This window comes from Monodon monoceros, unplaced genomic scaffold (assembly GCF_005190385.1).
Source record: "Monodon monoceros isolate NGI ecotype Baffin Bay Population unplaced genomic scaffold, NGI_Narwhal_1 Super_Scaffold_18, whole genome shotgun sequence".
Taxonomy (NCBI): domain Eukaryota; kingdom Metazoa; phylum Chordata; class Mammalia; order Artiodactyla; family Monodontidae; genus Monodon; species Monodon monoceros.
The window spans coordinates 68,591,050-68,658,911 of record NW_021703774.1 but is presented as its reverse complement, the minus strand read 5'-3'; the positions used below and the strand labels follow the sequence as shown (position 1 = coordinate 68,658,911).

The following is a 67,862-nucleotide window of genomic DNA, read 5'->3' as shown; positions in this document are numbered from 1 at the left end:
CCGGGCCTCTCACTGTTGTGGCCTCTCCCGTTGCGGAGCACAGGCTCCGGACGCGCAGGCTCAGCGGCCATGGCTCACGGGCCCAGCCGCTCCACGGCATGTGGGATCTTCCCGGACTGGGGCACAAACCCATGTCCCCTGCATCGGCAGGCGGGCTCTCAACAACTGAGCCACCAGGGAAGCCCAAGGCAAGTTCTTTGAACTGACTCCAATCAAGCTCCAGAAAACTACTCTTGCCCAGGTCACCAGTGACCTTCTGTTGGCCAAATCCAGTGGTTAATTCTGGACGCACTGGGACCTGCTCTTCCCTGATGCGTTTTCTTTGCTTCGCGTCTAGAGCATCACACTCCTGGTTCTTCTCCCCTCTCTCTTTGACTGCTCCTTCTCAGTTTTCTTTGTAGGTTCCCCCTCATTTCTGCAAACTCTCAGTGCTGGAGACTTGGTATTCTTTTCCATCTACACTCATTCCTGAGATTTCATCCCTCCTGAAGCCTTTAGAATCAATCCATCTACATGCTGATGGCTCCCAAATGTTGATCTCCAACCTAGACTTCTGTCCTAAACTCCAGATCCCTATATTCCAACTGCATACTTGACATCTCCATTTGCATATTGAATGGATGTCTCAAACCGCAAGTGTCAAAACTGAACTCGCCATCTCCCCTGCCTCCCGCAGACTTGCTCCTCCTGTAGCCTTCCTCATCTCAGTCAATGACAACTCCATCTTTTCACACTCCTCACCCAATCCTGCAAAAACCCTGTCAGCTCCACTTTCCAAACAGACCCAGTGTTCCACCTCCTCACCCCTTCACCTCTACCAACCGGGTCCAGGCTGCCATCTTCTCTCCTGAAGTATTGTAGTGGTCTCAATCTGGTCACCCATGTCCCTCTCAAACTTGCCAGGTCATGTCACTCTTTAGCTTGTAACTGTCCAGTGCCATCCCATCTCACTCAGAATAAAATTCCAAATCGTACAAGAATTTACTGGGCCCCTTTCCTTCACCCCTGTGGTCTCATTTCCTACCTCTCTACCCATGCTAGCTTCCTTACTGCTCTTATTCTTATTCACACACATCAAGGATCCTTCTGCCTCAGGGCCTTTGCACCTGCTGTGCTATCTACCTAGAATGTTTTTCCTCTAGTTATCTGCATGACTTTCTCCCTTACTTTATTCAGACCTTTGTTCAAATGTCCCCTTACCAGAATAGCCTTCCCTGATGTTCCTATGTAAAATAGCCCCAACCCTGTCACTCCTTGTTTCTGTATTCTCTGTTTGTTATCTGTATTACACATTCGTTGTCTGTCTCCTGTCACTAGAATGGAAGCTCCATGGAGGTAGGGGTATTTGGGTCAGTTTTGTTTACTGCAATTTTTCCAGTGCCCGGACCAATGCCTGGCACAGAGCGGTCCCTCAGAACTGCCTGAACTCCTCAGGGAGGCACTCTCTGACACGGCTCCCCACCACGTGAGCTAAATGGCACCTCACTCTGTATTTCCTCTCTCATCACACTCTCACACTTGATTCCTATTATATGTCTTTGCCGCTGGTAAGTAGCTTTGTGGGTTTGACACCCATATGTCTTGTCTCAGTAAACATCTCTTAATTTAAAGAACAAATGACCCAGTAATTCCCTGGACGTCCAGTGGTTAGAACTGGGCACTTTCACTGCCAAGTTCAATGCCTGATCAGGGAACTAAGATCCCACAAGCTTCGAGGCAAAAAACAAAAAAACAAAAAACAACCCCCCCCCCCCCACCACCAAATGACCCGTCTGCCTAGCTGGCCACTCCCAGCCTTTGTGTGGCTGGGCTGGTCTCTCAAGGACCCCTCCTCCAGCACACGCATCTTTCTGGAAGGGCATCTGCGTGGAGATGTGTGGGCAAGGGAGGTTTGGCTGGGTCGTCGGTGGGAATGGGAAAGTGCCTGATGTCGAGGTCCTGCGGCCTGGGCTCTGCGTGGGGAGGGGCGCTGGCCTGGGTTCCCAGGGTCAGGGTCAGTGTCAGGGCCGGGGATGGGGGCTGCGTACCTGGCGGGCGAGGGGCTCGGTGAGCGTCTCCCCGTAGGGGCTCAGCGGGCACGCCTGGTAGTGCCGCAGCAGGTCCTGCAGCCGCGCGTGGGCGCTGTCCTCGCCCAGCACCACGTGGCGCCCGTCCCCGAGTTGGGCCAGCAGGAAGTGGCGGCAGCAAGTCCGGCTCCTGGAGGCACTAGTCAGGATCAGACCTGCTCCCTCTTCCCGGCAAGGGCACCAGCACGAGGAGTGACCCCTACCCGCCCCGCGCCCGGGTCTCCCACCCTTAGTAGCCTGGGGGCTGAGCATAGACCTCCTCCACCCCTGCTGGGAGTCAGCATGAAGTTCTTCCCCTCACACGTCCGTCAGTATCAAGCCCCTCCCTCTGATTAGCCCGAAGCCCCGCCTTCCTGTCGCCCAGCGCAGCGCTCCGCCCCTCACCTGTAAGTCAGCACAAAGGTCACGGCGCTCTCACTGAAACGCACCAAGTAGCATCCCTGAGGCTTGCTCTCTAGCAGCCTCTCAGCCTCTCTGTGGGTGATGGAGAAGACACGGAAGATGCTCAGACTCTTCCAGCCTCATCCCCTGTCTCCCTGGTTCTCATGGGGGGACCCCTACCCCCTACCAAGAGGGCTTAAGTGGCTAGAGAAGGGTGGAGGTGGGAAAGAGAGAGGATGTGGGCACTGCGCTCCTGCTGCAGGGACTGGGCGTGGGTGGTCAGGAGACCTCCCAGCCCTGCATCCTCCTCCTGGCCTCATCCTGGCTGGAAAAACAGCCTGGGGTGGGGGACTAAGGGGGTCAGTACAGCGGCCTCAGCAAGAGGGATGGTAATAGACTCCTAGACTTCAGAAGTCACAAGCTGAACAGAGGATGTGAACAGAGAGATACGGGAGAAGTGAAGCTGAGAAGTGGAGGAAGAGGGAGGAACTGCAAGGGAGGGAAGAAAGAGAGGGCTGGAGAGAGCCAGAGGTAAATAAAGATGGAGGGAGAGAGACTGAGGCAGAGGTGGAAACTTGAGCACTAGAAGCCTTAGAGACAGGAGGAAAGTTGAGCCTAGAAGGGAGAAACTGAGGCACGGAGTAGGGGGTTTGGGCTAGAACCTCTCCAATGATCTCCCCCAGGAGAGCTGCCTTAACGAGGAGCCTTGGAACCTCCAGGTGTCATAGCCTGGCCTGTAGCCTCAATCTACTCCTGACTGACCGCAGGACCCGGGACTGGCCCCTGCCCTTCTCTGGGCCTATTTCTTCCTCTGTGACTCACCTCCGGGTGATGAAGCCGTGGAACCAAGCAGGGGCTGCCCCATGCTGCAGGAGCTCACGGGCCTGGGTCTTCTGGAACCAAGCCTGAGTCTCAGCCTGCAGGGACATGCCTCCTTCCCTAGGCACCTCTTCCTTCCCAATATCCTTTGGGCTGCAGGCAGCCCCTGGGGCCTGGGGTGGTGCCTGGATAGGGGAAGAGTTCAAGGAGGGGGAAGTAGCCATGATTAGTGGTCCTTCTTCTGACTTCAAGCAAGCTACTCCCTTCTCATCCTCATACCTAGCCCCTCCTGGACATGTGGAGGAAGCTCCCCTTCCCCCATCCCTGTTGCCTATTTTAGGGTATAATTGCCCAGAAAGTCCCTCCCAAATTGTAACTTAAATCTCTTCTTTAGGTCAAACTGTTTTTGTTTCCAGGGAATTTCCTTCCACTTCCGTCTGGGTCCGTGGGCCTTTGATCCAGTAGCAGTGAACTGTTAAACTGTGCTTAAATGGGAGTGAGGCCTTCCAGATGGGCAGAAAGGCATTCCCTGGCCTGAGGGATGAAGGGAACGCCAGAGGCCAGAATGAGGGAGGGCTCACCCTACAGTAAGAGGGACTGAGCTGGTTCACAGGGAGGATTTCCTAATGACTGGGTGAGTGAGAAGGCCTGAGATGAGGATGCACTGGGCAAATGAAGGCCACGGACAGAGATGCAGACCCTCCCTCTGGGCCGCTGGCTTTGTCGGCAGCCTCCAGCTCATTCCTGCTTTGGCCTCTGTCCCCCTGCAAGCCCTCACCCGTGGGAGGGTGGGAGCAGAGGAGGGAGCAACACCCCCCAGGTTCCCACTCACCGCAGGGTGCACAGCGGAGGCCCTGGGGCTGGGCCGGGCTTCCTGGGCCTTCGGGGCCTGGAGTCTGGGTCCTGGCAGCAAGCCCAGGCCCTGGCAGCTCCTGCGGTTCAAGTCTATGGGCTGGAAGGTGCTGAAGGTTATGGTGGGGGCTTCTTGACTCCCTGTTAGCACAGAGAAGTTTCTCAGTGAGGGCCTGCCTCTCCCTCTGCTGCCCACCCCTCCCCCAGACTCAGAGGGGCCCCATAGGCCTCTCCCTGGGGACCTGGAAGACCGGGACAGTTGTGACAGCAGGAGAAATGCAGGAGGGATGGCAGACACGATTTCTCAGGGAAGAGGAGTAAGGGGCCAAGGAGGCGCAGAGGGGCTTCTCAGGGAAACTGGGCCCCAGGAAGGAGCGCTGGGAAGCCAGCTGGCCTTCGGCTGGTCTGGAAGTCCTGAAATCCGGGAAAGGAGGCAGATCTCTTCAGGGCAGGTCCCTCTGCTGGCCCAGGATCCTCGACCTCCGAGCCCCCTTCATCCTCCTGCTGCCTCCTCTCTCCACTCGAAGAAGCCCTCAGAAGACCCTTTCACCCTTATCCTCAGGGATGCGTGGACCTGGAGCCCCCGAAGCAGAGCAGGGGTGGTGGGCTGCCTGCCCGCCAGCTCTGGCTTGAGGTGTGGCCCGTCACCCCTGAAGTGGGAGCTCAGGCCCAGAGGGAGGAGAGCAGGCGTCATGGGGGTCTTGATGTTCCCTCCCACCCACATTCCCCAACTTCACACTTACCTTGAGGGCATATCTGGGCCAGGGGGAACTCCATGGGGGCAGCCTAGGAAAGGAGCCCCTGGAGCAGGGTGTGTGTCTGGGCTCTCAAAAGGTGTGCACACTCAGCTACTCATCTCTCCTCTCACCCCAGCCCCCGGGGGCAGGAAATGTCGCCTCACCCACAGCCCTAGCCCTCGCGGAGGACTCACGTCATGGAAAGCTGTAAGACAATTGGCCCTCCCCCGGAAGCCAGGCAGCTGAAGGTGGTGGTGGTGTGGTGAGTATTTGTGTCATTGTGTGTCTGGGTGTTGGGGAGTCCTTGTTGCTGTCTTATCTCCATCTCTCCGGTGACTCTTTCTCCACGCCCTCACTCCAGACTGGGGCTTTCCTTTCTCTCCTTCTCTCTTTGTCTCTCTCTCCATCTCTCTCCCTCTGTCTGAGCAGTGGCAGTGGGGACATCAACCTCAGAAGGATAAGCCTTATAAGGTGATGGGGCTTCGGGGTCATCGAAGATTCATAGGCAGGACTGTGCTCTTAAGACACACGAGGAGGGGAGGGGGCAGAGCTGCGACAGAAAGAATGTGGGTCAGACTTTTGAAGGATTTTCTGAGGTCATATGAAACCTGTGAGACAAGGGGGATAGGGAAGAGGGAACCTGGCTTCATCGTCAAGCAGAGAATGGAGCTGGGTTAGGACAAAACCAGGCCATCCCACAGAAAGGGAGGGGAAATTTCCTTCAAGTAAGCAGGTCGTTATTAGCAGCTGTTATTAATAACTTCAGAGCTGATGTCCTAAACCTGCAGTGTGCTTACATCTGCTGCCACCCTAGAGGACCAATCCCATTTCTCTCTTGTGTGATCCTCACAACTGAGAAGGAGTCAGGGAACATTATCCCCATTTTCCAGATGGGTAAACTGAAGCTTAGAGAAGTTAAGTGCCTTGGCCTGGGTCTTTCAGTGTCTCAGATGTTCATGGCAGAGCTGGGACTAGAAACTAGATCTTCTTTTACAAATTTCACTGTGATTTAGGCCAACAGTCCATGGCTATGTGCCAGGCACTGTTCTTGGTGCTGAGAGCCCAGAGAGAAAAAGGATCTTGTCTCAAGATGTCAAGAGGGGGAAACGACTTGCCAACAGGTACTTACAGAGGGTTGTGGTGAGTTAGTGGTGTGGGCTGGTGCTACGGGAGCCCACCTCAGAGGCTCCTAATCTAGCCGTGTGTGCGGTGCATGCCTGCGTGTACAGGGGGTTGGGATGTCAGAAGAGGGGATTGAGCTGAGCTGTGGAGGATGAGCAGGGTTGAGGAAGGTGGGGAAAGGTGTTTCTAGAAGAGGAATGAGCGTGTGCAACTGCATGGAAAAAGGAAATGACTGGAGCGGAAGCTGGCTTGGGGGCTGCCAGCAATGGATTATGCAGCTGGAGGGGCCAGGGCCAGAGTACACACTGCCTTGCACCCAGGAAGGACTTTGGAGTCCCGACAGCCTGGAGAGCTACTTCCCCAGCAGCTCTGAGAGGGAAAGACTTCCCCCAGGAGTCATGGCTGGCCCAGCCACACCCATACCCCAAAGCCTTGCCTCCCCCTGAGCTGCCTGAGCCCTCTTCCCTTCCTTAAAAACTGTTGCCTTAGCCTTGATCCCAGCCCCCAGAGATGGGATCGAGACTAAGGCATGTTGAATGATCTCCCTCACTATGCTCTGCACCGAAAGCAGAGGAGGCTCAGCAGACGTCAACTAGGGAGCAAGATGCCCCTGTCCCCTTCTTGAAGCCCTCCTCCCATGATGGTGTGTGATTCTCTTGAACACCTCTCCTTCATATGGTTTGGAAGTGGAACATCAGTTAGTATAGGCTAGGTTATGCTGAGGTGACAAAGAACACCAAAATCTCAGCAGCTTAACACAACAAAAGTCCATTGCTTACCTATGCAAGTTACACTGAAGAGCTGGGCATCTCTTCAGGGCAGCTGTTGCCCAGGTGGTGGCTCAGCCTCCCAGGTTGCCTAAACATTATGGTGCTTCCATATCTACACACCCTCCCACAGTCACGGTGGCACGGGAAGAGGCGTATGGAGAGTTATCCACTCTTTCTTAAATGCTCTCCCCATCTCTGGGAGTGAAACATGCTCCTTCCGCTAACACATTATTAGCCAAAGCAGGTGGCTTGCAGGATCTCAGTTCCCTGACCAGGGATTGAACCCAAGCCACAGCAGTGAAAGCCAAGAATCCTAATCACTAGGCCACCAGCGAACTCCCAGGGATGCGTATTCTTCCACATGCCCAGATGGGGAGGAGCAACGGCTACGCTGATGAACCCCATCATGTCTCCTGTAGTGAGGAAGCATCCCAGCTCAGGATTTAGTCTTGAGGACAAACAAGCTTAGCAAGTGTCTCAGTAGAGCTCAATGCAAGACTCAAAGTTTGACACTTTATTTGGGAGGTACAAGCTCAGGGTGGTGAGGATAAGGAGAAGAGAAGTGAAGCAAAAAAAAAAAAGTAGAATAATATTACTGCATTGGTTATCACTTCAAAATGAGCTGAAAAGAGAAACATCCAGTTTCTTGACAGGCATTTTCACTTGAGGACTTTCTCCAGACAGGGTGCAAGCTGAAACCACAACTTGGAGTAACCCACAGAGGGGAGAAAGGAGGAAGAACTTATCTTCCCAGCTCCCTCATACTTCCCACTTCCCATTGATCAAGATGGTCCCACAGGAACCGACTTAGAGATTGCATCCCCTGTACCTTGGTATCCGCTCAGGAAGCCAGATCTCATGGTCCTTGGTGTGGTGTCTGATATTAATCAGAAATGGAGAGGTGACTCAGAGAGATAGGTTCAACAGGTGAGGTGTGAAGACTGTGCATTCCTAGGATTCGGCTTGGACTCTAGCCAGCTCAGGTCCCGAAAAAGGGCTCTGAAAAAAGTGGAAGTGGTTTGGGAGGCAGCCAGCCAAGGAGTCAATGAAAAGAATCTAAGGAGGTGTACAAGTTTTGTGTCCAACACAGTCTATCCCTTGTGCCTTCTCATCATATACAGATCTTATACTACAAGACAGGGCTTACATTTGTTCTGTACAAACAGAAACATCCTTACTCTCCAAGAAGGGAGCTACACTCAGTCACACAACCCCCTTCAAGGTGGAGGTCAAGGGTGTCTTTCTCAAAGACTGAGGTGAGAGGATAAGTGAGAAAAGCTACAATCCTGGTAGTTGTAACTGATCCAGAGGCTCTGATTGATAGTCATCATCCCCCTTCTCTGCCACTCATCCTAGATGCCCCCACCTTTAGTTAGCATTTCATCTGGTCTGGGTTGTTTTTCTGGTGGGGTGATCCAGAACTTCATTCCCCCAGGGTATAGACCCCTAATTGCCCAGCCCCTGTTGGTTGTTGTAGCTACCCATTAACAGTCATCGCCAGGCATGGAAGTACTAAGAGATGTCCCAGACATTCTCTGACCAACTGGCCAAGCTATTTGCCACTCCCTAGTAGTCCTTGCCCATCCTTACTCTGGACCATCTTTCCCTATGTGCAAAGAGGATGACGGATGTATGCTGCAGCTCTGGGAGGATTTCCCTTTAGCACTGTCTTTCAGGGACACTCTGAGGGAGACCATACTGCTGCTAGTGCCAACATGTCATCCTGGCACATCTATCAGTTGGTTATAGGGAATCCCTATGAGGTTACAAATGTGGTTGAAGAAGAAGCAGTAGCAATAGAGGCAGGAGATTGGCAGTCTGGGCCGCCTGCTCATGCAATTTACTTTTGAATTCTCCATCAGTTCAAGACTGGTACAGATGTATCACGCCCACCACAGAATGAAATTACTTGCTTTGCCTGTCCAACTTTAGGACTCGTGGATCAGATAACATTCAGTTTTATGACGGGCAGCTCATGTTGAATGGTCACTTGGCGCCCATTGGTCAGGCACTCAGTCTCTATTAGGGCCCACTATCGAACCAGGAGCTGTTTTTCAGATGTAATTCTTTGTCAGAGAGGGCATAACCTTGTTCCAGAATCCCAGGGTATGTGCTGCAGTTCCCCATCAGAGCTTGCCAGACTCCACACAGCATCCTTATCCATCACAACAGGGATTTCCAGCACCACTGAACGTGTTGGATCACAAGGCCCGAGAGGCGGGGCAGCTTGTTTGCAGCCTGGACCTGCTGCAGGGGACTGTCTTGCTCTGGGACTCACTTAAAACTGCCAGCCTTCTGAATCACCTCACAACTAGCTTGAGGTGATATTCTCAAGTGCAGCACATCTAGTCTCCAAATCTAAAGAGTCCAAATAAATGCTGTGTCTCTTTCTTAGTGCTGGAAAGTATAAGGAGCAACCTCTTGTCCTTTATAGCAAGTTCCAGACCAGGGCTTTCGGAAAGGAGGCGGCAATGGAGGGAATCTGAGGAGATCTGTGTCTAGCATAACGAGGATAATATGCACAAATATCTTTCTTTACTTTTTCGTTCCTACCATTTGCATTCAGGGAACAAAACTGGTGTGTGTGTGTGTGTGTGTGTGTGTGTGTGTGTACCATCCTACCCTGTGTTCAGACTTTACCAACGGCCCACCATTACCTTGTATAATCAGTTATTACTTGATAAATAACTGTCAAGGGCAGCTTTGCCTTATTTGAGGGCTACCTGGCATCATTTTACAGGTGAGAAAGCTGAGATCAAGGTCAAGAGACTTAGCTTCAGTCACACAATGAGAACATTAGTCTTAACCTGGGGCTTCCAACTTGGGACCTCTAGGTATGGGGGTGGGGAGGGAGATTAGAGCCACCAAGTCTTGAGTGTTTGCCATTAGCAAGCACCGTGCTAAGTGCGTTACAGGCATGGATTCTTATACCCTTATACAGACCCATGAAGGAGATGCTCTGATTATCATCCCCACTTCACAGACAGGGAATCTAGACTTAAGAAGGTCAAGGGACTTGCCCAAGGTCACACGGTCAGGAAGTGGACATTAGAACCAGGTGGTCTGGCTTCAGATCTTGGGATCAGATCTGATTAACTACTAGCCAATACAGATGGCAAGAAGTTAGGGACATAACCCCATACGGATGGGTGGGCCCTGCTTCACTGCTTTCCCACTGAATGATTTCATGTTAAAGATACCTGAGAAGAGCAGAAAAGGTGCAGACTTTTCAAGGCTTTAACTATCACTAGAACAAAAACCCTCTAAGGAATTTGCCTGTGAAGACCAAAATGTTCAAACTGTAAAAAATCAGAGTCCAGGAAACTTTTCTAACCACAGGTCATAACTGTACCCTTTTGGTAACCTATGCTTTGCTGCAATTTCAACTCACAACATGGACTCATTTGCAAAGCCATAGTATCTTTGAATGTAGTTTTTCATCCAGCAGAATGTGCTTTGCTGACATCACAACCGATCATGACACACTCCCACAACGCTATGGAAAGGAGCAGTGATATTTCAGATTTTACATAATGCCTTTTCTCTGAACAGCTCTAGGCATTTACAGGACCAAAGGCATTACTTGATAGTTACTCTTGCTCTATCTATTTAGTCAACAAGTATTCTCTGCCAACAGAATACCAGACATGCTAGGGGCTAGGCATGCAAAAGTAAATAAAAACTCAACAACCTGTTCTTTTGGAGTTCACATCTGGGTGAAGAGAAGTGCCCACGGCATATTAACCTTTTAGTGCCTCTTAGTTCTTATCGAAAACCAGTAGGTAACAAAAGAAGCACGCTATAAGTGAGGGACTGTGAACTGAAATTTTCACCCTTAGCCCTCCCCTCAACAGCCCCTTTTCCCCGTGGGTCTGCATGTGTCTGGCTGCGTTTCTAAATCATAGCATTTTTTTTTTTTTTTTTTGCGGTATGCGGGCCTCTCACTGTTGTGGCCTGTCCCGTTGCGGAGCACAGGCTCCGGATGTGCAGGCTCAGCGGCCATGGCTCACGGTCTTAGCCGCTCCACAGCATGCGGGATCTTCCCAGACCGGGGCACAAACCCGTATCCCCTTCATCGGCAGGCGGACTCTCAACCACTGCGCCACCAGGGAAGCCCTAAATCATAGCTTTATTATAGAATTAGTACATGAATTTTTAATGAGGCAGGCCTAGTAAAGTTGTTCCTTGTTCTTATGAAGGTGTGAAAAAAACTTCCTCTATAAAGTAATATACATAATAACTATATTTACAATTTTTTGGAAAATTATAAGGCCTTTTGCAAATGTAATATTAGTATTGACACTGATAAATTAGATCAATTTCTAACTTTTTAATAGTAAAAGAGCTCAAAGAGCATCCGATTTCCTCGAGTCAAAAATGAATCAGGTAGAGAAGATCAAGACGGTCAAGTAGAAGGACATGGAACTCACCTCCCCCTACAAACACATCCAAACTACATCTTCATGTGGAACAGAATACCAGCTGAAAGCTGGCAGAAGATCTCTTATACAACTAGAGCCACAAGAAAGATTGCCACGTAACTGAGTAGGAGGAAAGGAAAAAAAAAAAAAAGGAAGCAATGAATCAATGGCAGAAGAGATAGGTTTCTGAGTTTCTTTTCATTCTTTTCCACTCCAAGGTGAAAATCTTCTCTTATTTATGTTGAATTCCCAGTGCCTGGAAAAATGCTGGCATGTCAGAGATAGTCAACATATATTAACATGTGGAGAACATTTTTAAACGGAGAAAAGAAAGCTTTTAGAGAATTAAAAACAGCCCTTCTGCACATGAAAAGATGCTCAACATTGCTAATTATTAGAGAAATACAAATCAAAACTTCAGTGAGGTACCACCTCACACCGCTCAGAATGGCCATCATTAAAAAGTCTACAAATGGACTTCCCTGGTGGCGCAGTGGTTGAGAATATGCCTGCCAATGCAGGGGACACGGGTTCGAGCCCTGGTCTGGGAAGATCCCACATGCCACGAAGCAACTAAGCCTGTGCGCCACAACTACTGAGCCCATGTGCCACAATTACGGAAGCCCACACACCTACAGCCCGTGCTCCACAACAAGAGAAGCTACTGCAATGAGAAGCCTGCGCACTGCAACGAAGAGTAGCCCCCGCTCTCCACAACTAGAGAAAGCCCGCGTGTAGCAACGAACACCCAACACAGCCAAAAATAAATAAATAAAATAAATAAAAATTTAAAAAAAGTCTACAAATAACAAATGCTGGAAGAGGTGTGGAGGAAAGAGAAGCGTCCTATACTGTTGGTGGGAATGTATACTGGTGCAGCCACTATGGAAAACAGTATGGAGGTTCCTTAAAAAACTAAAAATTGAGTTACCATATGATCCAGCAATTCCACTCCTGGGTATATACCTGAAGAATGTGAAAAGATACATGCACCCCAATGTTCATGGTAGCATTATTTACAATAGCCAAGACATGGAAGCAACCTAAATGTCCATTGACAGATGAATAGGTAAAGATGTGGTACATATATACAATGGAATATTACTCAGCCATAAAAAGAATGAAAGAATGCCATTTGCAGCAACATGGATGGACCTAGAGATACTAATTGAAGTAAGTCAGAAAGACAAAGACAAATACCATATGATATCACTTATATGTGGAATCTAAAATATGATACAGGGGCTTCCCTGGTGGCGTAGTGGTTAAGAATCCACCTGCCAATGCAGGGGACACAGGTTCAAGCCCTGGTCCAGGAAGATCCCACATGCCACGTAGCAACTAAGCCTGTGTGCCACAGCTACTGAGCCCACATACCACAATTACCAAAGCCCGGGCGCCTAGAGCCCGCGTGCCGCAATAAGAGAAGCCACAGCAATGAGAAGCCCGCGCACCGCAATGAAGGGTAGCCCCTGCTCGCCGCAGCTAGAGAAGGTCCGCGCGCTACAACGAAGACCCAATGCAGCCAAAAATAAATAAATAAATTTATAAAAAATAAAATATTATACAAATGAACATATTGACAATACAGAAACAGACTCATAGACATAGAAAACAAACTTATGGTTACCAAAGGGGAAAGGGTCGGGGAGGGATAAATTAGGGGTTTAGGATTAACATATACACACTACTATATATAAAATAAATAACAAGGTCCTACAGTATAGCACAGAGAACTGTATTCAATATACTGTAATAAACTATAATGGAAAATAATATGAAAAAGAATATATATGTGTATATATATTCTTATGAATATATATGTGTATATATATGTATAATGACCATACATGTGTATATATATGTATAATGAATATATATGTGTATATATTTATGTATATATATGTATAATGAATATATGTGTGTATATGTGTATATATAATGAATATATATGTGTATATATATGTATAATGAATATATGTTTGTATATGTGTATATATAATGAATATATATGTGTATATATGTATAATGAATATATATGTGTATATATAATGAATATATATGTGCATATATATATATATATTAATGAATCACTTTGCTGTACACCAGAAACTAACACAACATTGTAAATCAACTCTACTTCAATTTAAAAAAAAGCCCCTACAGGCAGAGGTGGCTCCATGTTGGCACCTCCCCATCTCCTTATGCTGTGCAACAGTCCCCTCCCCAGGCCACTGTCCTGCAGTTCCATATGTCTCCTTGTACACAGTTGCAGGACAGCCTCTGTCACGGTGCAGACTTCTTCTTCCCTATGCACACTTGTGCCTGCTGTGGGCACCTGCGTGGATGAGAATGTCAGAGGAAGAGAAGACTCTAGGGCTGTGGAAAGAGAATAGAAGTTGGGTCTGTTTGAGCTCCTGCTCTACTGCCTACCGGCCCTGTGACCTGGGGCAAATCCTGCAGTCCCCCTGAGCCTCAGTTGCCTCACATGTAAAATGGGGATAACCCAGACTAAGCTGTTGTATGTAGAAAATATGCTGTGACTCATGCAATGCTTCGTCAACTGGAAAAGTCTGCTGTGTTTCTGTATCATTATTTTATTTATTATATCAATAGAGCAATAATAAGAAATGGAGGGGCTTCCTTGGTGGCACAGTGGTTGAGAGTCTGCCTGCCAATGCAGGGGACGCGGGTTCGTGCCCCGGTCCGGGAGGATCCCACATGCCGCGGAGCGGCTGGGCCCGTGAGCCATGGCCGCTGAGCCTGCACGTCCGGAGCCTGTGCTCCGCAACGGCAGAGGCCAAAACAGTGAGAGGCCCACGTACCGCAAAAAAGAAAAATAGAAATGGAGATCCATCCAGTTGGCCAGTTCAACAGAGTTGAGCCCTCCCAGGATGTGTCAGGCAGCCTAGGCATTGGGAATGCAGCAGCAAAGATGTGCATGGCCCTTGCCCTCTGGGAGCCTGCATTCTGGTGAGGGGAGAGGAAAAGAAGCGGCTAACAAATCAGAAAGATAATTTCAGATCGTGATACGAGTAATAAGATGATACTGCAGGATGTTAGACGTAGAGTAGATGCCGCTCCTGAGGAGGTGACAGACACTGTAAGCCACTGACCAGGTGAGAAGGAGCCAGCCCTTCAAGGTCTGGGGAAAGTGTCCCAAACAGGGGGAACAAAAGTACAAAGACCCAGAGCACTGTGACAGTCACAGGGCCAGGCACCCAAAGCAGCTGCCTGCCTGTGGGCTGCTGACCTTTCCTGAGAGCCGCCCGCAGCTGGGGCCAGTGTGGCTCCCTCGCAGGCCTTTCCCACGCCAGCCACGCCAGCCACAGCAGCCACACCAGCACTGGCTCAGTTACAACCTCCCGTAATAGTCTTTCCTTGGGAAGTAGGGAGGGCTGGCCCAGGCCTGGGGCAGGGCAGAGCGGGCCTGAAAGGTGTTGGGGAAGATGGAAACAAAGAAAGGAGGCAGAAAAGAGGGGTGTGGAGGTGCTGCAATGGTCTTTCCAGCCCAGAAGTCTATCTACCCATCCCAGATTCTGCAGAGAATTCCAGAATCCTGGTCACCCCCATCTTGGGATTCTGCCTTTTGGACAGGGAGGACCCTGGGGATAGACTCTCTCTCTCCACCCCGCTGAGTAGGAGGACACCATGAGGATGAGCACTGCTTGGTATTAAGTATCTACCCACCACCCTCCCCTCCCAGCAATTGTCTCCTTTTCTTTTCTTTTCTTTTCTTTTTTTTTTTTTTGCGGTACACGGGCCTCTCACTGTTGTGGCCTCTCCCGTTGCGGAGCACAGGCCCCGGAGGTGCAGGCTCAGCGGCCATGGCTCACGGGCCCAGCGGCTCCGCAGCACGCGGGATCCTCCCGGGCCAGGGCATGAACCCATGTCCCCTGCATCGGCAGGTGGACTCTCAACCACTGCACCACCAGGGAAGCCCCATTGTCTCCTTTTCAAGAGAGAGAAGAATCTAACAGGAGAGCCTCAAGTCTGATTTATCAGTACTCAAACACCTGATTGCCATCTTCTCCAAACGTGCTGTTTAATTGATCACCAAGTTGGGGGTGTGGGCGGGGAGGTGGCAGGCTTGGTGCAGCTCCACCAAATGCCATGACTCTGCTCTGGCTGCTCTGTGTGCACAGCAGCCACCACACCCCCCCCCCCCCCACCCCACCCCCCTGCATCTGGAAACCGTGCCCACTGCTTTGATACACTGTGTGATAATTGCAACGGAAGTACTTTTCACCTTTAAAATGGAATTACTCACTCTCTTTGTCTGGAGGCCTGGGCCCAGGCCAGCAGCCCTGGCAAGGAATGAACTCTCTTAGACCCAGGTACAGCGGATCCCTCCCATAAATGCAGACCGGGTTCCGGGCCTGCCGCCGAAATCTTGCGTGTGCCTCAGCATTTTGTCAGGTAGGTGCGCTTGGAAGAGCTCTAGCACCTTGAGGCTGTGACTTCTCTCACCCTTATTTGTATTTTCATCCCCCTCCACCCTTGTGCCAAGGTCAACCTGGGCAAGTTGCTTGATCTCTCCAGGCTTTGGTTGCCTGGTCTGGAACGTGGGAGAGCACCTCTCGGGAATGGCAGTTGTGGGATTCCATCAGCAAATGGGTGCTGTGTCCAGCAGAGGGTCTGTCTGATCTGCAGGAGGAGCTCAGGAATTTTTTTCCCTCTTTCCTATAAGTTCCTAGCAATGTGATGGGAACATTTAACCACTGTCTCCTCAGGGCCGGGGCAGAGGGTTAGACCTCAGGTCTTCCCTCTGGCTGGGCTTGTAGCAGCTGGGTCTGGTCCCTCCCCTCTGTCCTGTGAGCTGCCAGGCTGATAACGGGAAGGGCTCAAGAGCACATGTGAGATGGCTTGTCTGCTGGTGTTCCCTTCCCAGAACGCTTTCCCTGAGTTCCTGAATGTATTAGTATGCTCGAGCTGCCATAACAAAACCCACAGATTGGGTGGCATAAACTACAGAAATTTGTTATCTCATAGTTCTGGAGGCTGGAAGTCCAAGATCAAGGTGCCAGCAGGGTTGGTTTCTGGTGGGGCCTCTCTTCCTGGCTTGCAGGCGGCTACTTTCTCACCGTATCCTCACATGGCCTCTCCTCTGTGCTCATGTCGGGAAGAGGGGGATATCTCTGGTGTGTCTTCCTCTTCTTATAAGGACACTAGTCCTATCGGATTAGGGCCTCACCCTAATGACTTCTTTTGACCTTAATGACTTCTTTCATGGCCCTATCTTCAAATATAGTCACATTGGGGATAGGGCTTCAACATATGAATTTTGAGGGGGCACAATTCAGTCCACACGCCAAATGTCAAACCTGTCCTCTTCCCTCAAGGAGTTCAGGTTCTAAGGTAGCTAGGACCACAGTGGAGAAGCGGTCATGCCCAGAGCCATGTGCATCCTCCAGGACTTGAGAGGAGAGAGCTCTCTTCTGGCTGGGGTGATGGAAGAAGGAGTCTCAGAGGAGAGTGCAATGTAGGGGCATCTGGGCTGGGCCTTGATAAGAAGTTGTGGGCAGAGGGGTAGTCCCAGGCCCAGGGGAAGTCTGGGCAAAGACTTGGGGCCATGTGAAGAGCACGCCGGGTCAGATCAGTTTGCCGTCCCCATTTCTCTTCTGCTTCTCTCCCCTGCTGTGGGTACTTTGGGAATGTGTGTGCTGCCAGAAGTTTCCTCAGGCTGAATTTGCTGTTAGAGTGAATTGCAACATGGCAAAGGAAAGGGCTGGCTGGGCGGCAGTGACAGGAGTGCAGCGGAAGGAATCCTGCAGCAGCTCGAGCCCCTGCGTCAGCTGGCTGGCCGCTCGTCCAGATGGTGCAGGGTTAGAGCTGGTAGCGCCTGGAGGGGGCGGAGAGGGATTGCAGGGACCGCGGGACCCTGGGAGTCTGGAGAGACTGCGGAGAGGGTTCTTGTTGACCGAGAGTCAGGTTCCAGGACTGCTTGGAGGTACTGGGGAAGGGAGAGCGGTGGAGAAGTGTAGAGGATCCTGGTGATCTCTAGGGACTCCAGACCACCAGAGGAAGCTCCAGATGTGCTGAGGTGCCTGTGAAGCTGGGGGCACCAAAGGCACCAAGGGCATTGTGGGTCAGCACAGGAAGATGTTCAAGGGAGTTTGGGATCTCGTAGACTCTGGGGGGGTGGAACTTGAGGTCTAGGGCGGCTGGGGAGATTTAGGGTTCCCCCTCTCTCTCCTCTAGCATGTCCAGCGTGTAGACTTTGTGGCTGGGAAGGAGTCATGGCAGTCAGGCCTGCAGACTTCCTGGTGCAGCCCTTGGGGCTGAGGCCCTCATATGTGGCCTGGACCTCACCCACGACCACCTGAAGGAGAACGCAGGTAGCCCTGCAGATGTCTGGGCTCAGGCATTGTGCTGTGAGGAGTGTAATGGACTTTCCATTTGACAGAGGCCGGGAGCACTAAATTACCAACTTGCTCAAGCAAACTAGTAAGTATGTTTAACTAAGATTCAGTTCAGGTCTGGCTCCAAAGGCAGTATTTTTTTCCTCTCTGCACTCCCTGCCCTTGGCTGGTTTGTTATCATGAATTCATGGAGCATCTATTAAAAACCTATTATGTACTGGAGTGTGTGATAGTTTCGAGGGCTACAAAGATAAATAAGACTCGAGGGCAGGGAAGATACATAGGTAAACAAACCCAGATAATTCAGAGTGACAGGAGCTAAACTAGAAGCCTGTGGTTCAGGGGGCGTGTAGGAAGGAGTGGTCCATGCGGCCCAGGAAAATGTTGCGAAGGGGCAGTGAAGTCTTCCGAGAGGAGGTGGTAGTGGAGACAGCTGGTTTAAAGGGTGAGCAGATGATCCTCAGGACGCACGGGAAGGGGAGGGTGGAGAGAGTGGAGGACATTCTGGGTTGAAGGAGCAAAATGAGTGAAGGTGCGGAGGCTTAGAGCTGCGATGCCATCTGGGGGTGGCATGGGTGTGAGGGGCAGAGAGCTTGAGAGGTCAGCCTGCTTGGGAGCTTTGCCTTTGCTGGTTGGAACCGGGGAGCTATTGAGGGGCTTTCAGCAGGGAAGTGATGAGATCTGAGTTTCAGTTACAGTGCTCTCAGAGCCCTGGTTCTTGCACGGCTCCATGGTGCACTGCAGTGATCTGTCTGCATGCCTTCTTGCCCAGGAGACAGTGCGCTCTGCAAGGGTAGGGCCTGGCTTTTGCCCATCTTTGTGGCTCCTTCACCCATGGCAGGAACTACGGTAAGCAGGGGTTTAGCACATACAACATGCTCAAGGAGGTTTGGCGCTGCAGCCAGACCATTGTACAGTCTGCCATCCCTGCCCATAAGGACTTATGCCCACCCCTCTCTGGAGCCCTCTTAGCTCAGTGTGGGGCACCTTGTAGACAACAGGATAGAGTGGAAAAATTGTGGATTTTCAATCCCAGCTTTGCCATTTATTAGTTGCAGGACTTTGGGCAAGTTATTTCACTTCCTGAAGGCACAGTTCCCTCATCTGTACAATGTCAGTGATAGAATGAAGCTCACCAGATTATTCTTTTTTTTTTTTTTTTTGGGGTACGTGGGCCTCTCACTGTTGTGGCCTCTCCCGTTGCGGAGCACAGGCTCCGGACACGCAGGCTCAGCGGCCATGGCTCACGGGCCCAGCCGCTCCGCGGCATGTGGGATCTTCCCAGACTGGGGCACGAACCCGTGTCCCCTGCATCGGCAGGCGGACTCTCAACCACTGCGCCACCAGGGAAGCCCCAGATTATTCTTTAAAAAAAAAAAATTTATTTAGGCTGTGCCAGGTCTTAGTTGTGGCATTCGGACGTCTTCGTTGCAACATGCAGACTCTTAGTTGTGGCATGCATGCGGGATCTAGCTCCCCGACCAGGGATTGAACCCAGCCCCCTGCACTGGGAGCGAGGAGTCTTACTCACTGAACCCCCAGGGAAGTCCCCACTTTATTCTTTATGTTCGAGTGTATGTCAAGTGTAGATATGTAGAAGGTGCTCAGTACATTTTAGGTCCAATAATCATAATAAATAATGACCCTCATGGGTGCTGGTCACTTACCTATTGTCTCTCAGCTCTAACCCCTCCCTTCTATACTCTGTTCTGTGAGGCTGGGGCTGACTCTGCAAACTATATTTTGCCAGTGGGCTCTTATTAAGTTCTGCCAACAGGGAGGTTGCCTACAGGGAGAGAGGGGAGGACTTTCTTCTTCCGGTTGCTCCCTTTCAATGTTGCTCCAGCACCAGCTGGGCAGCACTACCTCCTCCAAGATCTGGATCCCACCTCTGGGGTATCCCTTCCCTGAGGTTCTAGACTCTGACAACCTCAACCTTACCTGCTTGTTCTCCCAGCCTAGGGGTGGGAGCTTCCTCTTGTGGTTTTCTCGGTGTTACTTAGTGTTCCCTCTTTGCTTTTCAGCCCTCCCACACCAGTAAAGCCAACCCCTTATATTCAGTACTCTCTGTGGAAATACCTAGCGTGGTTTCTATTTTCCTAAGGGGAGTCCTGACACTAACATCATGGCTATATAAGGCAGCAGGTACTCAGTGCCCTGTGATGGTGCGGAGTTCAGAAACAGCCTCAGAGACCAAAGATGGGGCAGGGGGTGGGGCAGATGTGGAGGCAATTCCCAGTAGAGCACAGGTCAGGTGATGGGCAGCATGGTGCAAGCTGGTGGACAGGGAAGAGTCTAGACTGATTAGAACATGAGGTTTGTTTTGGGGTGGGGCAGATCATGTTGCTGGAAAGGCAAGTTGCAGCTAGAAGTGGAAGGCTTACATGCCAGGGAAGATGCAATTTAGAGATAAAGGAGGGACTGAAGGACAGAGAGGACAAATCAGTTTACTCTCAGCCCTTGAGGCTGGGTTCGTGGTAGAAGGGGCTGGACCTCCAGGAACTGGCTATGGGACTGTAGGCAAGTCATCTGGCCTCTCAGATCACTGATGCCATCCTCTCTAAGTGGATTTGCCGTACACTTTGGAAACAGAAAGCTCTTTGTCAACATAAGGAATTATCGATATTAGGTACTATTCTAAGTAGCTCTGGGGGAGGGGCTCATAGGAGGGAGGAGGGTGTTTTCAGGCTGGGAAAGAGACAAGGTGGGAGCCCAGTGGGGAAGAATGTTGGGGGAGGCCTCCAAGGGTGTGGTGGTCCATACTCAGATTGGGAGGGAGAGGGTGGGGGAAGGGATAAAAAAGGAAGCCACATTTGGGTGTTGGCGTGGTACGTGGGTAAGGCTGAGGAATGAGCGGGGTTGGGAACCTAGGTTGCCACAGGCCCTGGAAGCCACTATAGGTGGAGGCTGATCCTGCAGGGCTGGTTGGGGAAGGTGGTCCCAAGGACACTGCAAGCAGAGGGCTGTGGGCCTCCCTGTGGGTGGGCTCAGAGTTGCTGGGGATCTCTGTCTGCTTTTCTCTACCTCCCTCCTGTTTTATATCTTCCCAGCCAGAAACATCGTGGGGTTACAAAAACATGCTGCCAATTCTAAATTCACGCAAATCAACTTTGGCCCAGCCTAGAGCACAGAGGAAAAAAATGTTCATGGAGGATATGTATTTGTCAGACCCCAAGGTAACCCACCAGGCAGAGAGAGGGCAGAGCCAGGGCCCCGGCCGACTCTGACCTCACCCTTTCTGAGCCCAGGACCTCGACCAACTGGGAGGAAGTCTCATTCCTTTCAAAGCAAACTGCTTGTTTTTCACAACATAAATAATGTATGTTCTTTAAAAACATAAAGAGAAAATACAGATAAGCAAAAAGAAGATATAAACCATCCACAACCCCATCTCCCAGACGTATATTTACACTTTCAGATACTTCTCTGGGTTTGTACACGTAAATGCAAAAAATGGCATTTATATTATTTGCAACCTGCTCTTTTCACTCTGCAGTTCATCATGGCCATCTTTCCATGGCACTAAATGTACTTCTGCAGCATCTTTTTAAATGATATCACAATTTAGATAACAACAACTATAATTTGTGTAGTGCTCTATAGCTTACCAAGCACTTGGTGTCCATTATCTTATTTCAGCCCTTGGACTTCTCTCATGGAGGTCTCTCCCTTAGGTAATTCTCCTGCCAAAAGAGGCCGCCCCTGACTCCTTTGCCCCCTGCCCCCCGACCCTGTTCCCCGGAAGTCTTAAACAATTTTTTTTTTTGCGGTACGCGAGCCTCTCACTGCTGTGGCCTCTCCCGTCGCGGAGCACAGGCTCCAGACGCGCAGGCTCGGCGGCCATGGCTCACGGGCCCAGCCGCTCCGCGGCATGTGGGATCCTCCCGGACCGGGGCACGAACCCGCCGAACCCGCGTCCCCTGCATCGGCAGGCGGACTCTCAACCACTGTGCCACCAGGAAAGCCCCCTGGAAGTCTTTATATAGCTCCACCTCCATTCTTCCTGCTTCAGCAGCAGTTTCTACTCCAATTGCCGTTTGGAGAGATGCATGCTGGCTAGACCCCTCTCCTTCATCTCTACTTCTTCCTGCCTGACCCAGCTGTCAACCTCTGTCCTTTTGTCCACATGCTCTCCTTTCTCTGCCTCCTAGAGAGGAAGGGGCCTCTGTCTCATTTGCTTAAAAATCCTTCTGCCTAGTCTCAGAATGTTGTCCCAACTGCCACCCTAGCCATCCTTCCCCTCTCTCCCCCTGCACCTCTGCCCACTTCCCCTCTCCTGTCCAATTCTGCTTGAGGACCAGCTTGACACAACCTGAGAAGGTGGGAACCTGCGTGACCCTCTGCTCCCTCAGGATGTGACCCCTCTTCATCTCCAGATACAACCAAGCACAGAGTTTCCCTGTTGTTGCTCATGAGTGGGGATGGGTGGGGGCCAGACCCACAGAGAGCTAAGGGGCAGGCTGGGGTGTCCTCAGAGCCTCCAGTGCATGTGTGAAGAGGGGTTCTGAACTCCTGTCTCCCTGCCTCTCTGGGTCTCCTCTCCCACACCCCCTTCCTCTGCCTGTTTGTCCCTCCTCACTACCTCCCCAGCATCCCCATCCTTTCCTGTCCTCCCTCTGCCTGACATCTGACAATGTCCCTGGTGCTTGAGAGCTGCAGCCCCGGGGGGCGGGGAGAGAGACAGGAGGGAATGTCTTGTGCCCCTCCTTCTTTGTCCTAGGATTTCAGTTGACATCTTTATCCTGGGAGTGCCTCCCTCTGCCCACCCCCACCCTGACTGGCAGCCCCATCTCTCCTATCTCCCCTCTGTGGTGGAAGGGAAGATGGGAAGAGGAGCTCCTGGCCTGCTCAGTCCAAGATGCCAAACTCTTCAGATGTTCTGCCTTCCCAGGGCCAGATGAGGAAGCTGAGCTGGAGTATCTACTCAGCCAGCTACCATCCTGGGCAGGGGGCTACCTCTCCTGGCTTTGGAGAAGGGCAAGTGCCCCTGAGTTTGGGTAATCCAGATATTCGGGCCCAGGGGGCACTCCACCCCTCACCACACCCACCCTGAACGCCTGCCCCATGGCCCTTAGGCCTCCTTTCCACAGCGAGGACATCAAAACTCTTAGCTGTGTGGTCCCTTTGAGACCCTTCCTTCAGCCAGGCATCAGGGGTACCTGAGCACTTGATCTCAAGCTCCTGATCACATGCCCAGGGGCTCACCAAATGCCCTCCCTTCTGGCTCCAACCCAACCCCAACAGCCTGGATTCCTGAGTTCGCACATTCAGTGTCACTTCCCTCACTCTCTCCAGGGACAGATAGTGTCCACTCACTAGTCGTGCCTTTAGATGGGTGACCCAGAGGGGCTCCTGTTCATGGAAAGCAGCCAGAAGAAGCCCCAGGTGTTCAGGCCCTCTGACCCCTGGGCAAAGGTCAGGAGTGGGTAGGAGGTGCCAGCACACTGCCCATCGGCCTCACAGGGATGAGAGGACCCCCAAACTCTCCTTTGTGCCCCTGGGGGCGGGCACTGGTGGCCTGAGGAGTTGGGCATTGAAGCCTCTTGCTGGAAGGAGGAAGACCCTTGCTGTGGGGTAATGGCTGTGACTAACATCTCCCTTGTCCTTCACCTCAGCTAAGGTTGGAGAAGATGACAAACAACTCCTGGACCAGGGGAGGGGCTTCCACAGCATTGTTGACACTAGGCCAAGGGGAAGGTCCAAGTTTCTACTCCAGGTTTGCGCCCTGGCTGGGCATCTAAGACCTGGTGCCCCGCCATCCAAACTCCCTGGGACTCGGAGGGAGTATGAGGCTGTGGGGCTGACCCAGGAGCAGCACGCTGACCTCTCCTGTCTTCGTACCTGGCTCTTCCTCCTACGTGATGATAGCCAGGAACCACCCTGGCTGCAGCCTTCTGTTCTGTACCCAGAGCCTAGAGGAAGAGGAACTGTGAACACCCCTATTTGTCCTGCCTCAACCAAGGCCTGGTCCAGTGGCACAGCTCACCTGACCCCGGACCACTTGACCTCGAACCCTCCTGCCCCAGGCCTTTGGGCCTCTCACTATGGAGGACTCCAATCTCTTCCCCACAAAGATGCATCAGTTGCTCCTGAGCTGGGAGGGGGCGGGACATGAGACCTAGAGCCTCCAGCATCCCTTTGCCCAGGTGGGGGACTTGACGAGAGGGCACAAGAACAGTTCCAAGGGGGTAGATGGTAAACATGTAATTCTTTTAATGCTAATCTGTCTCCACACCATTTCCTACCCTTCCTAGCCAGCTGCAGGTTATTTTTTCTGGACTTCTGTCTGAATCGGCGTGTGGGGGGGAGGAGGAAATCAAGAAAGTTGTTTCTGGACTATTTTAGTCACTGCCCTCATCCTTCTGCCTCTGTGGTAGGTGTCCGTCACTCTCCTTCCCCGGGCCAACCTATTGTCTGTATTTAGCTGTCTCTGAGAGAGGACACTTCTTCCCTCCACAAAGCTTCTCTGTATAGTTGGGAAGTCCCTTCTGAAGTCTAACCAACATCTTTCTTGCTACCTTATTACGTCTACTTTTTTTTCTTTAATTTTATTGGAGTATAGTTGATTTACAATGTACATCCACTTTTTTTCTAGGACATAGATGGCAGTAGAGTTTGTCTTCCGGCATCCCTACATCTTTCTCCAAAACGTTCTTTTGGGCCAGTCACCACCTGCTCATCTTTGGAGGTGAAGCACAGGCAGTGTTTTTCTGAAGCCCTCTTTTCTTCAACTCCCAATCCCTTCTTTAAGCCCTTCCACATCCACATGCCCAGCGCTTCCTAAGCACGCAATGTCCCATCCTGTGGAGGTTAGGGGACATGGGTGGTGGGGAGATGACTTGACCCCAGTGCTGCCCTCTGGGCCTGTGCAAGTGCAGGTGTGCCTGTCTGCTGTGCGAGTGTGTGGGTCTCAGATCCAGGGCTTATGTGTGGAGTCTCTCCTCCCTTGTACTCGCTGGTGGCCTGACACCAGCCACTCAGGGAGGGAGGAGAGAACAACCTTCCCCACTCTTTTTTCCCTAAGCTGTGGTTCCGCCAGCAACCATTAGGGGTCACTGTTGCCTTAGCTAGCAATGACAGGCAGGGACAGGGAAGGGCAGGGGCGCGTGCGGTGGGACACGTGGTCCTTGCTGCCCACCTGGACCCTAACAGGATAGTGTCTGAGTTGTGGTTAGCATAGAGACGGCCTCGCACAGACTCATGCACACTCCGCTCATGCCTTAAGGAGCTGTGGTTTTCCGGACAGGTGCTGGAGTGAGCAAGCACGCTTAGAAGTATAAACCTCCGCAGAACCCCTGTGTGTGGCAGCATGGGAGCTCTGGCCCTGAGGACCTGGATGCAGGAAAGGCTGATACAGGATGCGAAAAGGCCTTGAGCCAGGCCCAGCCCCTTCTGCTACCACCCCCTTCACCAAGGTTTTAAGTCGTTCATCTGTAGCTCCTCCCCTTCGAATGCCCTGATGGCACTGGCATAAGAGCCTGGAAACAGACTCCCATGTGCTCCTTTAACCTGCCTCCGGGGCATCTCTGCTCCTGGGATGGAATAACAGTAGGGAGCCAGACACACAGACTCTGCTCTGACGTGTGTCCCCTGCCTTGCCTGGGGGGCATCCAGCACGGACTGGTGATGTCATCAGTACCCCTCCCCCACCCCAAGTTCTGCCCACTTCAAGTCTGTCCTGTAATACCCCAGGAAATGTCTGCCCAGTGGAAATACGGAGGGATGAGGTGTAGGGGACGGGTTGGTGAGGCTGGGAGGCCAGATACGAAGGTTCCCCTGCCGGGCTCAACCACTTCTGGCCACCCGAGCCGCAGATAATAGCAGGATGGTCCTGCTTCACTGCCATGGCAGCCCTGGCTGCTCAGTCCTCATGGAGGTGGTGTTTGACAGCAGTGTATTTATCCTATATCACTGCCTCAGGGTCACCACCTCAAGTCCCCAAGGAGGGAGGGAGGAAGTTCATCCAGTGTTAACACCATATAGATGGAGAGATAATGGGCTGCCCGGGACCAGGGTATAAACAGACCTCGGCCTTTATTGTGCCTTCTCCAGTCTTCCCATGAGAGGCAGGGGTGGGGGGCAGAAGTGAGGGCAGGGAGGAAGCAAGGCTATTAAAGCCTTAATAATCCAAGGGTAGGAGGGGGATTGAGGGGGAAAGGACTGGGAGAAGGGGTGAATCTGCCCCAAGGGAACGCCCTGGAGAAGAGGAAGGGGGAGCACCAAGCTTGGGGTCTTTGGGTATGGCAAAGGAGAGGAAGGGGGGTGAGGGCAGGCCTCCAGGCCAGGCTGGGAACCCACTTGCCCGGGTCCCTGGGTTCTCCTCACAACCCCCGCGGAACGGGGCAGAGGGGAGGAGATGAGAGGAGCAGTCACGTGGATGCCCAAACCCAGCCTCCCAAACACAGACAGAGAGGGTTCCAGCCCCGATTCTGGTTGCTCATCTGGTTTCAAACGCGCTGGTGGCCCCAGATGCCCACAGGAGCTCCGAAGCCGAGGGTGGGGTTCCCCAGACGCTGCCTCTGGGGCGGGCAGGTCTCTCTTCCTAGTCTGAGTAGGCTCTCTCACTCAGAGGGCAGGATGTCTTGTCCTTGGTCTAACCTCCACTTCTGTTGTGGCCTTGATTACGTCCTCATGGAGGATCAGATTCCTGAGAAAATCTGTCCTGCCGTGACTCTGCTCTGCTCTCCCTGTCACCCCCGATCTGTCCTGCTCCTGCTCTCTGTGCCCCCCTCGGCCACCCCCTGCCCTGTCTCAGCATCTCACGGCTGCAAAGGTCAGGTCCCTTCCTCTCTGCCCATGGGAGGCCAACCAGCCAGGGAATGGGGTGCCCCTCAGTGCCCTGGACCCCCATTTTGGGGGCTGAAGTCTGAGGAAGCCCCTTTAGGGGTTGGCGGGGAGTCGGGCTCTGCATCTGTGGGCAGCAGCGAGGCCCGGGCCCCCCGGCACTCTGGGCTGTAATAGAAGGAAAGGAGGCGGAATGAGGGCCGCAGCTCTTCCTGTATGCTGTCCAGGATGTGGGTAAAAGTTGGGCGCAGGCGCGGGTTCTGCTGCCAGCAGCGGTGCATCAGCTCCTGCCTGGTGGAGGTGGGGGGCAGTGTCAGAGGGGTGCACACGTCCTGCCTCCTGCACTGAGAGGGTCAATCAGTGTGATTGTAGGGGTGGGTCATGGGGGATTATGTCTGAGAGGGTCACAGGGGAGTAAATGGGGGTTGTAGTGGGGATTTTGAGTTGGAGGGCTCAGAGCTGGGGATCAGTGCAAGTAAAAGCATCAGAGGAGGTGGGCCAGACTCACGGGGGTGGGACAGGTATAGGCAGGGCAGACTGGGGTGACTCACAGCTGAACGGGACAGCTCTCCAGCTCCTCTAGGACCCCGCCATCCATGACGAACTTGAGCACCTGCTCATTGGATAGGCCCTGGTAGGGTTGTTCAGCCAGGGTCACAATCTCCCAGAGCACCACGCCAAATGACCTGGAGGACGTGGAGGAGGGCCTGAGCCCAGCACCCTTGATGCAGCTCAGCGCACCCTAAGGAGTGCACCCAGGCCTCTCCCAAGGCCCTGCCTCCACACCCCCTGAGCTCCAGCCAGGCCCCACCAGACATCCGAGTGGGTGGTGAAGATTCCATCTTTGAGGGACTCAGGGGCCATCCAGCGCACAGGCAGCAGCCCCTTCCCGCCCTTGCGGTAATAGTCTGTCTCATACACATCTCGAGTCATCCCGAAGTCTGGAAAGTGAGGGTAGACGGGGTGTGGGGCAGCAGAGCCATTCACCAGCTCCTGCCCCAGGAATACCTCTCCCAACCCTCTCCACCTCCAAGAATCCTGGAATGTGAGGGCTCAAAGGACCTCAGAGATCATCCCATCCAAATCCTGCTGCCCTCGGACGAGGAGACTGAGATCCAGGGTGGGGGGCTATCAGGGACAGAGCTGTGGGACAGGCCTGGGTCTCCTCAAGCCTCGCTTAGGGGGAGTCACTCTACCCAGGCTGCCCCCACCCGCCTGGCCCCCTCTGTACCCCCGATCTTGACGGTGAAGTCCTGGGACACCATGCAGTTTCGGGCCGCCAGGTCTCGGTGCACAAACTTGTTGGCAGCGAGGTAGGCCATGCCATCTGCGATCTCACCAGCCATCTGGATCATATCTCCCAGTGCTGGCCGAGGGAGCCCAGGGTTGTTCTAGAGCCAAGAGAGGGGGCTAGTGAAGTAGGAGCTTGAGGCTGGACTCCTGCCCAGTGATTACCCCTATAGCTGTGCCCAAGTCCTCTCTAACTCCCCAGCCCCTCACCCAGGATCTTCCTGGTCCCTACCTCTGCCTCAGGCCGCAAAGATCGAAGATGGCTCTTGAGGTCCCCTCGGGTCATTAACTCCATGATGACCAGAGTTGGCTGGCCCTGAGACACCACACCCAGGAGACGTACCTGGGATGGATAAAGAGCCTGGTTGCAGGTCTACCCAGCTCCCTTGATCTCCCTGGCCAAAACCTTGTTCTGCTCTCACAGCTGACCCAGACACCAACCCTCCTAACCCCAACCATGACCATAACCCTCATCTTGACCTAACAATGACCCTGGCGCTAACCCATGACCCTAATCGACCTATCATCCCGATCTTCATGATTGAACCAGCTCTGACCGTGATCCTAATGATGATGTGAACACTCAGTGTTGACTTCCACCGGGACTGACTTCAGCCCTAGCCATGAGCCTACCGTGGCCCTGTGATGACCCTGTTTCGGCTCTAACCCCAGCCATGAGCTTTACCCCAATTAGGATCCTAACCACAGGCCCAACCCTGAACTTGATGGTGCCCTGAAATCATCTCTGATCTTTTCCCTCTTACCACCTGAACTTCACCCTAATTTTGACCCTGACAATGCCCTTGACCCTCCCTTACCACATGGTGACACTTGAATGCCTTCATGACAGAGGCTTCCTTGAGGAACTCAATGCGTTCTCGTGGGCTGGCCAGCTCATTCACCGTCTTCAGGGCCACGGGCGTGAGCTCCTCTCCAACCTCAAGTCCTTGTGCCAGCCCCTCGTATACCATCCCAAAAGAGCCCTGGCCCAGTTCCCGGATTATGGAGATCTGCTCCCGAGGCACCTCCCACTCATCAGGGATGTACACTGAGAGGAAGTGGGAGTCACAAGGCAAGGGTACTGCTCTCTGCCACACCTCCACCCACTCCCCTTCTCTTCTGAAGGGCTCGGGTCCCAAGGCTGCCTTCTCCAAGATGGTCTGGAAGTCTGCCTCTTCTCCCCTCCTGTCTCCCTTTCCCACACCACCCGTCCAGCCACCCCCAGACCTACTATGAGAGGCACTGAAGTACTCCGGATTCACAGAGGTATACAGCGTGCTGTTTCTGCAATGGGAGGTGAGAGGGTCAGGCTGGAAGGGTCCTCGGGAAGGAAGAAGCAATGTCAGAGGACAAGGAAGAGGGACATTACAAGGAGGAAGGAAGTTGCTGATCATAACCCCTAGCTCTGATCAGGGTGACCCCTGGGGAACACCAAGCACTTTCCAAGCTAGTCTTGGTCCTAGTCCTGGGATCTGGGATCTGACAGGCTGGGAAAAGGGAGGACAGAAGTAGAGAAGCTGCTGTCTGCTCAGCTAGTCCTCAGAACCCAGCTAATCAAAGTCCTGCCCTCAGTTCCCTCTCATGTCCAGCCTTAGGGGGATCTGACATCAAGAATCCCAGGATCCCAGGACACATCCTGAGGTCTCCTGCTTCTCCCCCTGCTATGATAGGACCAGTTTCATTAGTTCTCAGGCTAAGAGTATGGTGACCAACAGACCCAGTGTGCCCAGACTGAGGGGTTTCCCAGGATTTGGGACTTTCACTACCAAAATCAGGAAAGTCCCAGGCAAACGTGGACAAGTTGGTCCCCCTAACTGAAAGGTATGTCTCTTTCCTCCATGCCGCCCCCAGGGGAAGAGTTACTGCTTCTAAGGAATTCCTTTCTGCTGTCTCATCTACTACCCTCTGATTGCACTGACCTTATGATGAGGGCTCAGGGAAGAAGGGGGTTGGGAACCAATATGGGACTTGTCATCACCTCTTCTTGCTGTAGAAGAAACCGAGGGCAGCAAGAATGATGAGCAGCATGAGGCCCACGGGGGTGACAGTGAGAAGGACGTGCAGCCCCCCGGAGTCTTCCTCCTCTGGTGGCCAGAAGGTGGCAGAGGTTTGGGTCAAAGATGGAGAAGTCAGAGGGTAGAGGACACTTCTCTTTCCACAATGGGAGGTGAGGATGGGGGAGGGATGGGGTGGAGGGGCCTGTGGTTTCCACAATGGGAGATGTGGCTGGGGACCCAGGTGGGGCTGTTTGGGAGTACAGGTCTGGGACAGCGGCTCTGCACACCTGGACCAGGGATGTAGAAAGCGACACCGTCTGTCCAGGAGCCATTGCCAGCCAGGGAGGTTGCCCGAACTCTGGCAGAGTAGTTTCCAGGAGGCAGCAGGGCCAGGTGGACGCCCCCAAACTTGGCATATCGCAGGCGGGACACACACAGCACTGTGGCCTCCTGAGGGCAACACAGAAGAGCTGGCTGGGAAGAGGATGGAGGCACAAATTGGGGCTAGGTTAGGGTGTTTCCTGGGGTACCTACCTCTCCCAAGCGGCGGTACTTGACTTCGTACTTGAGAATGAGTCCGTTGGGGTCTGGTGGCTCGAGCCAGTGTAGGAGAACACTGCTCTTACTGGCTGCCTCCCAGGCCACCTTCCCTGGGATGCCATCAGCCTCTCCTGCGGGAGAGGGCATCAGGCAGCCCGGCCACAAGTATTTCCTCTCACCTTCATGCTCAAACCCAAGGGCGCTAAACCGGGAGGTTTGAGGAAACGCTGGGATTATGGGGACTGGAAAGGTTGAGCAAACTGCGGTCCTGAGGTTGGCGGGAGGTCAAACTGGCTGGTTGGAGCACTAATTGGTTAGGGTCCTTGGGGTCGGTGTGTGGGCGGGGTAGAGCTGGGGGTGGGGGTCACCTACTGTGGGGCATGGTACGTGCAAAGACGAAGGTGGCAGCGCTGCAGCCCACAGTGTGCGCCGCGTGGTTGCAGGCATGGATGTCGATCCGGTACTCTGTGAAGTGGCGCAGGCCCTTCAGCACCGCTCGCTCCCGGGGCACTTTGTCCTCCTGGATCTCGAAATCCGAGCTGTTCCCCCCAAGCCGGAGGGCCCCGGCTGCCCGGCGGTGCCTCCCTGAGTCCCTAGGGAGGGCGCGAGTCAGAGCCAGGCCCCGGTCCCGGGAGCCACGCCTCTCGGCCCCTGCTCCGCCCCCGCTCACCTTTGAGGGCTCTTATTGATGGACGTCACCTTCCAAGGGGATCTGGGGAGACCGGGGGATCGGGGGGGGGGGGGGGGGGCCCTGTCAGGCCCGCCTGGAAGGCGCCCCAGTGCCCTCTGCAACGGCGGACCGCCTCCCAACCCCACCCACAACCCAGGCCCCGCCCCGCCCCGCAGACCCCGCTCGTCAGCACCCTGGCCTCCCGGCTCTCTCGTGCCGAGACGCACTTTGGGATGGTGATGGCGTTGTGTAGAAAGTTTTCAAACTTCTTCTGGAAGGAGGCCTCCTGTGCCTCCAGCGGTGGCAGGACCTGCCCAGGAGGTGGGTGCTGGCAAGGGCAGCAGCCAGGCTCCCTGTCGGCCTCGAGCTCCCCGTCTTCGCGGTCGAAGCGGGGCTCGTTGTTGCTGGTGGGCAGCCGCAAGCCTGGTGCGGCGGCGGCGAAGGAAAGAGTTAGACTGGCAGCGCCCGCGGCCCGACACCCCAACCCCTCCGGTCCGCGCCTCCTCCTTGCGCACCGCGGTGGCAGTAGTCATTGAGGTAGAGGTCGCTGTCCTCTGCCAGGCGTTGCCACAGCACCAGGTAGTAGGTGATGTTTCCGTTGCGCTGGGTCGGTGGCTTCCAGCGCACCAGCAGGTGGGAGGAGGAATTGGACGTGGAGATGACGTCCTGGGGCACTGTGGGTGCTGGGGGTGTGAGTAGGGTACAACTGAGGGGCTGCAGATCCCCCTTTCAAATACTGTCTGGTTATGGGCCCTTCTCTCTGAGGTCCAGCCTCCCAGCCTCTATAGGCCCGGTGTTCAGTGACCCAGCTTCTCTATTTCTGGTGCTTGGGTTCCCCCATTCTCACTAGGACCCAGGCATTTAGCTCCCAACCCCCTTCAAAGGCTTCAGCCTACCTGCAGGTAAGGTTCGGAGGTAGATGATGGGGCTTTGGGCTCCTTGGTGGGGGCTGTCCTCTTCAGTGGTCAGCGTGATGGCCCGCACAAACACTGCGTACTGTGTCCAGGGCTTCAGCGGGGCTAGGGTCACACCTGGCTCCTGGGTGCGGCTTAGGGGCAGTTCCACGTCCAGTAGGTTCCAGCTCTGGGCCCCACATGCATCTGGACCTACATGCTCTGTGGCATTCTGGAATGGGCTGAACACCCCATCCCTAGAGATGAGGGGCAGCTCAGCCCCAACCCCAGTTTCTAGCATCCCCCTCCTCTCTGAATCACTCCAAGACTGTCATTGTCATGCTTCTTCCAGTATGAGGGCATTCAGAAGCAGGTGTGGGTCTGCCCTTTGGGGCAGGTGCCTCGTGGACATGACACACTCACTGAGTGGGTCTGCTCAGAGCTGGAATTGAGCCAGGATCCCCAGTATATCTCTAAGGGAGCACAGCCATAGCCACACCGCAAGGCAGATGCTAGGGGAATTTCCTGAAAGACCTCGAAGATTCTTTGCCCTTTGAGTCCAAAGGCAGTGGTGTATAGTCCTGCAGAATGTGAGCTGTACAACCGGTGGGTAGGGGTGGGAGGCCGGGGCTTTACATTGCAGTCCATGTTAGCATTCCTTAACGTGCGGTCCATGGCCCAGAAGATTCAGCATTACCTGAATGCTGAAGCTTGTTAGAAATGCAGATTTATGGGCCCTGCCCAGGACTAATGGAATCAGAATCTGTGGGAGCAGGGCCCAGGAATCTGTATTTAACAAACTCTCCAGCTCCTCGTGCTAGAGTCCTTCATCTTCCACTGAGGCCTAGGAGAGCCTTGGCCCTGTGAGCAGGCCTCCCACCATTAGTTTTTCTCCCTTCCTCCCAGGCCAGGCCCTGTGCTAGTGGGCAACTAAGATCTCTCCATTTTAATTCACAGGAAATCATTCCAAACCAGGTGGCTCCCATCTTCTATCTACCACAGAGGGTTAGTACTCCTCACTCCTGCTCTCCCAGCTTGCCTTCCCAAATCCATCTCTCTCCTCTAAAGAGTTCTATTTTTGATCCCTAGCCATGCTTTTGGAGAAGTTCTTCCTGTGGTCTAACCACTATCCATCCTGCTATGGTCAGTACATTCTCTCCAAAGAAAAGAGCAGCTGGTCCTTGGTTGTCCCTGCTCCCTCCCTTCCTCAGGCTTTAATGAAATGCTGGCAAGGATATGCATAAAACTGACCAAATTAGTGGGTACTTCCCAAACCGCTGCTGGGGCAGGAGCATGCGGTCGGTACAAAACATTAGCCTAGTGAAGTGAAGTTTAATTATCCAGGCCTTCCCAGCAGGGCGCCTCTCCTGGGCTTTCAGAAATCCTGATTGTCCTCTCCTCATCACTGGTTAAGGTGAAACTGAGGCACGAAGGGATGAAGAAGGTGAGAGGAGAGAGCCAGACGTGGGCCCTACGAGGGAGTACGACTCTGGGGTCCTGGCTTGCTGGCTCCCCACAGCCCCCCCGGGGCTCTGCCCTCACCTGCCTGCGGTCGTGAACAAACTGACGTGGTCGGGCTCTGACCCCGGCCCGCTCTGGCCCTGGCCCCGCCCCCGCTCTTGCCCCACCCACTCTGGCCCCGCCCCCGCCACTCACGACTCCTTGTAGTACACGATGAAGCTGAGTAGGTCGCGAGCCTCCAGCGGCTCGAAGCGCTCCCAGCGCAGCAAGATACGGTCGGCCTCCGTCACGTTGGACACGAAGCGCAGGGTGCGTGTCTGGCCTGTTCAGGGTGAAGGGCGAACACTTGCTCTTGACCGTGTTGAGAGCACCTGCTTGAGCCGCCTACTCCCAACCCCCACCCTGACGCCGCAGCATCCCACCCCCAACGTGGCCTCTGAAGAGAAATGATCACATTGTCCCCTTCAAGCGTCCCCTTCCACCCGGGAGCATGTCTGGTATATTTCAGTGTGTGTGAAAGTCAGCGTGTGCGTGCGTCTGGGTGTTCCTTGGGGTCACATCTCTCACTGCCAGGGTGCCAGGGGTTGGGGTATTGGGCCTCACAGGCAGCTCGGTCTCCGTTGGTGCGGGGATTGATCTCTGCCTTGTTTTGCCGTCCCTTCGTGCCAGTCACCTCCTCCAAGCGGTAGATGTGTTCCAAGCAGAGGCGTGGGTTGAAGGCGAAGTATATCTTGCCCATGGGAATGGTGAGCCCCGCAGCCACCCAGGAGCCCAGCTGTTGCAGGTTCTGGTTGTCCAGCACGTACAGAGTGTAGTTCCTGGGGGAGGCCAGGAAACCTTGCTCTGCACGGCCAGTGGGGGCAAGGGGTGAGGAAGGGGGTGTCTTACGGGTTCTTCCTGAAGGGGCTGCACTGGGGGCACAGGGAAGGAGCGGCACACAGCAGCCCACCCACACCAGTACACACGGGGCATTCGTACACACCCACTCGGTGCCACTGACCAGAAATGTGAGGTCCGGCAAGTCACCCACACTCTGTGTTTTCCTCATCAGTGAAATGGGGTCAACTGTTTTTCTGCCTCCCTCCTTCCCTCATCTCACATTAATTGAGCACCTGCTACGTGCCAGGCTCTGTCCTGGCTTTGGGGACACAGGGAGGAGTGGGACTCAGCCTGGGGCTATGCCTCTCCAGCTGGAGTGGGGGCACCCCTGGGGGTACATGAGAAACCACTTGGCTGGATGGTAATTTAAAACATTATTTTGAAAAATCCTGGCTACATTAAGGGTAGGCCTCGACTGGTAAAGGTAGGAATGGGTTTCAAACCCAGGCAGTCTTGCTCTGCAGCTAAGAGGATCAGATGATAACAATTATAGCCAATACATATAGAGTTATATGTAACTATAATTTTATGTAGTAATATATACTTTGTTTCAGGCTCTGTTTTAAGTGCTTTATACATAACAACTTAAGTAATATTCACAACAGCCCTAAGAAATAAGTAGAGTTATATTAACCCCATTTCACAGATGAGAAAGTTGAGGACCAGAGAAGTTAAGTAACCTACCCAGAGTCACACAGCTAGTAAGTAGCAGAGCTGGTTCCCATACTCTTCACCACAGTTCTGGGAGTGTTGGGGAGGAGATGAGACAGAAGGAACTATTTCTGACCCCTTACCCATCCACCATGGTGTCCCCCCGGATTAGTTTGAGGTTCTTGAAAAAGCCTAGGGACACGAGGGCAAAGGAGTGCTTGATTTTGAGGAAGCCAGTGATGGTCTCTACCAGTCCCAGGCTGCGCTGCAGCTCCAGCTCCAGGTTATCTGGGAATGGGGAAGACAGGGCTGGAGCAGGGGCAAGGAAAGTGATGGTTCCATTGGGAGGGGGGAGCTGAATGGGGGCCAAGGGAAGGGGGCCCTCAGGGCTGGGACCCAGGATGGTGGAAAGCGGTGCTTTAGCTGGCTCATTGTAAGGGGTGTGGCCTGGAGGAAGGGTGTGGCCAGGAGGAGAGGTATGGTCCTGAGGAAGGCACTAACAGCCTTGACGAAGATTGAGGATGAGGCTCCCTTCCACGTGGGTGCAGCCCACCAGATCCTGGGCTGCCTGGACAGAGTCGATGGTCTTGGTGCCCACTTTGCACTCTTTGGGGCATAGCCCCTCGCATTTGTGGCAGAATATGCTAGTAGGGACAAGCAGAGGATGTGGCATGAGCCCTGGACCAGTGCGGGCCTCCTCACTGCTCCAAGGGTGCCCCCCCCCGCCCACCTGACACTCACCTGCTGTCATTACGGGTGAAGCCTGGAGGGCACTGGGCCAGGCAACTACCCTGGTGGATGCCAAAGGTGGAGGCGCGGCCAGGCACAGAGCGCAGGCTGGCACAGTGCTCGGCCGTGACGCAGCGCCAGGACTCATGCTGGTAGGTGCCTGGAGGGCACGCCCTGTGGCAGGCACCCTGGAAGTAGAGGTGACGGCAGGCGACACAGGCATGGGGGTCTTCTGGCCGGCTGCAGCCTCCCAGGCATTCAGTGTGGCAGCACTCACCCCTAACTGTGCAGGCCAGCCCACGGGGACAAGGGCACACTGTGGGCAGAGTGCTGCATTAGACCTTACCCATGCCTCCTTGGTCCTAGCTCCACCCCCTCCTCCTGGGCTAGCACTCTTAGTCTGCACCCAAATCCCTCCAGCTCAGATGACACTGGTTGCCGACTCTGTTTTCTGCAGACGGGGGCTCTTGAAGATAGGGACCGTGGCCCCTCTCTGTGACTCCTCACCTCCCACAGTGCCTAGTCAGGGGTGTCAGAGCTCAGGACCAAGCAGTGACCTTGTCTATCAGGGCTGCTGCTCCCCAGCCTGCTGTCCTGTCTAGGCCTAGTGCCCAGATCATTGCCAGGCATGGGGCCAAGGTGAACAAGTCAGCTTCTCCTGAGGAGTGAGGTCCAGGGCAAGGTGGGTCTGGGAGTGTGTAGGAGGAGGGGCCGTCCCTGGTCGTTTGGCCCATGCCCCTGCCCCTACTTCCTCCCTCTTCAGCGCTCTGCCCTGGGTGGGAGGTGGCCCCAAGTAGATGTGGATGGGTTTGGGGCCGGGTGCCAACGGCCTGGCGACTCTGCACAGTGGCAGCTGGATGTCTGTGGGAGCGATGCGTGTGGCAAGGGTCAGCCAGGGTGTGTTGACACTGTACAGAGAGAGGACATGCAGCAGCTGTGTTTACAGCCAACAGGGAGATATTGGGGAGGTGGGGCCCAGTGGATACAGCAGGGATCTGGTTACTCTTCTGCCCTCACGCTGAGGCATTGGGGTGAGGGGAGCTGACCTCCAGGAGCTGCGTGGAAAGAGCCTCAGCTTGGGGACCCCAGATCTGCTTCCAGTCTCTGAAGGTCTTCTTTCCCTCCCCTATAACTTTCACTTCCTCCTCCAACCATCCCCTCCTTATTCCACTCCTCCTTTCCTCCACTCTTTCCTTCTGTTTCCCCTCCATGTACCTTACCTCCTAAAGAAGATCCCACGTCACATTATTTGTCCTCACCTGCCCTGTCATTCATCTGTCACCTCCTCCTTTCTCCTTCCACCCAGCCCCCAACCTTCCCATTTCAATACTGCCAGCCTGTGCTGAGGCCATTTTTATCAGAAGCATAGAGCTGCTAACATGGCCCAGGCACTGCTCTAATGTTTTACAGAATAGCTCATTCTTCATCACAATGCTCTGATCGTTTTACAGATGAGGAAACTGAGGCACAGATTAGCTAAATAAACATAGCTGGTAAGTAGTAGAGCCGAGAGTCAAACACAGGCCAGTCGGCTTTGCTCTTGTCCACTGCCCCATACTGCTGCTGTGCAGCTGACTTGTATCCATTCACGCCACCCTTCCCCTCCTCACCATGTCCAACTTATACCTATCTTCTACTGTCTCTCCATAACTACCTGATGCTGTCTTGTGCCCACCCCTTGACTGCCTTATGCTACATCAGTTGTTTAACTTTTCTGAGCCTCAGTTCCCTCATCTGCAAAGCTGGAATAGCAACAGCACCTCCCTCATAGGATGAGTGAGGATTAAAATAAATAGTGTCGGCAAAGTACTTACCCATACCATCTTATGGCCAGCCAGCCCCATTTGACCCTGCCCCCTCTGTGCCCCCAGTCATGTTCTGTGCCAGTGCCCACCTCTCTGGCAGTGGCTGGAGGTCCAGCACCTGTAGTCGGTGTGCCCGCTGAAGGTGGTCCTGGCACAGGGCTCGCCAGTGGCGCCCAGCACGCCAGGGCACACGTCGGGACACTCCTCGCCCAGCTTGTTGCCCACAATATGGTTGGCGCCAGGTGAAGGCTGCAGCAGGCCCCAGTCAATGGTGGAGAGGTGGCAGAGCTCCTGGTTCTTCTCCACGCGCACGGCCCCACTCAGCACGGCCCCCAGCGCTGGCAGCCCCACGTCCCGCAGGTGCGGCATCTCGAAGATGACCAGCGCGTAGCCCAGGAAGAGGCGGGCACCGCGGATGACCGCTAGGTTGGGGAAGAGGTCACGCAGGCTCTCCAGGCCATAGACACGGAAGAGCAGCAGGTAGTCGGTGACCTGAATGAGGCGTGGGAAGCTGAGGCCATGGAAGTCCTCGCCGGTGGCCGTGAACATGAGTAGGATCTGCAGGTGGCCCTCCACCACGCTGCAGTTTTCCAGTCGACGCAGCTCTGCCACCTCTGAGCGGATGTCCAGGCTGGGGCACACTGTGGGTACAAGTGCAGGTAGCCCTCAGTACCGTTTGGGCCAAGCACCCCATGCGTGACCTCTTCCCCGGGCCTCAGAGGCCTCATTGGCAGCTTGGAGGATCCCCACCAGATGAGCCAACATGGGCAAAAGTGAGCTTCTGAACTTCCCTCCCAAACTCACGTTCCCTTCTCAGTTGATTGCAACTTCATTCTTGCAGTCAGACTCCAAAACTAAAGCCTCCATGATCCCTTTCCTTGTCTAACCCCTATACTCTGTGGGCTGTACCTTTAAAATGTATCCAGGGCCACCTGAGCTGCCTTCACCATCATCTTCTCCTGGCTTTACAGCAATAGCTTCCTAAATAGTCTCCTCACCTCCACCCTGTCCCCCCTTTCTTCTCTCTTCCGCTCTATAGCCAGAGTGGAAACACAACGCACAAGTTGGATCACTTTCCTCCACTGCTCAAAACTCCCCAATGGCTTTCATCTAGCTGATGAAAAGCCAAAGTCCTTACCGCAGCCTACAGGGTCCCTGCAACTCTCCAACTTCACCCGCTTTCTCTCTCTTCTTCAGACGCACTGGCCACATTGCTGTTCCTCAAACAAGCTAGCCAAGCTTCTGCCTTGGGGGTCTTTGCACTTTCTGTTCCCTCTGGCTAGAACACTCTTCCCTCTCAATGGCTCCCTCACCTCTCTTAAGTCTTTGCTCAGATGTCACCTTCTCAATAAGGACTACTCTGACCATCCTATTTACTATGGCAACACTCCCTACCCCCCTTCCTACTTTTTTTGGTAATAAATAAATTTATTTATTTATTTATTTTTGGCTGTGTTGGGTCTTTGCTGCTGCGTGGGCTTTCTCTAGTTGTGGTGAGCGGGGGCTTCTCTTCTGGCGGTGCATGGGCTTCTCATTGTGGTGGCTTCTCTCGTTGTGGAGCATGGGCTCTAGGCACGCGGACTTCAGGAGTTGTGTCACGTGGGCTCAATAGTTGTGGCTCGCGGGCTCTAGAGTGCAGGCTCAGTAGTTGTGGCACACGGGCTTAGTTGCTCTGTGCCATGTGGGATCCTCCCGGACTAGGGCTCGAACCCGTGTCCCCTGCATTGGCAGGCAGATTCTTAACCACTGCACCACCAGGAAAGTCCCACTCCCCTTCCTACTTAATTTTTCTCCAAATGCTTAACGCTGACTAATATACAATTTACTTATTTATTTTGTTTATTGTAAGCTCCAGAAGGGCAGGGATCATTGTGTAATTCATTGCTGTATCCTTGGTGCCTGGTATAGTGCCTGGCATGAAATTGGTGCTCAATAAATATTTGATGAAGGAATGAATGAATGAAATCTGTGACTGGGCAGCAGTAGTCTGAGCTTCAGACACTCCACTTCTCTCCCAGGCCTGAGAAAGCTAGATGCCTGGTCCCTGCAACTGTTTACTCTCGAAGGGACATTCCGTGCCTCCCATTGCCAAAAGTTCAAGTTTAAATTCCTCAGCCTGACATTCCAGGGTGTTGATAAACTGGGCCCCGCTAATACCTCCAGCCTCAGAAGAGTTCCTTGGCCTGCCAACACCCTCAGTTCTTGCCCTGAAAGCCTCAGGTCAAGCCCCCGCCTTCCCTGGCCCTCTGAGTTAATCACTTCAGCTCAGCTGCACTTAGTCCAGCACCCACACCAGAACACCTGGGGTACTGCCCCAACATTGCTTTCTGTCTGTCTGTCACCCCCTCCAAGGAGGGAGGCTGCTAAGGGTAGGACCCTTGTTAGTCAGCATCCCCACATGGTGCCCAGTTCAGGGCAGGAACCACTGGGCACTCAGGGGTTGTGGGTTGAATCGATGGACATCTGGATCCCAAGTCCAATCCTCCCTGGGGGACCTGGGTGTGTCTGGCTTCTCTGGATCGCAGGGCCCCAGCCCCCCTTTTCTTTCTTTCCCCAAGGCACGTAGGACCATTCTCCTAATGGGCTGGATACCTGGTCCCTGCACTCACTTCTCCCAAGGATACCTTCCATGTTCCCCACTCGGGAAGTTTCAGGTCTGAATCCTTCAGCTTGCCATTCAAGTCCTGCTAACCTCTCCAGCCTCCACTCCCTCCCTTCCTACCCAGCCCTCAAGCAACAAGGCACCCATCATACATACCCAGGCCCATCCCCTGATGGTGAAAAGGGGGTGGCCAGGCTAGGCTGGCTCCCTGGGGCTTACTTCACACCTTGTCCCTGTTGTCATTAATGGTCCCTGTGCTTGGCTCTACCCAGCAACTGTGTGTGTGTGTGTATGTGTGTGTGTGTGTGTGTGTGTGTGTGTGTCTGAGCACATGCAGGTACACATGCACACACACAGACAGGGAGAATGAGAAAACACTTCTAGTCCCTCCAGGCAAAGGCCAATCAGGCTCTGCAGGCAGATGGGGGGTTCTCTCAGGAGCCCACATGCCACTTCCCATCATGCCCCAGCCTCTCTAGGGCTCCCCTGATGGGAGTCATTTGGAAAAACAAATCTACGACCTTCACAGGTTAACCCCTGCCTGCCTCCCTTCAGGACATGGTGGTGTGCAGAGCTGCACTGGGAACAGGACATCTGGGTCCCCTGACCAAACACTGCCCTCCCCCGCCCCCCTGCCCCCAGGGCCGTGCTCCTGTCCTGACAGCTGTGCTCCTGGCTGGCATTTGCTATGCCCTGTCCTGGCACAGCAGTGGAGGAGGGGAGGGGTGGAGGAGGGGAGGGGTGTAGGGGTGGGGCTATGCCTTGCAGGCAGTGCCTCTGTGACTAGCACTCTTCAGGGGACCCCCTGCCCCAACCCACTCACATCACTCCTCTGTCTCTGCAGGAAGGGGAGACTCTGCTCTGCCCCTGGAAGTCCCAGTCTGAGGGCATCACGGGACCCCTCAGGCAGGCACAGAGAACTGGATTCCTGAGTTTCCTCAGTCTGGAAGGGAATGGTGGGTGTGGGGAAAGGGACATCTCTTCATCCTTCCGCCTTTGAATCTTCCACCCTCAGCACTTTTTCCTCTCCCTGCCAAGCCCCCAGCACCCTCATGAGGGCCACTTCGTCTACATGGTCCCAACCCCCAAAACCCTACACATGGGAAGTGTTTAGCCTGGGGACTAATTAAAAGAAGCTCCCTACCCCAGCAGATGGGCCCTCAAAGTGGGGGACATGGGACAGAACCTGGAGACAGGAGCTCAGGACCCCAGCCTAGCTTGATCTCTCAATTCTCTGAGCTTCAGTTTCCTGTCTGCACAATGGGTTCAGTTACTTAATGGTGCCTAGTTTTCAGCTCCCCTTCCCATCCTGGCCCCTTTCCCAACATTCAGTGGCTCTAGAAAAGACCTCTAAGACTAATCCCCTCATTTTGACTGTCATTCAGGCTTTACTGGGATCACTGTTTCATAAGCAGGAATGGAGGACACCTATTCATCCCTGTTTCAGAGTCCTTCTCATTTCCCAGGGAACTGAGAGGAAAATGCCCACCTCTGGGAAACTAAATGCTCTTCCTGGTGGGAAGTCCTTCTGAGACCTAACCCCAGTCTTCTTGTCGAAGTAAGTAAATAGACATGTTCTGGCTGGAAGCTCAGTGTTTGGCCTCCCAGTCTGCTGGAAGGGAGATGGGGCTCCAGGAGACAGTGCTGGGGACTCACCCTCGCGAGTGTCCAGGCTAAATCCCAAGGAGAGGAGGATCACAAGCAGGCAGGCCACCCATGGCCGCAGACTGGGCACTGCCATTGTCTTAGTCCTTCCTTGTGCCCAGTCCTGACTCTTCTCCAGATGGCTCCGGGGAGGAGAAGGACCTGACAGGCCCTAAGGGACACAGAGATGCAAGCTTCAGAGGGAAGGGGAAGGGAAGGGGCAGAGTGACAAAGAATCCCACACAGAGATGGCAGGAGACAGAAAAAAAGTCATGAGAGCCACAGAGACACAGACGGTGACAGGCCGCTGGAGCCAGAGACTCAGCGTGAAAACAGAGACAGAGAGATGAGGACAGAGATGCAGACAGCAACGGGAAGAGACTCAGAGAGGCTTCCAGGGAAAGAAAGTCACACAGGGTGCAGAGCAAAAGGCAGCGCAAGAGGCCGGTCAACCCCGAGGGCGGAGCAGAAGCCCGGGGGGGGGGTGTCCCGGGGAGCGCGGGACTCGCAGGGGACAGTCTCCCCGGATCCCTCCGGGCGCGCTCGGCTCCCCAGCGCCAGCTGGCCGCGCTGCCGCGGTATCTCCCTGGGTGGCACGCAGGGGCCGCGCCCAGCTCCCGCCTCCCCGCCCCAGACCGAACGGATTGGTTTGCCGGGACCTCTCGGTTCTCTCCGCCCCTCCCGCCAAGCCAAAATATTTAGCCTGACAACTCAGGGGTGGACAGGTCTGTTGGGGAAATAAGGCCAAAATACAGGGGGATGGTGGGCCAAGAACAGAGCTCCCCCCAGCCCCGCTGCGGCTGAGGTGGGTCCCCCCTCCCTCGCCCCTGCGGACTTCTCCCAATTGGGGCTGCACTGCCGGCCGAGCGGCGGCGAGCGACCGGGCCCCTCGGGGAGGGGTGGTTCTAAGTTCGGCCACCTGCTGCCTTGACACCTGGGGGGTAACTGCTGGCAGCAGCGACCCGGTGAGCTTGAAACCCGGCGGGAATGCGACCTGTCTCCGGAATAGTCAAGTCCTTCGCCTCTTTGAGCTCCTGGCAACCTCCTTAGGAGCCTGGCACTTCTGCTTTCGGGCGCAAGGCTCTGTCCTAGTTAAGTCCCTTGGTTCCAACCAAAATCCTCGTGGAGAGGGCAATGACCCCGTGGGGCCCCGCTTCTGTCTGGTCACCTTCCTGAATTTAGGCTACTTGGTCGGTCGGTCTGTCTCTGTCTCGGGAAATTGGGGGACAGTCTGTGCTGGGGCCCTGGTGGAGAAAACTCTCCTCTCGGAAGGCTTCCTTTGCGGGTTCCTTGGGCCCTTCTCTGCCCTACCCTTCTCCAAAAGTCCCTCCTCCAGAACCCCTCTTCCTCCCCCTTTCCCCGGCTTGAGGCCCGCGGGGTGAAGGGGCTGGGACCTGCCCTCTGACTGCTGCTGGGGACCCGGGGCTTTCCGGGTTCGCGGCCTCCTTGGACCGACGGGTCCCCAGCTCCGCCCGCGGGCGGCTCCCGCGTCCGAGGAGCTAAGAGAGCTATTAATTTCTCCGCGCAGAAATCGATGCTCTTGTCAGAACGGCGATCGATGCCAGCCCAGCCCAGCTTGGCTCTGCCCAGCCGGGGGGCCAGTGCCGGCTGGCCCGGGTCAGTGGCTGACGCTGGGTCACCAGGCGCCGCGCAGTGGGGGCTGCAGACTGCGCCCCCACCCACCCAACCTCGGAGGAGCTCACACCTTTGCGCGCGGGCTTCCAGCGCCACCCTGTGGCCTCTCCTGGAAATCGGCGTCTCGGCTCCCGGGTCTCCATTCTCTTGCTGTTTGGGGGCGACACCTTCCCTTTCTGTCTCTTCTGTTTTCCTTCCCCAGGTCCTGCGTTTGGTCATTTGGGGATCCCTTCCCATTTCTTTCTAGGCTTTAGAGAGTGTTTCACCTAATTTATCCCAAATGACATGCACAGTCCCTCAGGCACGCGCCCCGTGAGGCCGGGGGCTGGCTAGGATGACCTGGACAGCAAGCTTTCCCTAAGCTCAGTCATCTCCCCTCCCACCTAAATACAGCTTCTTTAGGCTGGGAGAAATAATGTATTAACTTCCCAGTTCCCCTACTTCCAGCAGACACCTCCGAGGAGTTCTGCGGCTGCCCTTCCGCGACTCCTGGAGCTGGGGTTATCTTGGGGGAGTAGGCTGCCAGGGTGGGGGCAGAGTTGGGGACTTAGAATAGGAGGGGGAGGGGTTGGAGTCAGAGGGGGCGGAGCGAGGCCGGGCGGGGGCCGCTGGCTCCGCCCTTTCCTTGCGGCTGGGTCTTTAACACTGCCCAGCGCACATGTCGCGGGAAGCCAGGCAGCCGCTGCTGGAAGCGCACAGACGGCTGCCTGGCCGGGGCGAGGCGGGCGCCGCCGCGATGCTGCGAGGCGGACGGCGCGGGCAACTCAGCGGGCACCGCCGGGCTACGGGGCCGGGCAGCCTGCTGGCCTGGCTGATGCTGGCATCTGCGGGTGCTGCACCCTGCCCCGATGTCTGCTGCCCCCACGGCCCTTCGGGGCTGCTCTGCACCCGGCCTGGGGCCCTGGATAGCCTCCGCCACCTGCCAGGCGCCGAGAACCTGACGGAGCTGTGAGTGTCTGACGGGCGAGGGGGCGCAGGGACAGGCGGGCATAGCAGTGCCCCGTGGGCACTGGCTTGCCGCTTGCTTGCTGGATCAGGAGGGGCGGGCGCGGCGGGAGGCTGATACCGTGCAGCCCGCAGCTGTGCCTCGGCTTTCCTCCGCTGCCCTGGCAGCCTCCGCAGTTACTGCCTGGAAGTTGGGCTCAGGGCAGCTGCGGTGCCAGCTTCGAGGAGAGGAAAGGGGGCTCTCTGTGGACCAGACCTGAGAGAGCCCAGCCTTCTAGAAACCGCTTTCTGGAGCTCAGCCAGGAGTCCACCCTCTGCCCTATGCAGGGGCTGGCTATCCGCAGAGACATCCCCCCGCCCCCCGCCACCAGTTTGGCATCCTCACCATTTTCCTTTTCCAGGGAGAAATCAGCCCCCTCCCCTTTCCTAGTCATGACCAGGCAACACCAATTCTCTCTGGAATTGGGAATTCAACTGGAATAGGTGGGAGGCGCTGAGGAGCCATAGCTTGGTGGTTGAGCTCTCTTCTTCCCACTTCCACCATCTCTTGTCCACACCACCTCTTGATTTGGACGTGGGAAATGAGAGCCCCACCTGGCTTCCCTCTCCCCACCCCATCTCCCTCACCACCCTTGTCTCCCTACTTTGGGCAGGGAGTCAGGGGCCTTGCTGAGAGACTCTCCTCCCTTCGGGACCGGAAACTAAGAGGAATCTCCAGCATTTGCAGTACTCTGACATCCTGCAGTAATTGGTTACAAAATACTCAAGTACTTTTTAGCAGTGGATGAAACCTATGGGAGTATTCTGTACTTACTGGCCTAGAGGTACTCAAGCATCGCCATGGTGGTGGCTGGAAAATACTTGAGTATTCTATGTGGCTGGTGGGGCCAGCAAGACTTCTAGAAGAAGAAAGGAACTGCTAGAATATTCTCCTCCTGTGGCCTGGGGTTAGCGAATGGGCAAGGAGCCCTGGCCTCATGTATGACAGGCTGGAAGCTATCTGAGGCAGGGGCCATCGATGTCTGGAAGTGACTTGAGCAGCCTGCGATAATTGGCACTGAGTTACTTGGGTATCTTGTGGTAATTAACAGGAAGGTACTTGATCTCTCTCCCTAATGGCCCTAGGGAGATGAGGAGGCAAGATGGCCTTGTCTTGGTCTGGACCTAGGTTTCTGCATGATGGGAGGGGGCCTGAGGTCCAGACTGCCACCCCCAGTCCCGTCCATTCATCACTCTGGGCCTTCAAAGCAGGGCCCAGGCTCCTGAATGTTCCCCATCAGCCCTCTCTTCTCCTGATTCCCTTCCAAGCCCCTAGTAGGTACAGCTGGGGGAGGGGGTGGAAGTGTGGACAGGTTGGGGCTGGGGGTGTGGGAGGCATGCAGGGTGGTGAGCTGAGCTGTCCCTCTGGATGGGGGGGGCAGTCTAACCCCTGCCTCCGCCTGCAAGGTCCCCTCCTCCTCCCTCACCCGCAGAGCTAAGGAGGAGATAATGGACTCGAATAGACAGATTGATTATGAATCCAAACGAATGAGGCAGCTTTGAGCACGCTGCCTGACAGTTTGCACACACCCGGCCACACTACGTTCTCACCCCCTCCTGGGCTCCCTATAGCTCTAGGTCCTTTGGGCAGGGGCTGGTGGGGGGTTGGCAGGACAGGGACCTACTCTCTCTCAGAGTCACTGGAGTTTTACTCCCTAGACCTCAGGGGACTGAGGACCTGATGCCTGGCTGTCCTGCAGGGGCCAAGTCTGGGAAGGGCTGGCGGGGAGGGGTCATTCAGGCTGGTCCTGGTTCCCACAATTGAGGAAAGTACAGGGTAGAGGGAGAGAGCTCTGAGAACAGGCAGTGAGTCAGGGGCCCCTGTGTGTGTGGTGGGGGCAGGCCTGACGTGCCGCTGCAGGGCAGCTGACTTCTCAGGAACTCCCTGGCGTGCTAGATCCAGAAGCTGGACAGGGCCTGCAGTGTCAGAAATCCCCCAGCCCTGCACGCCTGCTTTTACTTCTGTCTTTCTCTTCTTCCCATCTTGCTTTCTCTGGCTCTCTGTGCTTATCTGTCTGTCCCTCTGTCTCCATTTTCTTATCTGTCTCTCTCCTTGTCTGTCTCTGTCTCTGTCTCGCTGCCTGTCTCCTCCTGTCAGTCCCTTCCTCCTAGGTGTCCCTGTTTCGCTCTCTCTTTGTTTTTCTGCACCCTGCTCCCCACCCTCAGCCTTCCCATTGCCCTCTCACTGTGAAACACAGCCACTCGTTGCCTCTCCACTGTCCCCAACTCTGACTCTGTCCTCTCATTGCCCCTCTCCTCTTCCCTGGGTCCCTCCTGGGGCAGGGAGGGGCTCAAGGGGTCTCTGACTGACAGCCTCTATGCCTGTCACTCGCTTTGCTGAAAGATGGCGGGGGTGATGGAGGGGTTGCTTCTTGAGTGTGGGGAGGGACCAGCTTTGAGGGGGAGCGGGTGGGGTGTGTGTGTGTGTGTGTCTGCCCCTGTGCGCGTGCACAGCAGTATGGGTGAGCCCAGACGGTGGCCCCTGAGTGGTGTGTTTGGGAGCGCATATTTACATGGCCACAGGGCTTCCTTTGTGCTGGGTGGGGCAGTGGCAGGGATGAGCACGGGCCCTTTGTGGAAACAAGCATTTCAGCGTGACCCCCTATTGCTGAGCGTGTGCAGGAGAGGCTCTGTGTTTAAAAGCAGAACGCCAAGCTGCAAATGGACTTGTGTGTGTTTGTGAGTGCGAGTATGCCCACACATTCTCACGTGTGTGTGTGCATGTGTGTGTGCGCGCATGAGAGCTATGCAGCTATGTTTGTCCCCGTGGGAGAGCGTGAGCATGCACACGGGCACACCTGTGGGTTCATGCATGCATGTGTAGACGTGTGTGAGGAGATGTGTCTCTGTGCGTATGTTTACACACCTGTGTGTGTGCATGCTTGAGTGTGTGAGAGTGTGCACGTGTGGTGGTGTGAGGATGCATGCATGGGACGGTGTGGCTGTGTGAGGTGGTGGGTCTCCATGCATATGAGGCTGCACGTGTGTGGGCATGCCTGTGCATGTGTGCGCGTGTAAACAGGTTTTTGTGTGACTGGGTGCATGTGTGCACATGCGCATGTGATTGGGAGGGAGGGAGGTGGGTGGGTGTGGGAACTCGAGTGTGGGCCTGGGCCCCTGTGACTCCCATCCCCTCTCCCCACAGCTACATCGAGAACCAGCCGCATCTGTGGCAGCTGAAGCTCAGTGACCTGAGGGGCCTGGGGGAGCTGAGAAACCTGTGAGGGGCTCCACACAGGGCCTGGGGGACCAGAGGGTCAGGGAGGGCTCAAGGGGCCTGGGATGGGCGTGGGAGGACCTGAGAGGCTCCGGACGGAGGGGCTGGCCGCTCAGTGAGCTCAGTGGTCTCAGGGGTCCAGGGTGGCTGAGAAAGCTTTGAGGAGGGTGGGGAGGGATCCAGGGCTCAGCATGGGGGACCGGAGGGCTGGCATGGGCAGAGAGTGTGACCCAGGGGGGCTACGACCCTCGGTGTTGATCCTGCTGCACCCTCCCCAGCACCATCGTGAAGAGTGGTCTCCGTTTCGTGGCGCCAGATGCCTTCCATTTCACTCCTCGTCTCCGTCGCCTGTGAGTGGCCAGGGCTGGGCAGAGGGGGGTGAGAAGACACCTAGGCTTGGGTGGCTAATGGGCTTGGCCCTCCCCAGGGAACTGTTCTGAGGAAGGCCCCAGCCTGGTCAGGGAAGTCGTTCCGCCCGTTCTCCTGGGGCCTTCTTCTTATCCACTTCAGGGATGGCGGTGCCCTCAGCTCCCACCCCTGCCAGCTGGAAGGTCCTTCTTGCTGTCTCACTTCCATGCTTCATGCTACAGGGACACTTCTCATAGGTGCCTGCCTCAGTTTTCTTCCCAGGGCTCAGATACACACCAGTCCAAAGGGAGCAAGGATCGGGAACAGGGCCCCGGGTTCTGGCCGGGACTCTATCTCCCACCTGCTCCCTAGCCCCTGGGATAGCCTGGGAGCTGGGGGATCAGATCTGCCACTTGGTGTACTCCCCTGGGAGTCACAGCCACCCTTTCCGTAGAGGAGGGGGAGGGGCAGGGGTGGGCAGGAGACACCTCCAAAGGAGAGACCCTTGGAGTCCCTGGCAGCCCCTCTGAGGGTAGGAGTTCAGCTCCTCTCACCACTGGCAGGTGGAGAGACAGGAAGAGTGGTGGGAGCCTGCCATTCAGAGTTGTGCTGGGTACTCTAAACTCTCTGTGTGTCCGTGATTTAGCAACAACGACGACAAAATGAGGTGATGTTACCCTCACTGACTGTGTACTAGGGCTTCAGTTAAAAATGTGTACTTGGGCTTCCCTGGTGGCGCAGTGGTTGAGAGTCCGCCTGCCGATGCAGGGGACGCGGGTTCGTGCCCCGGGTCCGGGAAGATCCCACACGCCGCGGAGCGGTTGGCCCCATGAGCCATGGCCGCTGAGCCTGCGCGTCCGGAGCCTGTGCTCCGCAACGGGAGAGGCCACAGCAGTGAGAGGCCCGCGTACCGCGAAAAAAAAAAAAAAAGCGTACTCAGCGACACCTCACGATACTTAGGTCAGTGAATCTTCACAATCAACCTGGTGAGAAAGGTAGTGTCATCTCCATTTTATAGATGAGAATTCTGAGAATCAGACGTGTTCAGTTTCTGGGCTGAGGTCACGCAGCTGTAAGTGGCAGGACAGAGGCACACTCAGCTCTGTCTGGCGCTGAAGCGGGTAGTCTTTGTGATCCCCCTGTGGCGGCTACCCTCCATCTCAGCCTCCACAAACTGAAAGACAGCTAGGCAAGGGGAGGGGTCAGGGCAGACCCCTCAGAGGCAGAGGTCCCCGGAGTGGCAGCCTGGTGCAGGGTGTAGAGTCCTGGAGCTGGCCCCTCACCCAACTCCCCTTCTCTATCTCTACAGCTAGGGGGCTGGGGGCCTGGGGTCCCTTGCAGCCAGCTTTCCTTAGTCCCTGAGGAGGGGAAGGAAGGAGGAGTGGGGAGGGAAGCCGGGGAAGGACTCTGAGATCCTCACCACTGCGTCCGGCAGGCGGCAAGGGAGTGTGGAGGCCCTGTGATCCCCCTCCTCTTCTGGCCCCGTCCTGGGCTCTGTGGGCAGGCAGCACAGATGGAGCCCCTGCCCCCAGCTGGGGCCTCAGCACTTTGCCAGCTGGGGCCAAGGCTTGGGGAGGGATAGCGGCTGTTCCCTCAGACCACCCCGCTTCCCTGGGGTCTGGGGAGGGGCTTCAGTGCGGTTAACCCTTGTTGTCCCAGGGAGAAGAGCAGGACTCAGAGAGCCCAACTGGTCCCCCCTCTCCAGTGACTCGCAGGCTAGTTGTAGTTGCCAGGGCTGGGGTCGGCGGAGCCAGATGTCAGCTTCCTCCTGGCTCCTCCCCTCCCTCACACTGGGTCAGAGCGAGGTCGCTTGCTCACAGGGTCTGTCTGCTCTGTCTCAACTCCCGCAGGGATCTGTCCTTCAATGCTCTGGAGTCTCTCTCCTGGAAAACCGTCCAGGGCCTCTCCCTACAGGAACTGTGAGTGTGGGGACTTCCAGGGTCAAGAGCGGCAAGTGTGTGTGTGTGTGTGTGTGTGTGTGTGTGTGTGTGTGTGTGCGCGTGTGCCCTCGGGCACTTGAACCTCTGTGTGAAGGTATGTGTCGCTGTGTCTGTGTGGAACTTTGGGGGTGGGGTGTTCTCTCTGGGGCCGCGTGTTTGGCTGTCCATATGCATGTTTGTGAACGCCCCCATCGAAGCAGAAGCTGCAGGCCCACCCATTGAGGTGGTGATTGCCCTGGGCACATTTGGGGTGGGGGGTGGAGAGCTGGCCTGGACAACTGATTGCGTGTGTGCTTGGGGGGCTGGGGGCTGGCCTGGTTCTCGGGGACTGTGCACGCCGGCACATCCTCCCACAGTGTTCATGGGATGGGTGGGACGGCAGTGGTCCATGTTTGTTTGGTGGGTGCCTAAGGCCACTGGGTCACCCCGGAAGGCTGTGCCCTTCTCTCCTTGTCACCCTACTTGGAGCCCTCACCTGGCTTGTCACCCTGGGGAGCCCAGGTGAGGGAATTCCACGTAGCCCACAGCTGGCTATCTTAGACTTTCGGCATTCTATTCTATAGGGGGGTCCATGAGAGGAACTTCTCCCGTGTCCCCACTCCTTCACCTCTAGACAGTCCACCCTGCTGTCCAACTGCATTCCCTCTTGCTGTAGTACTCCTTCACATCTGCCCTTCCCCTGACTCTCTTGGTGTCCCCCACACCCACCAGAGTCCTGTCGGGGAACCCCCTGCACTGTACCTGTGCCCTGCTCTGGCTGCAGCGCTGGGAGGAGGAGGGGCTGGGCGGAGTGCGGGAACAGAAGCTGCAGTGTCCCAGGCAGGGGCCCCTTGCCCTCATGTCCAACACCAGCTGCGGTACGTGCTGGAGGTGGTGTGAGGGGCTGGGAAAGAGCACCATGCTTGGGGAGAGGGCACTGGGCAGGGCTCAGGGGGTGAGCCCTGAAGAGGGACTGGGAAACGGGCATTGGCAAGAGCTGGGGGAAACTGAAGGTTGGGGGGCAGGGGCAGGGTCTCTGAGGAGGGTGGGAGAAGGAACCCCGCCCAAGGGCGGGGCTCGGAGGCAGCTCCCAGCTCTAATGCCCCTCGGGCATCCTGGGCCACTAGGTGTACCCACGCTGAAGGTCCAGATGCCCAATGCCTCCGTGGACGTGGGAGACGACGTGTTGCTGCAGTGCCAGGTGGAGGGGCAGGGCCTGGAGCAGGCTGGCTGGATCTTCACGGAGCTGGAGGAGTCAGCCACGGTGATGGTGAGAAGCCCTCCACCGCCCGTGCCCCCATGCCCCCCTCCTGATTCGAGGCCTGCACAGAGCACAGGAGGCAAAGACAGGGAAAGAGAGACAACAAATAAGAAGAACATAAAGGATGAGGGATGGACAGAGATGGTTTAGACCCCTGGGACTAAGGCTTGTGCTGCTGGGCAGCCGCAGGCATGCACATGCCCTCAGGCCAGGCCCTGGCCCAGCAAGGACCCCAGGCTCCACCGATCCGCCAAAACTTAGGTCCCCACTCTGGGATCACGGTGCTGGCCACAAGAGAGAGGGTCACAGAGCCCTCACATATTGGAGCTGAGCAGGGGAACCCAACAGACCAACTCTCCCATCCACCTCCTTTCTAGATAAGGAAACTGAGAACCAGGGACAGGGCACAATATTTGCGGTCCTGCACCCAGGCCAGTTCTTGGGGGCCTTTTGGTCATTTTCTAGAGATTCTGGAAGGAACATTCTCTTGAGTGTGTGATGAGCATATTAATAAAGGAGGCACGGGTCTGGTTCCAGCTCTCTCACTAATTAATTCTTGGAGTGACTTTTGGAAAAATCCCTCAGTCTGCCTGCATTTTGGTTTTCTTATCTGTCAGCTGAGGAGGTAGACATGATGGCCTTCTGATGTCCTGCCTGCCTCTGGGCACTCTCTGGCCTCTTATCCAGATCGGTCTTTGGGCATCTTCCCAGGTCTTGCCCTTTGTCCTCAGGCTGGCGACGGGCAACTGAGAGTAGCTGTAGTTGACTCAGGAGGCCTCATGGACAAGGTCAGCAGGGGCCGACGTTGGGCTGTGCCCACCCAGAAAGCTGGCCCCTCATGGGTGGACACAGAGGGTCCAGTCCCTGGAAGGAGCTGGGTCAGTGAAAGCAGGGGTGTGGTGTTCAGTTTGGAGGCCCTCGCTTTGGGAGTGGAGTCAACCCCAGAATTGCTAATGGCCCCTGGAACAATATTGAAGGAGGAATCACAAGCCACTGAGTGGTTCCTCCTCTCCCGGAGATCAAAGCCACTGAGACTGAGTAATGGAAAAGGGGACAAGACAGAAGCAAGAGGCTGGGCATGACCATCTGTGGAGAGACCTTTGATAAGCTGTTTTGGGAAGTTGCAGGTTTTTGCTTTTCTCTTTGGGAGCTTTACATGTTTGCTACCACTTCTGTTTTCTGGAGACTTCCTATACAAAAGCCATAGCCTAACTGGGTTAAATGGAGGGGAGGGGAAGCTGGTCCCCCTCAGGAGTGTGAAGGGTGGCAGAGCAGCTCCAAGGGAAGAGTTCACGGGACCCCATACCCCAGGGTGACTTGGAGGAGATGGGACAGCCGAGAGAAGCTAAGGGCAGGGCTTCCCTTTGGGGTGGCTGGAACCCAGGCCTTGCATAAGAGGCTGCAGAGCTCCTCTGGAATCTTTGAACTCACATATTCCAGTGGAAGCCCAGAGAAACTTCACCTTTCGTGGTATTTATTCAAGGGATTCCACATTTACAAAATTTCCAGGTAAATCAGATTTGTCCACTACTTCAGCTATTTTCATCATTTTATGAAAATAGCTTTCTAAAATGTCAAAAGATCATTTTGTTTACCTCTTCAGCTTACAAAATAAGAAAATCTTGGTTCGGCAGGACTAAGAATTGTCTTAAGGCCACACAACGTCCGTGGTGTCTTAGGAAGAGAATCTGAATCAGGTTCAGTCTTTGATGATGATTCAGAGCCAGGCCGCTTAGCTTCTCTCTAACTTCACTCTCTTTTTCCATCTGCCAAAGGTAGTCACCATGCTTCTACCGTTGCTTCTAAGTGCTGCCCTGTTACCAGCACCATCTCTTTGTTTCTGATCTTCCTTGGGCTGAGACTAAGTTTCTTAGAACTATGTGTAAAACAAGAATGAGTAGGTGGTGAGGTCCTAGCTGGTTTTCCAATTAGTTGTGCATATGTAGTACTTGGGATTTGTGACATCTATTTAGCTGTTTAGATGGGTGGTTTTATGGCTTGGGGTACTTTGTGCCTATCTTGAGGTTATTGGTTGTGTTCTAGAGTTTTCAGATCATTAAACAAATGATCCAGGAGAATCTGCAAACAAGCTCTAAAGGAGGGCCATTCTCTGCTATATTCTCTCCCACACCTTTTTCCTTCCCCTCCCTCCCGGCCTTCCTCCCTTTTCCATCTGGTCCAGAGGTGCTCCCCAAAGACATCAGCTCCAGCCACCCTGCCTCCAATCCCAAGCTAGCTGAAGCTTTTCTTGATTTTCCCCTTTCTTCTCTGACCCAGCAATCTGGGAGTCTGCCGTCCTTGGGACTGACCCTGGCCAATGTCACCAGTGACCTCAATAGGAAGAACGTGACGTGCTGGGCGGAGAATGACGTGGGCCGGGCTGAAGTCTCTGTCCAGGTCAACGTCTCCTGTGAGTCCCAATGACTGCCCCTGCGCCCACCCCCATTCCTTCTTCCCTGAAAAGAGGATGTGAGCGTGGGGGGCTGCAGGAAAGGGGTGGGATGTGTGTGTCCACAGCTGCTCCCTCCCAGCTGTTTCCAGATTCCCATGAAAACCTGATCCTTTGAGGGAAGTCCTGGGGGCTCGTCAAGGCCAGAGGGATGGAGATGGATTTCTTTTTGGCCCCTGCCCAAGTCTTGCTACCTGAAGCCCTCAACACCAGCTGCCTGCCCGTTCTCACTGCTCTGCTGTATTTCTTCATGCCCGTTCCTCCTTAGAACTTTTGCCTACATCCTAGTTTTATTTTTTTAATTTTTAATTAATTAATTAATTAAGTTATTTATTTATGGCTGCGTTGGGCCTTAGTTGTGGCACGCGGGATCTTTCATTGCGGTGGGCGGGCTCTTCATTGCAGCGTGCTGGCTTCTCTCTAGTTGTGGCCCGGGCTTAGTTGCCCCTCGGCATGCGGGGATCTTAGTTCCCCCACCAGGGATCGAACCCGCAACCTCTGCATTGGAAGGGGGATTCTTAACCACTGGACCACCAGGGAAGTCCCTATATCCTAGTTTTAAAAGAAGAAATTCCCCATCTAAGTTCCCCTTTAGGCTTACTGCCTAATTTCCCTAGGTCTGCCACAAATTATTTAAAATCTTCTATGTTATATACATTTTTCTTCTTGTGAAACATAACATACATAGATATGTACATAAAACATATACACCTTAAACAGTAATTATTCTTACCAGCAGTTCAGAAGACACTCTCTTCCTCTCCCCATTCAGAACCTCATCCTTCTCCTCCACCCCATCCTGACTTTTGTGATAATCATTTCCTTGCTTTTAAAAAGAATTTTACACACGTACGCTTCCCTATCAATATGGTTGAGTTTTGTCTGTTCTTGTACATTATATAAATGGAATCATACCTCGTATTATTTTGTGTCTAGTTTCTTCTGCTCAACATTATTATTTTTTAAAGATGTATTTATTATTTATTTTATTTATTTTTGGCTGTGTAGGGTCTTAGTTGCGGGATCTTAACGGGATCTTTGTTGAGGCATGAGGGATCTTTCGTTGACGTGTGCGGGTTTTCTCTCTCTAGTTGTGACGCGCAGGCTACAGAGCGCTTGGGCTCTGTAGTTTATGGAACGCGGGCCCTCTTGTTGAGGTACGCGAGCTCAGTAGTTGTGGCGCATGGGCTTAGCTGCCCCGCAGCATGTGGAATCTTAGCTCCCTGAGCAGGGATTGAACCTGCGTCGCCTGCGTTGTAAGGCAGATTCTTTACCACTGGACCACCAGGGAGGTCCCTCAACATTATTTTTGTAAGGTTCGTCCACGTTAATGGGAGTAACTATTAGTTCATTCAGTTCACGGCTGAGTAGTATTCCGTTGCATGAGTGCTGGCTGGAATTCCAGTATCAATTGTGTGTGTATGTATGTATGTATATATATATATTTTTTCTATTATTGAGGGGCTTTTGTTTCTTTCAGGTTGGGTCTATTTCAAACCCATATCTTTTTTCAAAAAGTTTTTAAACTGTATATATATATATTTTTGTTTGTTTGTTTGTTTGATGTTTAGGCCCCCTTCCTGATCTTCTTAGGCTTGATTACACTTAATTTTTCTGGATCCCTCATCCAAAAGACTCCATGTCTAATTTCCATAAGCCGGTACCCTACTTCTCTACGACTGTTACTTATTTTCTTTAAACCCACCACTTAAGTTCTTTAAGCCTGAGTTTTATGTACCTGCTGCCTGATTTATTTCAGATTTACTGTCAGCTTTCTCCAAAACGTCTCTCCTTATGAATCTCTTAGGGCCTGCTGACCAGTTCCTCTTAGGCCTACCCCCTGATTTCCAGCTGTCCACTCCCAGCCCCACCTAGGATTGGTCAGGCCCGCAGCTGCTCCCGGACTCTGTCTGTCCCCCTCTCTGGCCCACAGTCCCCGCCAGTGTGCACCTGCAGCCGGCCGTGGAGCAGCACCACTGGTGCATCCCCTTCTCGGTGGACGGGCAGCCCACGCCCTCTCTGCGCTGGCTCTTCAATGGCTCTGTGCTCAACGAGACCAGCTTCATCTTCACCGAGTTCCTGGAGCTGGCAGCCAATGAGACCGTGCGACACGGCTGCCTGCGCCTCAACCAGCCCACCCACGTCAACAACGGCAACTACACGCTGCTGGCTACCAACCCCTTGGGCCAGGCCGCCGCCTCCGTCATGGCCGCCTTCATGGACAACCCTTTCGAGTTCAACCCTGAGGACCCCATCCCTGGTGTGAGGGCCACCCTGAACCCTGCCCCCTCTCCCTGGGTTCCACCTGGGTACAGATCCAGGTGTCCAGGGATGCCTGGCCCACTTCCTGCTGTGATCCTGACCTCAGAAGTTGGAGTGCCTGGTCTTGGACAGAAAGAAGCCTGGGGTTCTGGTGTCCAGCTCTGAGCTGTCCTCCTTTGCCCCTGCCTCCCCCAAACCCCAGGAGTCCTGAACCCCTGAGCTCTTCCATTCACTTGGGCTGGCTGAAGAGAGAGCCACGCACCAGGGCATCCCTGGCCCAGCTGGAAAAGGGCCACGTGCATCTTCTCCCTTGAGGTCCAGCAGCTCCACCTCCCCACCCCAGCCCCACCCACGAAGGGATGAGTCCCAGAGGGGGAAGGGGACGCACTGCTCTTTTCCCCATCTGATCGCTTTCTCTCCTCCCTCCTGCTGCAGTCTCCTTCTCGCCGGTGGGTGAGTAGCCCAGGCTGGAGGGCAGGTTCTGTCTGGTCCCTGGAGCTGCGGCTGGGGCAGGGGGTACAGTTAACCTGATCCTTGCAGGGTCAGCTGGGGCCAGGGTGGGGAGTCGGTAGAGGAGACACCGTGTGTGCCAAAGCCTATCCCTCCTGCCCTGTGTCCCCACAGACACCAACAGCACATCCGGAGACCCAGTGGAGAAGGATGAAACACCTTTTGGGGTGAGCGTGGGAAGTGGAAGCTCGTCCAGGACTTTCGATCAGGGGGCCGGGCTAGAGGCTCATCTGCATGTCGGTTCTGGTCAGAGCACAGAGATCAGTAGAGTCTGGCCTGAGCTTAGTCAGCCCCCTTCACAGCCGTGACCCAGGGGAGGAGGAGGCAGGTCTGCGGGCCTGGCTCTGGGCATCTATGCGGGATGGAGAAACAGTTTGCTATGGGGGAGCTCTGAGAGTGCAGACAACCCCCAAATCTGACCACCCCACACCCTCAGGTCTCCATGGCCGTGGGCCTGGCTGTTTTTGCCTGCCTCTTCCTTTCTACGACGTTTCTTGTGCTCAACAAATGTGGACGGAGGAACAAGTTTGGGATCAACCGTGAGTTGGGGGGCTGCAGAATGGCTGTCTGTCAGTCCGTCCATCTGGCTTTGTTTCCTGCTGGCTCTTCCCCACTCTGTCCGCTGTGTGAGGGCCTGTGCACACGTGGAGTTCTACAGAGTGTGTGTTTGGGGTATATGAGGACAGGCTATGGGGCTTGTGAATATGGGTGTGTCGGTGCTGGAGCCGGCGTAGTTTCAGAGGTAGCATCTGCTAATTGGTGGCTGGATTGTAGTCAAACACTAAGTGGGTCTGGGAGGTCTGGGCTCTGCGGGGGGAGCAGTGGGGGAGTTCTCTGGTGGCCCACGGGGCCTGGGGTTGGACAGGAGCCAGACAGAGAATGGCCATAGTGCCTCCCCTTCCTCCTGCCTGCCGTCTGGCTTCCTAGCTCTTCTGTTCCTCCCGTGCAAGTTATGAGGTGGGGTCACCCGGCACCCTGCAACCTGACAGGAGCTAGAGTGTGTGCCTGGGCTGTGACCCCTCCATGTTACTGTGTCTCCTTCCCAGGCCCCACCGTGCTGGCTCCAGAGGATGGACTGGCCATGTCCCTGCATTTCATGACATTGGGTGGCAGCTCCTTGTCTCCCAGCGAGGGCAAAAGCTCTGGGCTCCAAGGCCACATCATTGAGAACCCACAGTACTTCAGTGATGCCTGTGAGGGGCTGGGTCAAGGGTGCGGGCGAGCCTGTGTGTGTGTGTGTTTGTACGTGTGTGTGTGCATGTGTAGAAGGCCCTGTGTGTCATTGCCTTTGCCCACCCCAGGCCTGAACAAGCCTTCCCTCCCACCCCGCTGCCACCCATGTCCACATCATGTCATGGGGCTTGGTGAAGGTGTGAAGGCTCACTTTCAGTGTCCATCCTCCCCTTTGCCTGGAACCCCCTGTGCAGAGCACAGCCCCGCTGGACAGTCCTGTCCTTGCCCCTGTCCCATCCTTCCCAAGACTGGGTCTCTTGTCTGACCCTGCAAGCCCCCCGCAGGTGTTCATCACATCAAGCGCCGGGATATCGTGCTCAAGTGGGAGCTGGGCGAGGGCGCCTTTGGGAAGGTCTTCCTAGCTGAGTGCCACAGCCTGCTGCCTGAGCAGGACAAGATGCTAGTGGCCGTCAAGGTAAGACCTTGGCCAAGCGATATTGCTGGCCCGGTCCCCCCTCCCAGAGCACCATCATTCCAGGATGGGGTGCTCAGGCTGGTGGGTGGGAGGCTGGGGTCCGGCGTGGTTCACGCCTTGTGGGTGGATGGGTCACCTTGGACGTGGGGAGGTCAAGGCTGGGCCCTCGCCCAGGCCTGTCCCCGCCCCTGCCATCCAGGCGCTGAAGGAGGTGTCTGAGAGTACCAGGCAGGACTTCCAGCGGGAGGCCGAGCTGCTCACCATGCTGCAGCACCAGCACATCGTGCGCTTCTTTGGCGTCTGCACCGAGGGCCGCCCGCTGCTCATGGTCTTCGAGTACATGCGGCACGGTGACCTCAACCGCTTCCTCCGGTATGAGGGCCCGGCCCTGGCGCTGGCCCCTGGCCCGTCGTCCCTTCCCTACAAGCACATCCCTGCTTGTCTGCTGAACTGCGGGGGGTGGGACACCAAGAAGAAGCAGGAAGGCCCTGTCCGCAAGGCAAATGTGAGGCAAATGTGTGAATGTGAGGAGAGTCCATGCGGAGGACAGAGCGGCACTGTCAGGGAGGTTGCCTTAGCAGAAGCCAGGAGCCGAATCTTCAGGATGGGTGGGCTTTGCAAAGTGTGTGTGCACTTGCGTGTGGCACACAGAAGCCAGGCCTGTAGGAGGTGGCAGTTTTGATAACTACGATAACAGCAGTAACAGGCATTTATCAGGCACTCTCCACGCTCCAGGCACTATGCTATATATTTTATAATTCATTCTAATTATGACTGTCTGTGCTTATACATATATGTCTGTATAATGATATAAACGTATATTTATTTTTCATAGTTTTTTAGCATATATGGCAGTTTACACTTGAAGAAAGTTACCAAAAATTCGTTTCTTTGGCTTTGGACAGAACAACTCTGATATGTTAACTAATTTGTACTGATAATTTTAATAACTTCAAGAAATGTACCCATTTCTCAGATGAGGCTTACAGAGGTTAAGTGACTTGCTCAAGGGCACACAGGTAACAAATGGTCCAGGGAGATGTGACCCCAGGCAGAGCCCTGCTCTCAACCCCTGACTGTGATGGCCACATACTCCCTTCGTCGAGTCCTACTCCGATGAGGTGGACCCCCTGTGAGGTTGGGGCAGTGTGAGGCAGGGAAAGGGCCAGGGTTTGGAATCAACTGTGACTGATTAGCTGAGCCTACTTTGCCAAGTAGATTTCCTCTCTGACCTCAGTTTCCCTTACCAGTAAGAGGGACAACGGGGGACTGTGGCTCTGGATGAGTGTGTTTGTACAGCTGATGGTAGTGATTTGGTCTCCAAACATCCCTTTGGGAGTGTCAGGTCATTCATGTAGCCAGGCTGCAAAATTCAGCTGGGAGAGACCCCAGAGTCTGAGCTTATCTTGAGCATGGGGAGGAGCCAATGGAGGATGTGGAGAGGGAAGGAGGTGAGGGCAGACCTGAGGTTAAATGTGGAGGTGAATTGGCTCAGAGGAACCCAAGTCAAGAGGAGGCCAAAGGGGAACCCTTCCCCTTACTCACCAGATGCGGTGTGGGCTCTGTGCTAGGGACCGGATGCAAGCCAGGATCCATCTGGGGTCCAGGATGGAGGAAAAGCAGCTTTATTTAGTGGAGAGAGCATGGGGAAACCGAAGGAGGGAAACATGAAAGCTCCTAGATGAGTCTGGAAGACTTCCCCTAGGAGGGGCCTATTTCTACTTCTACTCGCCTCTGGGCCTCTACCTCTGCCTGGTACACTGGGTCTCCTTCCCAGCCCCTTCACCCACCCCTGTCCCCGACCCCTTCAAGTGGCTTACCCACCTCCCTTCCCAAGGGCTTGAGTCTCAGTTTAGATGTCTCTTCTTCCATGAAGCCTTCCCTGACTTCTTCCATCCCTACCCTGAGTGCCCATCAGGTGCTCCCCACATTGCACTGCTGTAACCTGTTTATCTGCATCCTACCCTCCACTGTAGCTCAGGTGCTTGGCACATTGGAGATGTTACCCAGAATAAGTGAAGAGATAAATTGCTGAGGAGAAAGTTGGCCAGTAGGAAAGGGCAGTACTGACAAAACCATCAGCTCAGACAGCTTCAGAAGAAGGAATATTTGGGGAATGGAGATGAATGATCAGGTACTGGTCTAGAGGGATGGCTGTGGGGAGGAGGAGGGCATCCTGGAAACCTTTGGAAGGAAGGCTGGATACCGAGGGCAAAGGTGAGAGAGACAGGAATCAAGGACTACCAGATTTCAGGCTCACAGCCTGAGTGAGGGATGTTCCCTTCATTGAGTCAGGGGCAGGCCTGGGGGAAGATGCTGAGCATCTTCGCAAGGGCTGAGTCGGAGGTGTACCCGGGCAAGAGATGTAGGGGCCAGTGGGCAGCTCCAGTGGGCTTGGAGTTCAAGGGGGCTGCCTGAGAGGAAGGCATTAATGTGGAAAGTGTGGGCACCAGTGGAAGCTCTAGAGGTGGGGCACACCAGCCGGCCCTCATCCCGGTCCCTCCAGACAGCTGCCTCCCCTTCTTTCTTTCCTCCATTCCCTGAGTCCCTTCCCCCACCCCCCACCCCCCAGCTCCCTGGGCTCCCTTCTCTCAGGCTCCTGGGGTTTCTCTCCTCCCAGCCTATGCTTCTCCCTCACTCTTTCTCGAAGGTCCCACGGGCCTGATGCCAAGCTGTTGGCTGGTGGGGAGGACGTGGCTCCAGGGCCTCTGGGCCTGGGGCAGCTGCTGGCCGTGGCTAGCCAGGTCGCCGCGGGGATGGTGTACCTGGCGGGTCTGCACTTCGTGCATCGGGACCTGGCCACGCGCAACTGTCTGGTGGGTCAGGGACTAGTGGTCAAGATCGGCGATTTCGGCATGAGCAGGGATATCTACAGCACCGACTATTACCGCGTAAGTCTTTCACCCCGACCCCTCCCACAGCATCCAAACTGTAGACACGCTAATGCCGAGTCCCCCTCCAGTGCCTGCCCTTGCTGGGCACGCCCTCCTCTTCCTCAGGCGGTGTGGTGTCTGAGACTCTCTGGCTCTGGTTTTTAACCCTCCTCCTACCCCCTCAGCCCCCAGTGGAGGAGGGTCTGTCTCCACTATCACGGAGGGAAACGGGCACCATCGGTTTTTCCCTTTTAGCCCTGGGCGGGAGAGCCACTTCTATTTATTTTTAATGACGGGACTGGGGGCGGGTCTGCGTCATGCGTCAGGAGAGGCTGTCCGCGGTGGGCGCCCGCAGGAGGTGACGCAGCGCCTGCACGCCGGCAGGTGGGAGGCCGCACCATGCTGCCCATCCGCTGGATGCCACCTGAGAGCATCCTCTACCGCAAGTTCACCACCGAGAGCGACGTGTGGAGCTTCGGCGTGGTGCTCTGGGAGATCTTCACCTACGGCAAGCAACCCTGGTACCAGCTCTCCAACACAGAGGTCAGCCCCGCTCCATGGGTCATTCCCTGCCGGCCACCCTTTCCCCGCCCCTTCGGGTCGCTTTTTCAGGAAATTCTGTCCCCTTTTGCCCCTCATCCCACTGCCGGCAGGCGGGGCACCCACCCAGCATCCTGCTGACACTGCTCTCTCCACCCCAACCCTGTTCTTTTCTCACATTCTTCCTTCTCCTATTCTAACTGGCTCCTGGGGGGACCTCAAAGCACTTATAAATGGAGCCCAGACCTCCATCCCTAGCTGCATTTTATAGACCTAGTAGGCATCATCAGGGTGAAAGGGAGAGGCATGGAAAGAGGAACACAGCACGAGAGGGCCTGACGCTCCAGCAGGGAGGCTGGAGGTTAGACTGTAAGAAGGACGGTCCTACACCTCCCCTTGCGCTCCTGGCTGGACACAGGTGTCCCCTCTCCCAGAGCAGCTCCCCCCACCCCCTCCTTGGCTCGCAGCTGTCAGTTTCCATTTCTCCTCCTAATGCAGTCTGCTCCCTGGAGGCTGGTGGCGTGGGAGAGAGGGTTATAGATTTTAATTTTCTCAAGCACTGAGAGAAGGAATGGAATTAGTGCCGCCCATAACCCAAGCCCTCTAATGGCGAGGGAGGGAAGAAGGTGGGAAGAGACTCCAGGCCCTTCAAGCATCTCCCTGCCACAGTCTCTCCTTCTTTGGATCCCTTAGCTGCTCTTGCAGTCCTTCCTGGAGTTTAACTTTGATCTTTCCTGCTGCAGTTGTCTTTTAAGAGCATCTAGGTCCCCACAGAGTGGCACCTACAGAAGAGAAAAAAAGTGGGGTTGCCCTCTACCTTAAAATGCAAGCCAGCCACTTTTCAAGGCCTTTACCTGCAACCCTGGTCTGTTTTCTTTTTGCCCTCTGGAGCTGAGAGATGGAGAACGCTTCCCTTCTTCCATGCAGCCCTCGACATTAAACTGATGGATTTGGCAAATGCCTTGGCCCCTCCCCTTCCTTAGCCCACCTGGCAAGTCTTCCTAGGGTCTGATTCCAGCCCTTTGGGATACAATTCTACCCCAGCCCAGCCCTCCCAGGGTCTCTCTAGCTTTAATCCTTCCACTGCTCAGTGTCAGAGTGGAAAGGAATCTTGCGATTCACTGCATCCTTTCAGACTATTAGTAGCTACGAGGCCCAGACATATCGTATGACCTGCCTTGGGAGCTTCAATGAGGCAGAGGCAGTGCTGGGTCAGGCCTCACTCTCCTGCCCCCAGCCCAGTATGCCCTCTTCTCTCTCCCTCTGGTGGCCCCAGGCGATCGAGTGCATCACACAGGGACGTGAGCTGGAGCGACCGCGTGCCTGCCCACCGGAGGTCTATGCCATTATGCGAGGCTGCTGGCAGCGGGAGCCCCAACAACGCCACAGCATCAAGGATGTGCACACCCGGCTGCAAGCCCTTGCCCAGGCGCCTCCTGTCTACCTGGATGTCCTGGGCTAGGAGGCTGGCCCAGGGGCTGGGGCTGAGTAGCCGGAATACTGCAGCCTGCCCTCAGCGACCCCCATGGCTCCCAGCAGCCCCAGGGTGATCTCAAAGCATCTAACTCACCCTCAGCATGCGGGAGGGGACAGGTGGGGTCTGGGAGCGGAGGATGTTCCTGCTTCTCTAGGCAGGGTTCCGCGATAGCAATTATATTTATTATCCCTTGGCTGTGTCTCTTGCCAATTCTTGGGATGATGTCGTTCTGGGAGGGGGTTATCGGGACTCAGGTAGGGGGATGATTCTCTGGGATCCTCCCCCTCTCTGCCTAACCTCAGCCACCTACCCCTACTGCATGCAGCTGTCACATCCACCTCGTAGTTGTGGTTTGCCTCCCAGTTCCATGGTCATCTTGTCCGCCTGGCGGTGAGGCAGCCTCAGGTCAAGCTTCCCGGACCTTCAGACCCTAATTGCCTATCTCTGTATTTCATTCAGGAAGGCTGCAGTAGGAGGGATTGAAGTTAGATGTGGAGGTGGACAGGATGGAAGCATTGGTGGGGTGAGTGTTCCTTGTATTGGTGCACCCAGAACAGAGCAAGCACACAATACAACAAAAGGTTGAGAAAGAAAAGGGGGGGACAGCTTGCGTATGTGGGCGCATGTGTGCATGAGAGCGCATGTGCGCGTGCATGCGCACGTGTGTGTGTGTGTGTGTGTGTGTGTGTGTGTGTGTGTGTACATGTGGCAGGGACAGGGAAGGAATAGGATAAAGGAATGGTTGAGGGAAGCAGGACCCCTTGTTCCTTCCCCTTTGTCACTCTTCTTGGCTCTAAGTGCTTTGAGATCCATACCTGAAGGCCAGGAATTGAGCAAGGTGGCTATTTCCTAAGGACCAAGCCATCTCCCCACTCCATTCTGCCCGAGGGAGGAGGTAAGCTCTCCCTTCCCCTCTGTCCCTTGGAACACCACTGGCCCGAGGCTTCTGTCAGCTCCGAGGCTGGGTGAGGTCCCCCACCCCAGGACCTGGGCCCCGCCCCCATCTTCCTCACCCTGGAGCCGGGGAGGAGCAATTTTCTCCCACCCTCAGCCCCATCACTTCCAATCACCTGCCCAGCTCCTGCAATAACCCACGCTCCCCATGGCTCCTCAGGGCTAATGGCGTGGCTGTCTCATGTCCCTGGGTGCCCAGCTCTCCCCACCCGGTGATTCAATCTGGGTCTTATCACCCCTAGGCCTAGCCCGATGGTGTCTGCCTCTTGTCCAGGCTGGTTAGTGCTAATGGAGGTCTGACCCAGGGCTGCGGGCTGATTGATGGGGGTTCTGGTCCTTGAGGGCCAAGTTCAAAGGACCTCCTCTCATGCCCTGGGCTGGGTGGGGCTGCTGCTGCGCCACCCCCGGGAGGGAGGGCTTAAGCAGAAGTGATTGGGAGGAGAGGAGGTTGGAACGTGCTGGGAGAGACAGGGTCAGGGGGTCAAATCCAACAGGTGAGCCCAGAGACAGTGCAAAGAGAGAGACAATGCAGACACAGAGAGGGGCAGGACCTAAAGACGTGGAGACAGGTTGAGAGTGCAAACGGAGAAGGAGAAAGAGACACACAGATGGATGGACACAGATGAAGAGGCGGAGGCACAGATGAGTGACGTAAACAGACACAGGTGGGACAAGCAGCTGAATCAGAGTGTCCTGCCGAAAAGCATGGCCTCCTTGGAGGGTGCCTCCATCTCGCCCACACTGCCATCCTCCCCACCTCCTCAGGCCCCTTGAGCCTGTCTTCAGGGCCGAGGAGGGAAGTGGTACACACTTCCAGCCTTGGAGACTCTGTGGGTAGAGGTGTAGCGGGCCTGGGGTTTGGCCCACATTGAGCATCACTGAAGCAGAGGGGATGGAGATCAGGTGGCAGAAGGGACACGCCAGGGCATGTGGAGTGTTACCAAGGTCAAGAGCATGAGAGTCTCAGAGGCTCTTAAAACCACAGCTGGAGGTACTGCTGGAAAAGCTGGACAGGTGAGGTGAGGGGTTCTGGGAACAAGGTTAGGACAGGGAAAGGAAAATGCTGGGAGACTGTGGGAGAGGGACTTGGATAGCTTTCATCGATCTGGGAACAGGAGCCTAAGCTAGTGACTTTGATTCCTTCAGGCAATCGGGGCCTGGGGCCTTGTCCTGCGTGGTAAGGAGGGAGCTTGCACCCACTTTGCCAGCTTCATGGCCTAAAAGCCCCTGTAGTCCGTTCCCTTCATTGATGGGCACGTAGATGAGCACATTGACAGGCACACCAGCCTACCCTACACAGCCAGGAGTGCACATGCAAACGTGTACACACATGGCACCTCCCCCCTCCCCGACTCATAACTGTTGGATCCCATTGTCTTTAATGGTGCTCCCCCCACGCCACTGTGACACATGCCCCGTCCCTGTTAATTACCTCCTGGCTGTGCCAAGTCCATTAACTGCCATGCCCACCCCTGCCACACACACACCAGGGGCTAAGCACCAGCTGAGATGAACGCCTGCAGGGGAACCAATGGAATGGGGCCCTGAGGACCCCATGGGGAGCTGGGACAGGGACAGCCACCTGAGGCTGTGGGGATCAGACATCTGAGTCCCCCAGACCTGGTGTAGTTCCCCACTACCCCTCCCTCTCAGAGATAGCTGTCTTGGTTGGGAGACACAGGCTCAGATGAGGTGGTGGATACTGCAGGAGCACCCAACGTTGAGGAAAGAACCCAGAACTGCCCTGTCTAAGGAAGCTTCTGCCAGCATCTCCACAGGGCTCTGGAGAGAAGGAATCAGTGATGCAGAAGCCAGTGTGGCTCCCCAGGGGCCCCCAGCAGGGGGGATGGGCTCTCTACAGAACCCAAGGGTCCAAGCCTTCCAAGGCTGACCCCCTCAGCCTTCCTAACCAGCCTCTGCCTCTTTCCTGTCTGCTCCCTTGGGGGCTGGATTCCCGACAGGAGGGCGGAGCATCTGTTCAGGTTTCCAGGAACAGTGCAGGCAGAGTGCTGGGGCAGCCTGGGTGGAGAATGTCCTGTCCTGTGTCCCCTTGAACCACCAAGCTAAAGAGAGATCCTAGAGATCCTAGAGAAATTCCTGGACTCTCTGGAAGTACCAGCTGGAGAAAGCCTGTTTTGCCCAATTCCTAACGTGGCCTTAGACAGGCTGTCCAATGAGAGAGGGGCTGACAGTCCCGGGAGGAGCCAGGACCCAGAAACCCCAACTTTCAGTCTACAGCCAGGCTGAACCACCAGGCAGTCCAGCCCCACCCCCAGAGGGGAGTGAGGACTCCACAGCTCCAAGCATCAGTCCCCTCCCAGATTCTCTCTTGGTCCGGCCCCACCCTGTCCCCGCCCCAGGCCAGCTCTGACAGACTCCAGTGCTAAGATGGAACGTTTGAGCAGCTCTGGCTCTGGGGCAGTGGGGAGGAGAGAGACCTGGAGCCAGGAGATGGAGACAAGACAGGGCCAGAGCTGCCAGAAAAGCCCACTTAGGGGCAAAGACAAGGAGAGAGGGGGCAGCCCGGAGCAGTGCAGAGAAACAAGAGGTGCATGCATAGGGCATGGAAAAAAAGCAGAGAGCCCCAGCTTCGGCCCAGAGCCCTGGGGCAGCGTGTTTTACTCTCAGCCCTTGGACCCAGAGGCTCTTTAACACCCCCTCCTACTCAGCTGGGTCCCTTCCTCTTTTTCGAGGGCTTGGTTCGCTGGAGATCAAGCTTCTAGACTCTGCAGCCAGAGTGCCTGTTTCTGTACCTACCAGCTTTGTGATGTTTAGCAATTTACACAGCCTTTCTGTGCCTTAGTATCCTCCTCTACAAAATGCAGATAATAATAGCACTAGGGCTTCCCTGGTGGCGCAGTGGTTGAGAGTCCGCCTGCCGATGCAGGGGACGCGGGTTTGTGCCCCGGTCCAGGAAGATCCCACACGCTGCGGAGCGGCTGGGCCCGTGAGCCATGGCCGCTGGGCCTGTGCATCCGGAGCCTGTGCTCCGCAACGGGAGAGGCCGCGACAGTGAGAGGCCCGCTTACCGCAAAAAAAAAAAAAAATAATAATAGCACTAATCTCCTAGGGTCATCATGAGATTTAAACAAGTCTCATGTGTAAAGATTTTCCAATGAGGCCTGGCCTGTGGTAGGTGCTATATAAATGTTTGCTGCTTTCATTCCTCTCTTTCCCGCACTTCTTCCTCCTTTTCCACCTCCTCCTCTCTATCCTATGACAGGCTTTGAGCACCCCAGTCCCAGGCCTGGCCCTGGTCTTTGGGGTGGGATAGGCCAGGCTGGCAGGAAGAATATTTTGGGGGGATAGTGCTCACAGAAGAGAAGCTCTTGTCCCCTGATCCCAACCACCCCCTCCAGCTGCACCAGCTCCAGAGAGGTCTAGCCTGGCTGTGGAGTGTGTGAGGGAGGAGAGGGCTTCTCTCGCCCTCTGAAACCCCATGGGCTGTGGGTCTCTGGGTATCCCCCAAGCGGCCCTGGTGGAGGATGGGCCCCAGGTCTGCAGGGATGGCAGGGCCAGAGCGGCCCCCACTCACCGCCCCATCAACTCCTGTCCCTCAACTCTCTGACTTCCCCCGGTGGGAATTCCCCTCCTGGCTCACCTCCTCTGGGAAGCCCTCAGTGATTACTCGGACCTTGGTGCCCCTGTAGCGTGCTTCTAAGGTCACAAATCCTCCCAGACTCTGAGTCAGGTCTCCAGTGTATACATCCAGGAGTGGGAAACATGCTTCTGAGGCTTTCTACCCTTTAACCCTGTGGCCTCCCACTCCTGAGTGTCAGGAAGTCTTTCTTGCTGTCTACCTTCCTGCTTCCCACCTGGATCTGAAGGGGTTACTCAGCTCCAGGCCTGCCCACTGCAGGTCCCAGATGCCTGGGGCCTGTGGTCAGAGCTAATGTAGGAGAGAGTTGGAGGACAAGAGGGGATAAAGTTATTAGCATCTTCATCTTTGAGGGATATCGATTGTCGGGTCTCCAGACTCACTTGGTCTTATAATGGGGCTCACGGGGGTGTTGGGAGGGGCTCAGAAAAAATCTCATGAAGCCTCCCCACCCCTTATCCTTGAGTGGGAGCTGGGCTGCCTGGGTTTTCTCAAAGGAAGACATGCCGAGACACAATGTGGGGGACAAGGGCTGAGACGAACGCAGAGGGGCTGAGAGGGGAGTTAGGGCTTGGTGCCCTGGGCAGGGAGCAGACTGTGGGGTGGGAGCTGAAGTAGACGTGGGCTTGGTTTCAGTTCACTGCACTTTGCTTTAAGGGGTGTGTATGTGTGTGTGTGTGTGTGTGTGTGTGTGTGTGTGTGTGTGTGTGTG

At 55.0% G+C, this 67,862-nt stretch overlaps 3 protein-coding genes across 8 annotated transcripts in view; 1 reads left to right on the top strand and 2 right to left on the bottom strand.

Moving 5' to 3' along the window:
* SH2D2A (SH2 domain containing 2A) overlaps nucleotides 1-4,975 on the bottom strand; it is a 21,373-nt gene extending 16,398 nt beyond the window's left edge. For 5 of the 6 annotated variants that reach the window (XM_029227595.1, XM_029227597.1, XM_029227599.1 and 2 more), the window contains exons 1-5: nucleotides 4,862-4,975; nucleotides 4,099-4,259; nucleotides 3,270-3,451; nucleotides 2,451-2,540; nucleotides 2,028-2,196 (exon numbers count right to left, since the gene is read on the bottom strand). In XM_029227595.1, coding sequence (XP_029083428.1) covers nucleotides 2,028-2,196; nucleotides 2,451-2,540; nucleotides 3,270-3,451; nucleotides 4,099-4,259; nucleotides 4,862-4,895 — 636 coding nt within the window. In that variant the 5' untranslated portion in view covers nucleotides 4,896-4,975. Of the gene's footprint in view, nucleotides 1-2,027; nucleotides 2,197-2,450; nucleotides 2,541-3,269; nucleotides 3,452-4,098; nucleotides 4,260-4,360 lie in introns of all 6 variants that reach the window. The other variant, XM_029227601.1, reaches the window with a different exon arrangement.
* Nucleotides 4,976-25,550: 20,575 nt separating this feature from the next.
* INSRR (insulin receptor related receptor) lies at nucleotides 25,551-42,062 on the bottom strand. The gene is made up of 22 exons (XM_029230921.1): nucleotides 41,488-42,062; nucleotides 37,319-37,870; nucleotides 35,437-35,740; nucleotides 35,197-35,339; nucleotides 34,839-34,983; nucleotides 33,769-33,983; nucleotides 33,361-33,487; nucleotides 31,708-31,946; nucleotides 31,327-31,494; nucleotides 31,039-31,234; nucleotides 30,812-30,853; nucleotides 30,514-30,734; nucleotides 30,136-30,272; nucleotides 29,889-30,051; nucleotides 29,583-29,688; nucleotides 28,836-28,888; nucleotides 28,423-28,652; nucleotides 27,837-27,947; nucleotides 27,546-27,705; nucleotides 27,126-27,255; nucleotides 26,866-27,000; nucleotides 25,551-26,605 (listed from the first exon to the last, which is right to left on the bottom strand). Exons 1-22 carry the CDS (start codon nucleotides 41,570-41,572, stop codon nucleotides 26,362-26,364), a joined length of 3,906 nt encoding a protein of 1,301 aa, XP_029086754.1. The 5' UTR covers nucleotides 41,573-42,062; the 3' UTR covers nucleotides 25,551-26,361.
* Nucleotides 42,063-47,192: 5,130 nt separating this feature from the next.
* NTRK1 (neurotrophic receptor tyrosine kinase 1) lies at nucleotides 47,193-62,784 on the top strand. Its single transcript, XM_029230923.1, has 17 exons — nucleotides 47,193-47,314; nucleotides 47,590-47,661; nucleotides 48,428-48,619; nucleotides 49,510-49,578; nucleotides 50,311-50,456; nucleotides 50,706-50,848; nucleotides 53,117-53,249; nucleotides 55,222-55,548; nucleotides 55,986-56,003; nucleotides 56,175-56,227; nucleotides 56,497-56,599; nucleotides 57,107-57,253; nucleotides 57,578-57,708; nucleotides 57,908-58,080; nucleotides 60,359-60,599; nucleotides 60,966-61,124; nucleotides 62,398-62,784. The coding sequence occupies exons 5-17, from the start codon at nucleotides 50,438-50,440 to the stop codon at nucleotides 62,581-62,583; spliced, it is 1,833 nt and encodes a 610-aa protein (XP_029086756.1). The 5' UTR covers nucleotides 47,193-47,314; nucleotides 47,590-47,661; nucleotides 48,428-48,619; nucleotides 49,510-49,578; nucleotides 50,311-50,437; the 3' UTR covers nucleotides 62,584-62,784.
* The last annotated feature ends 5,078 nt before the right edge of the window (nucleotides 62,785-67,862 follow it).

Coding starts and splice junctions, on each gene's coding strand:
- INSRR (XM_029230921.1), bottom strand. CDS start 41,572: ATGGCAGTGCCCAGTCTGCGGCCATGGGTGGCCTGCCTGCTTGTGATC. Junction 31,947..33,360: donor ATCGTGTACTACAAGGAGTC/GTGAGTGGCGGG, acceptor TGGGGTGTTCAG/CCCATTCCAGAATGCCACAG. Junction 27,948..28,422: donor CATTCAAGTGTCACCATGTG/GTAAGGGAGGGT, acceptor TATCCATCCCAG/GTACGTCTCCTGGGTGTGGT.
- NTRK1 (XM_029230923.1), top strand. Junction 56,228..56,496: donor AGGATGAAACACCTTTTGGG/GTGAGCGTGGGA, acceptor CCACACCCTCAG/GTCTCCATGGCCGTGGGCCT. Junction 57,254..57,577: donor ACAGTACTTCAGTGATGCCT/GTGAGGGGCTGG, acceptor AGCCCCCCGCAG/GTGTTCATCACATCAAGCGC.